General features: G+C 31.6%; 8 protein-coding genes and 1 non-coding gene across 10 annotated transcripts in view; 3 read left to right on the top strand and 6 right to left on the bottom strand.

Moving 5' to 3' along the window:
• The window catches only part of LOC125824171 (CBS domain-containing protein CBSCBSPB5-like), a 6510-nt gene extending 164 nt beyond the window's left edge, over positions 1–6346 (bottom strand). The window contains exons 1-14 of the mRNA XM_049503532.1: positions 5922–6346; positions 4524–4692; positions 4250–4382; positions 4004–4174; positions 3770–3848; positions 3555–3668; positions 3385–3451; positions 3112–3217; positions 2961–3019; positions 1564–1670; positions 1346–1479; positions 670–755; positions 470–559; positions 1–341 (exon numbers count right to left, since the gene is read on the bottom strand). The exon at positions 1–341 is cut by the window's left edge and continues 164 nt beyond it. Of these exons, the coding sequence (XP_049359489.1) occupies positions 159–341; positions 470–559; positions 670–755; positions 1346–1479; positions 1564–1670; positions 2961–3019; positions 3112–3217; positions 3385–3451; positions 3555–3668; positions 3770–3848; positions 4004–4174; positions 4250–4382; positions 4524–4692; positions 5922–6079 (1656 nt within the window). The 5' untranslated portion in view covers positions 6080–6346 and the 3' untranslated portion in view covers positions 1–158. The remainder of the gene's footprint in view (positions 342–469; positions 560–669; positions 756–1345; positions 1480–1563; positions 1671–2960; positions 3020–3111; positions 3218–3384; positions 3452–3554; positions 3669–3769; positions 3849–4003; positions 4175–4249; positions 4383–4523; positions 4693–5921) is intronic.
• Positions 6347–8994: 2648 nt separating this feature from the next.
• On the bottom strand, positions 8995–9841 carry LOC125824189 (serine protease inhibitor 5-like). Its single transcript, XM_049503551.1, has one exon. It carries the CDS (start codon positions 9828–9830, stop codon positions 9165–9167), a length of 666 nt encoding a protein of 221 aa, XP_049359508.1. The 5' UTR covers positions 9831–9841; the 3' UTR covers positions 8995–9164.
• A 5571-nt stretch (positions 9842–15412) lies between these two features.
• Positions 15413–15822, top strand: LOC125824196 (uncharacterized). Its single transcript, XM_049503557.1, has one exon. The coding sequence runs from the start codon at positions 15512–15514 to the stop codon at positions 15719–15721; it is 210 nt and encodes a 69-aa protein (XP_049359514.1). The 5' UTR covers positions 15413–15511; the 3' UTR covers positions 15722–15822.
• A 9745-nt stretch (positions 15823–25567) lies between these two features.
• On the top strand, positions 25568–28714 carry LOC125824023 (agamous-like MADS-box protein AGL11). The gene is made up of 8 exons (XM_049503378.1): positions 25568–25822; positions 25970–26048; positions 26601–26662; positions 27147–27246; positions 27391–27432; positions 28071–28112; positions 28492–28560; positions 28688–28714. Exons 1-8 carry the CDS (start codon positions 25641–25643, stop codon positions 28712–28714), a joined length of 603 nt encoding a protein of 200 aa, XP_049359335.1. The 5' UTR covers positions 25568–25640.
• A 1623-nt stretch (positions 28715–30337) lies between these two features.
• Positions 30338–36507, top strand: LOC125824185 (gamma carbonic anhydrase-like 2, mitochondrial). The gene is made up of 2 exons (XM_049503546.1): positions 30338–30805; positions 36004–36507. Exons 1-2 carry the CDS (start codon positions 30424–30426, stop codon positions 36378–36380), a joined length of 759 nt encoding a protein of 252 aa, XP_049359503.1. The 5' UTR covers positions 30338–30423; the 3' UTR covers positions 36381–36507.
• Positions 36508–44242: 7735 nt separating this feature from the next.
• LOC125824182 (SUMO-activating enzyme subunit 1B-1-like) lies at positions 44243–50442 on the bottom strand. The gene is made up of 10 exons (XM_049503544.1): positions 50328–50442; positions 50195–50246; positions 48712–48907; positions 47783–47862; positions 47531–47647; positions 47271–47321; positions 45935–46001; positions 44868–44971; positions 44679–44783; positions 44243–44603 (listed from the first exon to the last, which is right to left on the bottom strand). Exons 1-10 carry the CDS (start codon positions 50414–50416, stop codon positions 44493–44495), a joined length of 972 nt encoding a protein of 323 aa, XP_049359501.1. The 5' UTR covers positions 50417–50442; the 3' UTR covers positions 44243–44492.
• A 5625-nt stretch (positions 50443–56067) lies between these two features.
• LOC125824061 (probable UDP-arabinopyranose mutase 1) lies at positions 56068–57588 on the bottom strand. 2 transcript variants are annotated; one of them, XM_049503413.1, is made up of 4 exons: positions 57257–57588; positions 56915–57165; positions 56651–56834; positions 56068–56562 (listed from the first exon to the last, which is right to left on the bottom strand). In XM_049503413.1, exons 1-4 carry the CDS (start codon positions 57557–57559, stop codon positions 56236–56238), a joined length of 1065 nt encoding a protein of 354 aa, XP_049359370.1. In that variant the 5' UTR covers positions 57560–57588; the 3' UTR covers positions 56068–56235. The 2 variants fall into 2 exon arrangements, with proteins under 2 accessions (XP_049359370.1, XP_049359371.1); XM_049503414.1 differs by having other exon boundaries at positions 56651–56819.
• Positions 57589–63610: 6022 nt separating this feature from the next.
• On the bottom strand, positions 63611–67315 carry LOC125824059 (ABC transporter G family member 11-like). Its single transcript, XM_049503411.1, has 10 exons — positions 66920–67315; positions 66542–66831; positions 66251–66422; positions 65937–66059; positions 65507–65635; positions 65222–65416; positions 64916–65002; positions 64561–64833; positions 64352–64459; positions 63611–64264 (listed from the first exon to the last, which is right to left on the bottom strand). The coding sequence occupies exons 1-10, from the start codon at positions 67313–67315 to the stop codon at positions 63914–63916; spliced, it is 2124 nt and encodes a 707-aa protein (XP_049359368.1). The 3' UTR covers positions 63611–63913.
• On the bottom strand, positions 66106–66209 carry LOC125824202 (U6 spliceosomal RNA). Its single transcript, XR_007442760.1, has one exon. It is a non-coding gene; the product is annotated as a U6 spliceosomal RNA (small nuclear RNA).
• Positions 67316–71423: the final 4108 nt, after the last annotated feature.

Raw genomic sequence — 71423 nt, 5'->3', positions numbered from 1 at the left:
AGGACACAACTCTCACTATACATCAAATTCAGCTTCCAGGTATATAAAATTCTATAGCACAGTAAACAATCATACAAATCAAGCTGACCCATTATTTGTTTCCTATCTGCTGCTCCCAGTGCAGGGTATGTATATCACGTGGCGAAACTTTCGACTGATCATTCACCGGATCTCCTTAAGAAAGCAAATACACCTAAACTCGCGGCCAATGCAGCACCAGCTGCTACAGCGGTGTAGGCAGAGGCCCATGCAGATTCTGGATGAGCATAATCCAAACTTTCCGAGTTGGAACCTCTCCTACGACCAGGCGTTCCTGAATAGTCTAAGTGCAATCTCAGTCCCTGTAGAAGTTGCATTTTTATCATCAGTTCCTTTGTAAATGATATTTTTTCACTATTGTTATGTCTCTTATAAGTCATACTAACGCGTGCTGTTTCACAACAAAGGTCCGGAAAAGAAACAATTGTACCTTCCAGCCTGACAACTTTGCATGTTCAACTGCTGCTGTAAGATCACTATCTGATGCTAGGATAACCTTGTCTTGGTCTTCATCTTCATACTGCAACAGAGGGATTTACAATGAACATTGAAGTCAAGCCTGTTATTACAGAAAAACACGGGCGAAAGGGAACCTTCATATGTATAAGGGAAAAGCTCATGCATCCTTACCAAAATCTGAGGAAGGTTGTTTCGGTCAATGTCATTCCCCAATCTCTGAATGATTGAAGTTATGAGATCTGTCACGCTCCGTATATCTGAATTATGGAAATATAAGGGCCATAATATTGATGTGAGTCAAATTATTAACTGTTCATTTTGAGAGAGAACAAAGAGTGCATTGAGATGATGCCATATTTCATTAAGAGTTGATTTTGGTAGCATAATATAACTGGAGAACCATAGTTCCAATATTTCTCAGACAATTCAAAATGACAAGCAAGAGTACTGCTAAATATACAATGCATGATGGGGATTCTCAAGAGTACTACACATATGAAAAGTAAGCCAGCCTTATTAGTTCACAAACTTGCCTTAATCTCACTATATACTATATAGGGAGGGATCAATAATAGTAGAGAACCAAAGAATAAAAGGAGTAACATGGAAAATTCGCATTTTAAATGCCACTACAATATTGAAAGGAATCAGGGGCTTCAAAGAGAGCTTCATATCTGAAGTCTGAAGATACTTCAAAGAAGAACAAGAATCCAAATTTTAGTTTGTATCTGGCAGATATTAACTACAATATATGGAAGTTCATATATGATGCATAGGTCAGATACAACAAGCACTTAATTTGTTTCTTGTGTATTTAATTTTTAACAAGGGCTCATCAATAGCATACCACAGTTGAATCTGTGCATCCTTCCCTTTCGGTCTTGAATCTTGAAGGCAAAAGTATTTGGCAGGCTCGCCGAAGGATAAAGATTTGATCTTCCTGTTTCTGCACCTTCAGAAGCTAATTTCAATGAACTCTCGCTGAAACGTCATAGACAAATGTGAAAGATCAGTAAAAAGAAAAAAAAATGATTGAACAGAATATATGGAAAAAGAGGCTAGAACCTCCGTGTCTCTTCATCATCATCTGGAGTCAATGCCATAGCTGAATCCCAAAATCTTTGCATCATAGTGTTTGCAGCTTCATTATTCGGTCCAGCATTTTGTCCCACCTGGTTAATGAGGCACACAGTTAAGGAATAATTATCTACAAGCTTGGGCAACAAAAAAGCTTGGCTGATCAAATGTAGAAACTAAGATCCTAATACTGTAAAAATATGATTTGTTCCACCCATAGAATGAAAATTCAAAGGACTGGAAGTCCCTGATGCACGGAATCACAGTGCATCGAAGGATGGATTGAAACGTCACCAATACGAAAAAAATTTGGATCTTAAAACTAGAACAAAGTCAGGAAAGGCCATAATGATGTCCAAGATTTATTGCAACATTGTTGATTTGATCTCCTTTGTGAATGCTGACCAAAATTATTACCAAAATCTAGAGATGCCTTTTGCATATTGGAAACATTGTTGGACCCTTCCGTTGAATACATAAGCTAACAGTTTTAGCAAAGAGGCCCCAAGACTCCAAGTTGAAATATCCCTTAAAAGAGAAATTTTAAACATTTAAAATGCAAATGGCTGCAAAGGAAGCACATCATCATGGTGAAGTGGAAGGAAGGGAAATTAACTGACTTGAGGATAGGCATAAACAAGATAGCATTAAAAAGGTGATTTGACCAGTGAATTACTCTAAAAGTTTTCCGTTACTAATGATGAGCTTCATAGAAAATGCACAAAGGAGATCCACACTATTTAGGGCAAGTTTTGTCTTGACGAGCACCAGAAATATGGTTCAAAGTATTGCTAGTTACTATTCTTAGTTGAGCCATTTAAGGCTATTTTTTGTCATGATGAGGCACAAATATGCTTCTTTGCCAAAACTTAGAAACCTAATCATATTTTAAAATAATGGTTCTTTGACAAAAGAAATGTCTTCTGAAATCTGTCCATACTGAAGTTTGAATGCTCTCATTCGTCAATAAAATTGAGTGATGATTGTTCATTAAGAACTGAGGAATTCATGGTTGTTGTTTACACTCTTTCCGCAATTGAAAGTTGACATGATTAGTCCCTTTAATCATATCTTAGTGGCAGAATGACAAAATATATATGGATGAACTTCTGAAATAATGGCTTGTCAATTGATTGTTCAACATCATCTGGTCCTTCATAAATCATAACTGGTCAAAGGGAGCTCAGAGCACTTATTCCTCTTAGGGGATGACAATGACTTATTTTTTTCTTTCTATATGCACCATTATATGCAAAGATAACTAGGAAGACATTAATTTCAGAAACTTGTCAACTTATGGAAAAAGCATGCATATGCATAATAACTAGTGAGTTATGAAAAGTCAATGTTTTCAAAATTTAAACATTTGTGTGCATGCTTCTTACCGTGGATACAGCTGCATGAGTGATATGAAGAACATCAAGGACAGCAACTACAGTTCCCTCTGCACCACATTAGAATTACAATTTTTTAAAAAGAAATCAGGAAAAGAAGATATTATATCTCAAACCAACACTCGGGAAGATCAAATGTTACCTTTATCCACCACAGGAAGGTGTAAAAATTTGCCATCATGCATTGTATGTAAAGCATCAACAATAGGTGTATCAGTTGTAGAACATTCTGGACTGGGGGTCATTACCTGAACATTATGCATGATAAAACAAAAGTTGACGGAGATTAAATGATACTTTCTTTCTTAAATTCCAATATAGGAAATAATGAAAGAATATGAGATCTCATTTACTTGCAAAACTATAAGATAGTAATTTATAAGGACCTACAAAATAAAGAAAGAGAGAGATTTACCCTCTCAACGAGAATGGACTCAGGGGAGAGATCTTGAGCAATGACTCGCATCAACATGTCTTTTGAACTGCAACCACCATGAGGCAGATATTTGAAAGAGATGATTAGTGTGCATTACATTATAGCTCAGATTCAGTGGCTGACATTTGGAGAAAAAAGAGAAACCTTACGTTAAAATTCCTCGTGGTTTGTTGTCAACCATTACTATTGCAGAGCTTGTTCGAGATTCAAGCATCTTTTTTGCTGTGGCTAAAACAGTATCACTTGGTTCAACTATAACAACCCTAGAAACACCACAGGTACAGTAATTGCATGAAATTTATCTTACAGATTACAAGCTATGAATCACATACTAAATATTATAATAAGTAAAGATATTACCTACTTTGAATTCTCAGAGATGATGGTTGACAGAGAAGGCTTGAACATCCGCTCCTGAAGTGTTTCAATAAATGTATTAGAACCTGAGACAATCAAGAAATAAAAGAGGTTAAAAAATGACACATGCAATGGAAGATCAAATAACGTATTCAACCGCAGGGAACTTGGAAAATGAACTCAAGACATTCAACAAGCTATATCAATGAAATATAGAAACAATGCAAAATTCTTGACTAACCAGAAACAGATGAGCCCCAGTGCTTTTCAACACCCTCAACAGCAGCTGCAATGGCCTTTCCTTTCTCAGCTGCCCTTTCAAGTCGAGCGATGGCATCATAAAGACATTTTGCTATATCAAGCAAAGCAATAACCTCTCCATTTTCCACAACCGGCAAATGTCTGAATTTTCCTGTGGCCAGTTTGACAGTGAGTTATTGAATAGGCTCGAAAGAATCAACCATTTGTGTTATTTAAATATACCAACCTAGCACCATTTTCTGCAAGGCTTCTACAGCTAGTGTGTCAGAAAGCACAAAAACAGGATTTTTCGTCATGATCTTTGAAACTGGTGTTTCCTGAATATTAACTTCACGAGCAATAACCCTTGTCGCTATGTCCTTCAATTTCCCAAAGAAGAAATGAAAAGGATGCAAAGAAAAGTTAGTTTAAGGTATTTATTTATTTTTTGTTAAAAGGAAAATCTCATAACTTGATTTTATTTGGCGGGATTATGACAATTATGCAAGATTTAGTTAAACCTTATCTGTCAGGATACCGCACAGCAATGCATTTGAGTCAGTCAGCAATAAAGCATCAACTCTGCGAGCAGCCATCCTGCGGCAAGCTTCATAAATACTTGTACTATCAGGTACGGTTAGGGCTTTCGACAGTCGCAGTCTCTTGACTGTCCGCTCTCCAGTCAATCCCCTGAAACAAATGTGTAGGAGAACCAAATATTATTACTACAAGAAAGGATATATCAATGATCACTTTGACTTGGAGAGTTGGAGTAGTTGGAGTAGTTGTTAACCCCACCCCTAAGCTGAACTCATGATTTTTAACATTCAGCACATCCACTAGCATAATCATTTCCAGCCATGACTGTCACTTAATAGATTTGCCACTCTGTGGTCAAGAAGTTAAGGATAAAGTAGTGGATGGATTTTAATGGCTAAGCAATGCTTTAAAGATAGAACTAATTTGTGTATGAAACAAACTCAACCAGCCCAAAAGAAAGAACTTAGTATAGCCAATAAACTGAATAAGCAAAAACCTCTGGCAAAATTGTGCAGCATAATCACTCGCAGCATTTAATGCGTAGCAATATACAACCACGTAACACACACTCGCTTTAATATTGAACATGAGGATGTAGCAGATAAGGTACGTTAAGATTAACATAGTTTTTCCATGTATAATTTTAGATCTATATGGAAGTCCCTGTGCCCATGTCCTACCAGCTTAACGTGGATGCATCCATGTAAAAAATCATCTATATGCAACTCCAATTCACTCAATCTATGCCAGCAGTTAATTTAGTTTACTTTGACTTGATGTAACAGTAAGATAGCGACCAGTATGCATGGATTCCAGTTCTAAAAACATAATTTCAAGAATGCAAATGCATTAGGAATACGCTCTTCCATTTTAGCTTTGGAGAACCGACACATAAGTCATGGATATTCCCTGCACCAGAACACAGCTCCAGCTCCAAATTTCCAATATTTGAAATAAATAAAACAGCTAGGCTATGAAAGTATCTAGTACAGCATATATAACCAACATTCTGTCACACACTTAATTGTTTTGCTTAGATTGCAGGATAACGGGAGCAAATTGAACCTAGAGCTCCCCAAAATTCTCAATCAATCCAACCTGATAAACAAACCACTTATCCACTCCCTAAATCGGTGAGTGTATATATACCACACATACATACATAAATATCCTTTCATAACCTTCAGGAATCAGGATATCGAGCCTCAAGCGTTGAATCATACATAACGAAATAAATATGAGTTTTCCTTTTATACACTACAGGAATCATTGCAATCGAATTTTAACAACAAAGGATGATCAAAATATTGGGCAAATGAATATCGAAACAATTGAAAAACAAGGTGCATGAGGTTGATAACATGAGAATAAAAACTCACATGGAACGAGACATCGACATAGACTTTCGGGTGCCGGAATCAGGCTGTCCACCTCCATTTTCATGAGCGGTTGCTTTCTTCTTCAAGTTGGACGTCGAGCTCGTCAACGACAACGAACTCCTCCTCGACAAGGATCCTCCTCCGTGACTCGTTGTCATCTCAACTCCAATCCCAATCCAATCAAACAAAATTATTCACCTGAATCTTCAAATTAAACCTAAGAATAAAATAACATAAATATACAAAATTGTTTTCAAATAATGATAGCAATCTGCAGATAATTTTGTCGTCGTCAAATATGAAGATGCCTTTTTTCCGGGAAAATTCTTCAGATGAATTTCCCGGGAAAACGGCAAAGAGGAAGAGGAGGAGAGAGAAGGACCTTTTTTAGAAATGGGAGAAAGGCAAGAAAGGAATGACAATTGCAATTGAAAAGTTTTGGGAGGACGCCAAGTGTTTAGAGAGTTTGACCAATAATATTGTGCCACGTCAATCGATGTCCGCCTCCGGAATATGATCCCAATTTCACTGGAAACGTGCGGCGTTGAATTTTAGATACTCAAATTTTGTTTTCCTTTTTGGGATTTTACGTCCTTTTGCAAAGAAAAAACATAAATTCTATATTCTTAAATATATAATGTGAATTTCGATTACCGATCACGTTAGTTTAAGTTAATTTTAACTGTTTTTTGGATAATTATACAAAGAGACAGATCATTATCACCACATTATTAATGATTCAATATAAATAAAGAAATTAAAAAAAAAATGGGCAAACGAACAACGTGGTATGTGGTGAGTGGTGACCTTGCATAATGTTTTTTTAGATTTTAAATAAATATAATTTAATTGCTTCTACACACAAAACTATTTTCCAATGACATATATATTGTATGAATCAGAATTATTCTTTCTTTGCCTTTACACATCAACAAGGAGTCAGGGTCAGCATTTTCTTTTCTTTTTGTAAAACTTTAGATGAAGTGCCCTTGCTCCTCTCTTTTTTTATTGTTTTTTAATATACAAAGAATGAACCAATATAACTTTAATTTTTGTCATCATTTTTATATTAATCCGAAAATTCAAACATTAATATCAATATCTAAAATAAAACAATTTGTTTTGAAAACAATGTTATTATTTTGTACGGCCAGGGACGACAATACATTATAAAGTCCATCATCGCTCAATTAAATACCAAATTAAAATAAAACATATAGAAGTATCATATTGACTTCTTGAATAAATCACTTAAATAGGAGGAATTGTTGAAAAGGGGAGGCAGGCATTCTCCTTGCAATTTTATATATCCTCACGAAACCTAATAGTGAGACGTTTCGGTTAAAATTCATCGTTGGTCATTCAACTTTAAATTTATGATATAATATATTTTTGTGTTACATAAAAGTTATTTAATTATAAAATTTATCACACAAAAGTTGTTTTTATTTATTTATAATACAATACTTTATATATTTCTGTTTACATAGTAAATAAACGAGGCGAGAAGACCTTATAAATGTTGGGTATATAGTAAGTATAGATGGAAAAAGGAGGGAATATGAATTGTTCCCTATGTTTTAGTGAAAAAACTCGTCGCTAAAAGGCAGTGGCGGAGCCAGGATTTTCAATAAGGAGGTTCAAAATCCGAAGGAATAAACATACGAACTAGTCGAAGGGGGTTCGTCATCTATTATATACATTTAAAAAATAATTTTAATCATGTATAGATAGTAATATTTTCCACCGAAGGGGGTTCGGATGAACCCCTAAAGACATGCTGGCTCCGCCGCTGCTAAAAGGTACTTCGCGTCATCGTTGCCATTCGCTCGGCTTCGGAAAATAATTGATTGATAGAGCCAACCCGAACGACTCAGTTTCCGAACCGTATTCGCACAGTTTATATATATATATATATATATATATATAATAATAAGAAAAGATGCTTTTCCCTCAATCCCAAGACTCTATATGTTAGTTTACGCAGTAACGCAATCCTTACCTTGAGGAAAAAGCATAGAATTTATCCATGACAGTGTAAAACAATACTATAAGTAGGAGAGCGTAAATTGAACATTTTTCACAATCTCAATAGCCTGCAGGTTCCACGTTACATAAATCTAAAGATTTTTCCCTAGCTCCATTCTTCTCGACTAGATAAAGGAGATATAAATTTTATTTAGACGAGTTAGGACTTGGCTTGACGATAATCCTGATAATTAAATATGATTGATTGGGCACCAATTCTGATAGGTTATCTTCTTTTCATCTTGCTCTCGCCGGGACTACTCTTTCAGCTGCCGGGGAATCAACGCCACGTCGAATTCGGAAGCTTTGCTACTAATGGCAAAGCAGTTTTACTTCATACTTTGATTTTCTTCGTCTTTTTTACAATTCTTATTTTAGCTGTTCGTATTCGTATTTTCTTTCACTAGTTAGCTTCTTCGTATATTCTTTTTTCTAGTCATTTTGGATTTGCAGGAAAAAATGGATGCTTGTTTGGAGTGATTGTATTTATTTATTTATTTATTCTTGATTTGTTTTCAGTTTACTCAAGGTTTGTAATATGTAATGAAATTATATTTTGGTTCGCTTTAGTTCCTCATGTAAGTGTAATTAATCTAATTAGTGAAGAATAAATCAACCATAAACAACACAAACAAATTTCACTAGTACTTTAAGACTTTTCAAAATAACAATTCATCCCTTCGTCTCCATATATATGTACCTAGCGCGTTCAGATACATATGTATATTAAAATATATGATATCAAAATTAAGTGTAATTTGTTTTAGATAAATTTTATCCAAGTGGATTCACATATAACTGGGATACATAGATAAATCTCACTCGTCTCCCTCCTATTCTTGCTCGTCTCTTTCCCTATTTCAGTATATCTGGTAGCAAAAAAATATTTATCTAGGTGTATCTGACTTAAAATCTTATATGAAATTATTAAGTAGTGAGACAATATACAATTAGTTATCCTATATATATAATAGCTAATCTCATGAGATATCTTGATTTATCGAAAATCACATCCTACCAACCAAACAAATCTCTTAAGAATACATAGACAAATGGTCCTTACATAAAGTCAACGAAAAGAAAATACAATTTATTAAGAAAGCCATGCTAAAATATACTGAGCAGAGTTTCATATAGTAGTCATCACATGTTTATTTATTTTGCAAGACAATATGTTAAAACATAATCCATAGTCTAGTAAGCATTGTTAATTCACTAGACTTTCTTAAAGTTGACACCAAAAGGCTGATCTTTCACAAGACACAAACGTCTCTTTCCATCTTGCCTAACCCAACCAACTGCTTGACACTCATCAACAGGGCAAGATGGACAAACAAAAGGACCAGGACAATATAACAAATTGTAACTCGATTCTGATACTTTCACAATTTTAAACCAACTACTATCTCCTTGTCCTAAAGTTCCTCCCGTCTCCAATAATCGCGCTCCGAGCGATACATCGTAGTCTCCCACTTTCCAATTCGCATAAATAACACATAGTCTTGACGTTGCAATATCGAATTGAACGTTAACGTCTTGATTTTCGAAAATACCTGATCCGGTACTATAATCAGATTTAATTATGAACCTAACGGGTGTACCGATTGGTCGTCCTACATCAGAGTTGTAACGGAACACACCGTCAGGACACGGTGCAGATGAATTTGGGGAGGGACCTAGGTACACGTCACCACCCGCGGCACCACGACCAATCGAAACGATGTGGTAACTTGCACGAGGATCGAGTGCGTTACCGTTGGTGTCTAGTACTAATTTATTGGTAGCAGTAGGTAAGTCGATGGGATTTTGGGAAGTGAAAGTTGATGAAAAGGCAATAAAGGGAAGTAAAAATAGAGATAAGAGGAATAAATAGTTTGTCATATTTGAGTTGTGTGTGGTTTTATTGCTTGTGAGTTGTGAATACTTCTTTAGACTAATCAAGGCTTCTATTTATAGGCTTTGCCTAGTTTTAAATATGAATATTAATTTCTCTCTAATGGTTGTCCATTTTTATACGTTTTGCACATTATATAATACTCTAATACTACTAATCTCTATCTTTTCTTGACGAGGAAACTACCGTCGTGATTTTGAGTGCACATGAGGTAAATCTTGGTTCAATATTATCGAGATAAACTATACTATGAAGCTCCGCACGATAGAGAAAATATATATCGGAGATTTTGAATCAGGAATTACCATTTAAAAGATCACATGCTCAATCAACTCGGTCATCATGAGATATTGCTAATGTCTATCTTGATGTTAGGTAAAGTTACTATACAGCCCCCTCAATGGATAAAACTTAAATAGTACTATATTGTTTCTTTTTCTTCAACTTGCTGGTGTAAGCTTGGCAAGGTTCGTACATACGGTTTCTTCTTTATTTGATTATTTTATTGGCGGCTTTTAATTATCTGTAATATATAATTCTATGCTCTTATAACGTGAAAATGTAGAAAGTCAATCTAAATCTTCAATTTGTTCAAGGAATAATGTGACTGAATTAATTAAAATTATGTGAAATGGATTTATATATATACCAGCACACTTTGTTTGAATATAATGTGGCACAAGTTGAAATTTAACTAAATTTATTTTATGTGTTATCCCCTTTAATTATATCGGTATTTGACATAAGAAATATATATAATTTTGTGTAAATGACTTATTCAAGATAACGTGCACAAACTCCGTAAAAGCCATGCTCCAAAGAATTATCTTAAATTAAAGTAATTGTATGTGATATATTCTTAAATCAGCAGAGGCTGGGGTAGATAGAAGATGAGAAGATTTATTGAATGTTCTTGAAAATTTATTGATGTGATAAAATATTATATTTCACAAGGATCTTTTTTGATATTAAAGTCTTCAAAATGTGAGGAAGTAGCACATTCATCTACCCAACCATTTCCCTTTTTTTCTTAATAATGATCGGACATGAAATGAAATTAAGTATGGACTTTTTAACAAAAAAGAAGTTATTGCTTATTGGGTATATAAATAACAGAAATCACACTAGTTTAGTATCTATTATCTTTTTTCTCTTCAGTTTTCATTATTACGAATCCAACCATAAATTGGACATCGAATACATGTATTTGTTGCGACCAGATATATCTAATTAAGTGATATAATTGAAAGCTCTTAATTAAATAGTAAATTGCGTTTGTAACAACTTTTAAAGATCATATCACATCTCCTAAAATAAATCAAAACAATCAAAATTCTTCCATTTTGTTTGGCGATTCAACAAAGTTTACATTTCTTTCTCCTTGATTGTACGACCTTGGATACATGTATTTCAGTATTTGACGCGTTTAGATAATTAACCAAATACATATAATTAAATGTACTTAAATAAGGAATGTAACTGAAAGACATGATTTAAGGATGAAATCACGCGTATAAAATTTTTAGAGTATTACAACTCCAAAAAAAAATCGAAATACTTCGAAATTTTTTAGAGAATACAAACTTTACACTCCCCTGAAATTTTTCTTAAATAATTTGGAGCCTTTATGTTTCAACAATGGTGAATATCATTATGTTGTTAAGAGTCGTGTATTTGAGATTTAATGGTGGACATATACATGTTCAGATATCCCATTATTAAGAAATACAACTCAGATCTTAGTTACGATTGCTACTTATTGGATATACATGTTTCTGATAGTAAATCATTTGTCAAAAAACTTGATACAATACTAAATTAACGTGGATACACATATATCTAATAATAAATCTTATGTCAAACAAAATTAGATACAAGAAATGTAAAATACATTATTAGATACATGTCCTTATATCAGATATAAAACAACACTCAAAACTTTTGAGACTGAGATACATAACATTAATTTCTGATACATATCGAAAAAATCATGTTTAATCCTTCTCCCCACTGTATCTATGTCACCATCTACAACGAAAACGATTAGTTAATAGAGATATATATAACATAAACTTATCAAAAATAGAGTTGAAAATAGTCCATGTTATCCATAGCATGACTTTAACGAATGCATGAGCAAAAATGGAGATAGAGTTGCCCCTTCTTTCGATCATGTCTATCAAGATTCTTTCGATCTGGCCGAACTTACTTTGATGTTAGATGGAGTTGAAGCCTTAGGGTAAGCAGCGTTGTACGTCATTCAGTTATCAACAATTTTTGTTCTAAGGCAAGCTCCTCTATCTCTAAAGATAAAGACATAATAAAGAGTTTGTGGAGGCTTCGACGATGAATGTGAATTGTTTGCCCGATCCATCAATTAACTTAAAATTATTTCTTTGTAACAATTATTTCGATTTGGTCTCGTTAGAAAGGAACAATACATAATAAGGTTTGAGTTTAAGAGATTTTGTTAGGGTAATGATATCTTGAAAAGAAGAGAGTAGATTAGCCATTGTTGGAATAAAATTGTATGGTGAGATTCTTGAACGAGAAAGGAGAAGAGATAATTGAGTGATGATTATGAGAGGGGAGAATTAAGAGAGTGTGGTTGATTACGAGTGAAAGAGTAAATTAAGGGGATTATTAATCAATCCCAATTTAAGGAATGTGGGTATCTTCAATAATATATGGTAGAAAATATTAAAAGTAATAATATATGTAATTGTTTGACAGTAGAGATAATAATAGTAATATATATGATAGTGATGTATGTCTGATAAAGTAGTTTATCATTGCTTATTCGACCAGTCCTACACAGCTAAACTATGGAGCAATAAATTGCATTTCCACCCCAAATCCTTTCAAAATAGAGCAACTTTCACATATAGCAAACATAAAAATCATATTTGTATGTTATAGCTATAGTTTGCATAATTGCGCTCCATAGCAAATTTTATGTTTGTTATGGAGGTTTTGATTTGTATAATTCGCTAGATACATCCAATTTTATACAAATTGTTCAGTTTGTATAAATGCATTTATACATTGTAATTTGTATAATAAGATCTGTATTTATATAATTATAAGTGTATATGACGAAAATATATGTATTTGTATTTTTATATATACTTTTCTCTCGCTTTATACAAACACAAACGCATTTTATATATTTGGGATAAGGGTTTGAAAAATACCTCAACTTTGGTCAGATTTGTTGTTGCGATACTAAACTTTCATGGAGACCTATTATCTCTCTAGACTATTTAATACCGTATTTTTTACCCCCTGAACTATTTAATAGTGTATTTTAAAGGTATATATGTGTCCGCGTGGACACATTACTATTTATAAGTTTGCATTATTTTTTATGCCCACGTGGGCAAATATATATGTTTAAAATACGGTATTAAATAGTCTAGGGAGGTAATAGCTCCTCATTAAAGTTTAGTATCGCAACAACAAATTCGACCAAAGTTGAGGTATTTTTCAGACCCTTTTCCCTATATATTTTATACCGAAATGTATAAAATGGCTAATTGTATACCGAAAATGGCTAATTATATACCGAATCAGATGGCAAAAAAAGGAATGTTTACTGCGAATTACAGATAAAATAAACTATGACTATAACATTTAATTTAAATTAATAATTTATTATTTCATATAATTTTCCCTTCAAAATAATTTTTCAAGCCCACATATACATATATACTAACGTGGCCCATAATTTGCAGGAATGGCCTTATCCCAGATCGACTTTGGGCTACATATCATGTTTGCCCATGTACCAAAATGAACAATTTATTAGGCGTTTAGTTATAGAATTTGAAGTTCTGATTTAATGTCAATGATTATTTATATATGATGATTGCAATTCAAATCTTGAATCCTCTAAAAGTATGATTTTAAATTTCAAGTTGCATTTCAATTTTTTAATAATATAAAACTTGACTCATAAGTTCATATTTTTTTTAAAATTATATCAATCTAAATTTTGTCAAAAAATAATAATACATATTCGACGTTAAAAGATTATTTGTACCATGTGGAAGGATTATATAAGGATGATGATACTTTTGTAACAAAGAACTTTTTCTTAAAAATTATAAAAAGAAAACATATCATTTCTAATACAATAATTTAAACAATCAATAAAAACCAATACTCTATTAATATAAGGAAAAATCAGTTTATTTTAAAATAAAAAAAATATTATAGTTTTTAAAATTTTCTGACCAAATTATGACCAATTTTTTTGATTATTTAGCACTTTCCTTAATATAAATAATCTCAATATATCTAACTAATTCCAATAAAAACTTTTCCTCAAACCAAAACGACCCCTTAAAAAGCTGTATCGGTGATTCGTCCCAAATTTTGAGTGGAAGATATTTGGTCAAGAAGGTGCCTTTATGTGATTTTAAAGATAATGTCCATCTTTATGGTAACTTTAACTTTCTACTCCCAAATATATCTTAGAACTTTTTTTAAAAAAATTAATATATTTTTCTGATCATTTTTTTATACTTCATCCTTTTAATAATAATAATTTTTCAAAAATATATATAGAATTTAGTAAATTATATTATATTTATTAATATCTTAACGAACATAATTTTTATTAAGATGACACTCATTTGAAACGGAGGAAATATCTACTCAATGGTAAGGCTGTTTGAAATCAAATCGTAACCGATAAGCCAACCACAAAATTGGCTTATTATTAAATTATCCGATGGTGAACGGATTAAAATTTTACAGTTAACGGCTTATCGGTGGGGGCAGATTGCTCAATTTTCTTATTTGGTAAACCGTTAACCCATTAATTATTATTGTAGTTACCCTTTTACTGTAAATATATTTGTTAAGTAAATACTTATGTGCAGACACCCTCAAAATTTAGATTTTCATATGTGTCTCACCGTGATTTACAATTACTAAAGCACCAAGTTAAGTAGGGCTAGAAAAAATATTTTATTTGATGGGAGATTACTATATTGAGTGGAAGAATGGAGCCATTCGACAACTGTCTGTTATTTTTTAATATGATACTGAACTAACCAATAGCTTATTAGTTGGCTAATAAGCCAAATCATTAAATATAATTATTCATCCATATAATAAATAGTCCTACTCAATGAATGTGATTGTTTTTTGGACAACACTTATTTTGAGAGAACGAAATTACTCTCTTTTGTCTAACAATACTTGTCCACGGTTAACTTTGCATATTTCTTAAGAAATTATAAATAGAAAAATAATTTTACTATATCACTCTTTGAATATAATAAATACAACGTCTTGAAAAATCTAATTGAGAAATGACTATAATTAATTATAAGAATAAATTAGAAACTAAATGTAAAATCATACATTGATTTCATAAAATGAACAAATATAATTCAACATTTACTATTGTTGGACAGAGGGATTATCTAATTATGATGTCACCAAAATTAAAAGAAGAAAAATGTATTGGGAGAATGAGAAGTCACCGTCCAAGATTGAAATTGCGCGAATGACGAGGCAGTGAACTCATACTTCCAACAAATTCATAATCTGATCACTTTTGGCCCGCACACTACTTCCGTGTGACGTTCTCCTTTTCATTTTCCCCAATTTCTTTCCTCTTTCTCACTGTTTAATTAACCTAATTTACTTACTTATAATGGCGGATTGGGGACCGGTGTTGATAGCGGTGGTGCTGTTCGTACTATTATCGCCGGGGCTGTTGTTCCAGTTACCTAGCCGTGGAAAAGTGGTGGAGTTCGGCGGGATGCAAACGAGCGGCGCTGCTATTTTGGTACATGCCGTCATTTACTTTGGTCTCATCACTATCTTACTTATTGCCGTCGGCGTCCATGTTTATGCCGGTTAATCAAACTCCGATCTGTATTTTCTGTTTGTTGCTCTTTTAATTATCTTGTACTTTTTGTTTGTTTACGAATCGTTAATTACAGGGACGGATTGTTGCTTTTTCATCTTCGAATTACTTACAAAAAAATAAACATCTAGCGCCTGCCCTAAATGAAGTAGTTTTCGCTGCACTGTTGTCCCCATTCCTAGTCTAGATTAAAGGGGGTAAGTTTTTTTTTTCTTTTTCTAACCAGATAACCCGCTGTAATCACAATCTTTGTCACAGCCTCTGCCTTGATTATGCATTCTGTGGTGAGCATCGGGTAAATCTTCATCGTGTAAGTACACAGCCTGCAGATATAAGCCTTATACAATAAACTCGACTCAAAAGATATTGAGGAGATGAGTCATGAGTCATCTGTGGACTACCCTCCAAACCAAGTGAAAGACAAAAAAAAAAAAAAAGGGGTGAGGGGGTAATAATGTAATCCATTTAATGATTTGGTTGGTGAACAAATAGACTATTTGAAATGAATTGATTTAATAAATAAACTAATCCTTCTACTAGTCTAGTACTTATTAGACAAATAGATGGTCATATTTTTATGAGTTAATTTTATTTCTCCTAATCATGCAACAATAAGTTCAAATTTATGCAAAAAAAAATCCTATTCTTGGTCACATTCATTATTTTTGGATCATCTTGCCTCGATCCAAAAGGAGATCGGCTGGGTTGGAAGGTTGGGGATTCCTTAGATAAACTTTATTTCCTTCTATCATATCACATTAGGTGAATGTTTTTAACTTTTTATTTTTTTGGGCAAGTTTACTTTATGATGCAGTGTTTACCATCTATAATCTTCGAATATTCCAACGTCACTGTTATCGATTCTGAAAATCTCCTCCACCCCCACCCCCTTCCAAAACACGAATTCAAAAATTCAAAATTATCAGGCTCCAAAAGAAGTATCGGACACCACACTAGTGCAACTTATAAGTTGACACCATTTTGTAAATCCAAAAAAAAAAAAAAAAAAAGGAAGGAGGAGGAGGAGGTTTTCGATCAAAATATACTTGTCAAGCTTTTAAAAAAAGTTTAAAACTTACTTCAAATTTTAATATTTTATAAAATAAGCAAACTAATCATGACCCCAATTATACTTCTGTCTACCTAATCCTTCCGAGTAACAATGTTGCTTCGTTTACTCTGACAGCATATTTGAAAATGCATGCTCACTGTGAAAAAATAGCTGGTTACTGTCATTGTTATTATTTATTTTCTTGCACCAATTGATCTTTGTAACTAATTATTATAATAACTGGTAATTATGTTATTAATATTTTTTATTAACATACCGTATTATATTTTTGAATAAATATTTAGCTAATTATAAAAATGATAATTTTGTGTCAAACTTATACAAAATGCCATTATATTCCTCACATATAGTGATTACTATGGTCAAATCAAAGATAAAAGTGGAAAGCATTCATCACGTATACAGCACATATGCGAATGGGCATAAATCTCTTAAAGCTCCATGGTCCTTGGACATTAACCTTTCTTTTCTTAGGACACTATGAAAATGGGATGCCACTAAAACACTCAAATATAAAGTAGCTCTACGATGAATAATTGCTATTTTGTCCCTTTTGGTCCAATGTTGAACAAAAGTTTGACGGTTCAAATTGAGTTAAGATAATAAGTGAGCAGGTCAATGAATCTTCCAAACTTAGACGGATCACATTTTCATGGCTAATTTTATCATTTCTAATTACACGATAGGTTCCAATTGAAGTCAAAGACCTATTCTAGGTCAAGGTTATTATTTCGAGGTCACGTCTAAATTTGATCCAGAAGGAGATTGATTGGGATGAAAAGTTTGGACTTCCTAAAGAGAAACTTCATAATTCATATCCCAGTATCCACAACGTAATATGCCATGATACATATCACTTATGCAATATTCACCATTTATAATCTTCGAATATTCTCCTCCCCTAACTCTAAAGGAAAAAATAGACAAATATGATCGGAGGTGGAGGTGGAGGTGGAGGTGGGCGTGGGGACTGGGGCGTAAGGGCAAAGGCGTATCTAGGATTTCAAAATGATGGGTGCACTATTACAAAAAGATTGATCTAAGATATAAATTTGATCGGTTCGACATTTAGGTTCTAAGATATATATATATATATATATATATATATATATTAGTTAAAATGCCAAAAGAGAACAAGAAATATAAAATTCAAATTTCTAACCTCACGTAGAGAGGTGCACCCAGTCATCATCGCATTATATGATACTCCGAGTGTGGATTTACACATCTTTATATCAATAATTTTTTTAAAGTATAACACTACTATAAATATGATCTCGGGAGGGGAGCATGGGTTCATGTGAACCCGGTGACCCCCCTTGGATACGCCTCTACGTAAGGGTGAAAATGAGGTGTGTTGATAAGATGATCACTGTGGAATACTGAAGAACTTGATTTCCTTATTTCTATTAGGAAAGTCATTTATTCCTTATTGTTAAAAAACATATTTTTCTGAAAAATTTAACCAACTGAACATGAAAAATTCAAAAGATAGTTTCCTTCATATCGGACACACCCTAATAAAAGCGAGAAAAGTATATAACCCTCACATCAAACGTTTGATTACAATTTACATTAATGTTTATAGTAGATCGAAATTCCATGAGATTAACAACCAGACAGAGAAGAATTACTTTTCCAAACCAACTAATTAGTATATAGACCAATGTTGGTACAGATTAAATAGAAAGAATTGACTCAAATAGGACTTAAAATAGACAACAAATATATAATATAAGCATAATTCATGAATAATATATGTATAATTAATATATAATCTATGTATACGTAATAAAAAAAGAAGTAAACAATGAATCCGACAAATCAGCCCAAAGAAATGGGCATCAATCTCTTAAATCTCCCACGTTACTTGGACATTAACTTTCTTTTCCTAGGACACTTGAGTAGTGTGTTCCTTAGTGGGGATCAATCTGGGTGAGATGTACTAGGAATATCATATCACCTTTGACTGTGGAGCTTTGTTGATTGACTCGATGCGTTTGCTACGAAGATAAATATTGTTTTAAATAAATAAATAAATTGAAAATAATATCTCAAGAATAAATATACATTTTTGGAAAAATTACTTATATACACACATTTACTTACCTTAATATTCATTTATTCCTACCTTTTTTTAAAAATTCAAAAATCATTTAATTCTCCCAATTCATAAAATCTTCCGGATACATAAATATTTCACTCATATTTTCAGCCTACACCCATGTTTTCCACTCCCCATTTTACTCCTCCATTTTATCCCTAAATTCTCTCCACTTCTTTAGCAGTTACAAATTTCAAATTCATTTTGATTTTCAGAAGGTGTCTCTCTCAAGTTTATCAATTAATCTATTTTTGAATTCCAAATCTTTTTTTATTTCCAATTAATGATTTCAAATTATTCAAGAGGTAGATTTCTTTCCATCCCTTCAATTTTCGATTTCTTTTATTATTATTTTTTAATTTTTTCATCTTAAAAAATAAAAATAAAATTATCTCTGCCCCCTGCCCAAATTGAAATCTTATTGAACCTTTGCAATTTTATTTAATCATATTGTTGTTGAAAATTTTTCTTGAAAAGTATTTATTTTCTTTTAATGTTTCTACTATTGAAAAACGTCCAAAAAAAAAAAGAAGAAAAAAGTTGGATCTGCCATAACACGGCCATCACTATCAAAAATATAAATTCTTAACGGTTATTTTGAGTCTTAAATCAGTCTTTGTTAGTGTTATCATTGATGTGATACATCACTGCTACAATAACCTTTGTTTTATGCAATGTATAATGTTCATATGTAAGGTATTGATACATAATTCTAATGTTGTTGAATCTTTGATTTTTATCATGTTCGATAGAAATGTACTTGATACATAAACTTTGTGTTATTTATCACACACAAAAAAGAAGCTATTTTGAAACAATTACATATATAATGTATTTTTTTTAATTTTAAAATATAGTATTTCTCAAACAAAATAAGATACATAAATAATAATGTATCATACACTAATTTTTTAGTTATGATACGTAAATTCAAATTTATACTAAATATATATGATACATAACAATTACCAAACAATAATGTATCGATCTCAAACTTAAATCTTATGGGCAACACTTTCTTATTTAATGTATCTAGTAGAAATACAACATTTATCAATTTAAATTGAAAGGATCTTCATGATCTCAAACAAAATAAGATACATAAATAATAATGTATCATGCACTAATTTTTTAGTTATGATACGTAAATTTGAATTTATACTAAATGTATCTGATACATAACAATTACCAAATAATAAAGTATCGATCTCAAACCTAAAATCTTACGGGCAACACTTTCTTATTTAATGTATCTAGTAGAAATACAACACTTATCAATGTAAATTGAAAGGATCTTCATGATGTATCTTCTCAAAATTTTCGATAATTTTGAATCAAAATTGAAAGAATCTTCAATGAACTAGGAGAATAATTTTGAAACTCAAAATTTTCAACAATTTTGAATCAAAACGGAAAGGATCTTCAATGAACTGGAGAAGAATTTTGAATCTCAAAATTTTCGACAATCTTGAATCAAAATCAAAAGGATATTCGATGAACTTGAAGATTCACAAAAGAAATCGTTTGTCCAACAACAATTCCATCACTTTTGTAGCCTTCATAACTCACCTCGCTTATCCAAAATTTCGACAAAAGTTTTTATGAAACAGAGAGAACGATGAACAAGAAGAAGAAATTTAATTTTTGAATATTTTGGTTTGTTACACTATATGATTTTGAATTCTTGACAATAATTTGGAATGGAATAACCTCATTTATGGGGTCTTAATTTGATTTTCAGCTCTTTTTCCCTTATGCAACAAATGGATACTATGAGATTTTAATTTGATTTTTCAGTTTTTTTTTCTTAATAAGTGCAACAGATTGATACATAATGTATTAACAATAATGTATTCGAAATGTCTAAAAAATATGAGATTTATGTAATTACAAAAATAATAGGGATAGAAGGTAATTTAGGTTTTATACTATGATATTTATGTAAGTTATACTTTATTTTTTAGAAGATTGGGATGTTGGAGAAAAATTAAATACTTGCTTGTGGTTAGTTAATTAAGATGATGAATTTATTAAGGGAAAATCACTTACCTGTACCTTTTTTAATCGGTAAAGGGCCTAAAATACCCTTGAACTATTAGAAATGGTACAAAATTACCATATATCCATCTATTAGTCCTAAAATATCCTTGCTGTCTACCTTTAGGTCCTATATTGCCCTTTATTTTTAACGGTCCTAATTAAAACTTAATTAATAAATTCATTAATGACGTGACAATTTTCTATTGGTCAGATTTTAAATAACCTAAATTAATTTAAAAACCCACCCATTCCCAAATTCATTTAACCCATCTTTTATCATCGTCTTCCTCACAGCAAAATGGCAAATCATAGAGAAAAGCTACAACCTTTTCTTTTTCTTATTTACATCCCACCTACATTCTTTGAAAAAGAAATAAAACCTAGATAATTTACATAAAGGAGATTATGATATTTCTTGAGCAAATTTTTGAGTAGAATCTATCTAATGAATCCAAAATAAAGTAATCCAAAAGATTTGGTTTCTTTCTCATCAAATATAAGTGGGCAATGGTGATGAGAATTTTGTGTCATTGGCTGAATTTGATTTTCTGTTTATTTATGCAATCGTTGCCCAAAAAGGTTTTATTTCTTTTTCAAAGAATGTAGGTGGGATGAAAATAAGAAAAAGAAAAGGTTGTAGCTTTTATGCTCTATGATTTGCCATTTTGCTGTGAGGAAGACGATGATAAAAGATGGGTTAAATGAATTTGGGAATGGGTGGGTTTTTAAATTAATTTGGGTTATTTAAAATCTGACCAATAGAAAATTGTCACGTCATTAATGAATTTATTAATTAAGTTTAAATTGGGACCGTTAAAAATAAAGGGCAATATAGGACCTAAAGGTAGACAACAAGGGCATTTTAGGACTAATAGATGGATATATGGTAATTTTGTACCATTTGTAATAGTTCAAGGATATTTTAGGCCTTTTTCCATTTTTTAATTACCACATGAAATTAGTCCTACAAGTTAATTAATTATGATCCGACAAATTAGATACTTTCCTCAAAGCAAAATTAACCAAAAAGCCTAATTACTTCAAAGAAGTCATTATGTTGTTTGATGAACTCTTTTTTAAGATAATGTTGGAGACCAGGCTGTGTTTATATCATCCCTAAATTGGGACATTAAACTTTGTGATATACTATCAATCACTTCCATATGACACGTGTCGATGAGTAGTAAGGGCTACTCATTGATCCAAAATACTTACGTGTCGATTTATTATATACTTAATTTTAAAATGTCCCCCACTCCCCTACCATTCCAATTTATAGTTAAATAATTAAGATTTTCATGAAAAGAAGTAGAAATATAAAAATTATTCTTCCTCTGTTTTATTTTATGTGGCACCGATTAATTTAGCATAATATTTAAGAAGAAAAACCCCCCTCTGCCTGCATCTCTGAAACTTGCTTTGCTTTTTTGCTCTAAAGACTCCGCCTGCTTCACACCTTTTATGGGGAAATACTTTCGCACCAGTACTAATTTGATTAGCATAAATGAACCTCTGCTGAGCCCTTGAAATTTTACATAAGAAGACTTTTTAAACTTGTGGTCTAAAATAATTCTTAGAATATTTTATGTTGTTTTAAATCATTTTATTATGACTAAAAGAAGAATTTTAAAATTAAATTATTTCTAATTATAGTAAAATGACATTCTTTTTGGACAAACTAAAAAGGAAAAGATACGATTAAAATGGGATGGAGAAAGTATACAAAGAAAAAATTGAAGGAATTTAATATATAGAATATTTTAATTTATATCCATGACTTAGAATTTTTCGGTAAAAGGTTTCAATTGGTAACTATTCCCTGGGTTTATGTGAAATATATTTGTTTTAATTTATAATTATTAAATTTTATATTTTTAAATCTAGTAAAGATCTTCTTATAACTGTACAAATAATTGAAAATTTTCTTGAACTTGAACAAATAAATAGCCGTAAATAGCATTTTTCTAGGCTTTATCACAATTCACATAATTAAGTCGGAAAATTCAGAAGCTTTATAGCCGTATCAAGGGTTTGTTTGAGTGGATTTATAAAAAGTAATTTATAAATTCAAAACTAAAAGTTACTATAAGTAGAAGATATTTTACTTTTGATTTATTTTTTATTTTTTTAGCTTAAAAGTGAGTGCTTTAAATCACTTTTAACCTTTTCAAACACCTTTAAATTACAAAAAATGCTTAAAAATCAAAAGCATCTTAAAAACAAGCTAATCATGTTTGGACCAAAATAATTAGGTGTCATGCTGAATCTAGCAAAACAAATCTCGAGAGACCACGAGTAAGAAGACAAACGAGAAATATATCATATGACACAAAGATTTAACGTGGTTCGATCAATCGACCTACGTCTTCAAAGGAGATGAGCAATCCACTGTATAAATATGAGAGTACAAAATCTAGAGAGAAATAATATCACCTAATTCACTAGAATACAAAGAGGTTCACGTATCACTTGTGTCCCACAAATTCTCTTCCCCTAACAAAAACTCTTAAAGTCTCTAGAACTACATTGTGAATGTTGATTACGTTAGAAGGAACGAGCGTTTGTTTATGGAGTCTTAAGCTTTTTCTTACGAGAAAGGATTAGACAAATATGAATACTTTATGTTTTTCTTGTAGAAAAAAACATATTTATATTAAGAAACTCATGACAAATATCCAACAAATCCAAATAGGTACTAAAGATTCCTTATCAACTCTTTTTTTTTACCACTAGATAGTGTCTAGCGGTCTTTTATTAAACATAAAAAATATCAATAGGGACAAGTATAAGCAAGGGGGGCTAGGCCTTACTTTACTAATCCTAATGAAGTACCTAACTTCTGCTACCTAACAAGCATGAAGAAAATAAGAGCTAGAGAAAACTAAGTATATGATGTTATTACAAATGAGGATGCTTAAATAATGTAAAAATATGTCAATCAAGAAGAAAGTTGAGTTACCAGCCTCAAACTTTCTATTACTAAAGCATGAATTAAAAAAGATTGATTGCCCATCAATAGTAACTTGAAGTATTTTTCTCTTGTTTTCTTCTTCAAACCTTTCCAACAACACTTGATGATTCATACCTTCTTTATGGATTTATTGGATCTAGTTGAACCTATTGATACTGTCAAATGGTTTTGCTTTGCCTGTCGCATCGGTAGGTGCCTTGGAACAAACTCCTCAGTCATTTTACCGTCCCAACTATGTTGCCTTCCATATGTCTTCTTTTTGCTTTTGTTGCTTCCACTTCTTTGTTCCCTAGGTGATATATCCCCTTCCCTAGCCACTCAATCAAAGCAAATGTCCAACATATTGTCTTCCCCATCTTCATCAAGAGAATCCTCACCCAAATCCACTCCATCTTCATCAAGAGAATCCTCACCCAAATCAATTGTATTTGACACTAAGACACTTTATTCCTTATCAACTCAGTCTAGACCAATACCTTTTAAATTTGTTAGTTGTCGCTATAAGCACTTTATTCAATTTATGTCATTTTCTTTAGTTATATCGCTATAAGTACTTTATTCAAATTATGTTATTTTCTTTAGTTATATCACACTTATATGTATTCGTTTTTTAGATTGTTATGTTAAACAAATGTAAAATATATTATTTTCTTTTCATTATACGCCAATTCCAGTTCTATTCGAAGTTGATATGTATAATTAAAGGAGATTTCATATTTCATGTGGTTAACTAAATTATCTAATAGACAAATAATAACACGCTCATAAAGTTTTTGCGAACTTTGAATTGAAATTATCTAAGCAAAATACTTAAATAGAAATTAAGTATATTTAATATTGAAAAAATGAAGGTTTGTCGTGTCTATCAACGAATTTCATTCCTAGGGCATGTCAAGTGCTAATCCTTACGAATAATCCGACCAAAAACATCATCTCTTTTTTCTTTTTTTTAATGATTTTAATAATTCAAAGATGCTTAATTGGTGAATTCTCCATCAAACAATAAAAACAAGCTCAAGCATAGTATTTAGGCCACAAAAGTATATAAAAATTAATGCGTTGATATACAATTCAATATAACGAACATTTTAGTTAGTACCAATAATTATTGTGAGATAGAACATCCTTTTTTTAATCCGTCATGGTGAACTCACTCAAATTCTGAACTGAACTAAAAATATCATGCTAAAGATCGTTTAGTTTAGCGACTTAGAGTCCTCGGCTCTCGATCTTTAAGGTATAATATTTAGAATGGTGTTGAAAATAGAATAAATTCAACAACAGATCGCGAAATCTTGATGATTTTTTCTTTTAAAAAATAAAACAAGAAGCTTTCGCCTTTCAGCAACGCTCTTATCTAAGCCTTTTCAAGTTTTAAAGTGTCAATAATATGTCCGCCTAATAATTTTACCCAAAATATTTTTTTAAGAAAACCATGATTAGTTGAAAAAAAAAAATACATGAGCGACCTATCATGAGGTAAGGTCAAATTACATTAAACCTTGGTTTATAAGTAAAAAAAAAAAGTTTAGTACTACATAATTAAGATATTACGTCAAGATTGGCCATGATGAGGTCATGACATAATTCGAGGGTCGAAAAAATTAAAATTACATGTGTATATATATAATATGGTGCGTTTATTCAATTTCTTAGGTAAAATAAAAGGAAGGGGAAAAAGAACAATACTCCAAAAAAGTCCATTAAATTATCTATCATTCGAAGAATGGGGAGAGGGAAAGTGGAATTGAAGAGAATAGAGAATCAAACAAACAGGCAAGTTACCTTCTCCAAGAGAAGAAATGGTTTACTTAAAAAAGCTTATGAACTCTCTATTCTATGTGATGCTGAAGTTGCCCTTCTTCTTTTCTCTCCTTCCGGCAAACCTTACCATTTCGCGAGTCATGAGTAAGTCGTCTCAAACTCTTTGTACTATTTTTAATTAGGACAAGTTCTGTGAGTTCAGTTATATATACTCGTGGTGCTCGATTATATTTGTTTATGACACAATCATGAGATTAATGGTTTTTTTTTTAAATTAATGGATCGATGTAGCATCGAAAGGACTATTTTAAGGTACAAGAATGAAGTTGGGTTGTCCCAAAATAGCGACCAAGGCCTCAGAGCTATGGAGGTAATTAATTACTTTAATTTCCTCTTAACGATTTACTCAAATATGTCATCAAACTTTGAGAAAAAGTTTATCTATGTCATCCGTTAAAAAATTGACTCATCTATGTCATTTTCGTTTGAGAAAAATGCTATGTCATTATTTGTTAACTGAAATAGCATAAATATTGAGTCAAACTTTTAAGGATGATATAGATGAGCCTTTTTTAAAGTTCGATAATATATTTGATCTTTTTCCTGATAAAAAATGATTTAATTAATGATGTGGCCGAATCATAATTGATCATGTGTAAAAAAAATAATTTTACAAAATCGAAACTATTTTAAGTTAACAAATAATAGCATGGAGCCTTTTCTCAAACGAAAATGGCTGATGAGTAAACTTTTAACGAATGACTAGATTGGTCTTTTCTAAAAAGTTTCATGACATACTTGAGTCTTTTCTAAAATTAATAAACTTCTGATAATTAAGAGCCAGGGTAACTTTTTTTTTTCTAACTAAATATGTAGTTTGGTTAATTCTGATGAGTATTAATTAATTCTTCTCATGGATTAGGTTTGGAGAACTAAGATTGATGACATGACAAGAACAATACATGAACTTGAAGCCAGAGATAAGTATGTAATTGTGATCTCTGTTTAATTTTCGTATATTACTCTTGTTTAAATATATTTTGAGTGGAGTAATGAAACGAATTTAGGACATGCTCTTTAGATTGTTATATAGGGATAATTATCACTATAATAAATAAAGAATTTTGTAGTAATTACTTAACTATAATAAAATAGTTGGTGATATATTATATTTAACAATAATAATAAGTATGAGTATTTTATAACTTGCACTTTATATTTTACCAGCTGTGAGTATTAACTTAATTACCACTAAATATCACCTTTGTTGTAGTATACAAATCTGAATGATTCGATCATCTAATTTGCAAAATATGTACAAAGTGTATATATGTTGTGCATATACTTTATAATAAATATACTTATACACGAATAATATATGTTTTATATATATTTCAGACATTCAATTATGTTAAATAAACTAGTTGGTCGAGCGGTATATATCTATAACTTTATATATTTTGGGCAGGCATTTGGCTGGAGAAGAGTTAACAAGTCTTGGCATGAAAGAATTGAAGCAATTGGAGCGTCAGCTCAGAATTGGGGTTGAACGCATTCGATCTAAAAAGGTTATAATTAAGTTATATATTTACAATAAAAATTTAATTATATACATATTTTTAATTTTTTTTTATTGATTTCCACCAAATATTATACTTGATATATAATTAAGAACAAAATCTAATTATAGTTTATTTACTCTCATGTAACAGAGACGTATCATTTCCGAACATATTAACGGGCTTAAGAGAAGGGTGAGACTCTAATTAATGAGGAAAACAATTTTTAAAATTTAATTTTACAAAAAGAATAAATTAATTTGGAATTTCTTATGCAAATTATGTGGGTTAATTAATATTTTGTATTGGTTGATGCTTGTTTATTAATAGTTTATTGGAGTTTTAATTTTCTATTAGGGTGTGTTTGGTTTTGGTATGAAGGAAAATGTTTTTTCTAGAAAATAATTGTTTGATAGAGTTTCTTACTTTAGGGGTTGATAAGGAATTAAAAAAATAATACACCAAGAACATTTATGTGTAAGTTAATGTAATATTATGAAGGTGAGATGAGATGAAGAGTGGAGGTTCGGTGTGGAATGATCAAAGGAATAGGGAAATCTGAGACGTTGACTGAATGGAAAAAAGACAATGAACTTAAAGTTTTTTTTTATGAAACTTTTTTTTTTCAAAAAAATATTTTCCTCCCTACCAAAGTCACCCATATTAATAGCTAAGCATATATGCAACTAATTAATTAAAAGACCAATGCAAAATGTTAATGATTTAGAAAGTTAAGAGAAAGTGAAAAACATATTAATGTAATCTAAAAAGAAAGTAATTAACTATACATTTTTAGTAATGAGCTTAATTGTGTATTCATCTTACTTATGCAGCATAAAATCCTTCATGAGGAGAACATCCATCTTCAAAAGCAAGTGAGTCTGCTTATATGTTAATTTTGAAGTAACTGTATAATACTAACATTTTATAAACTTGAAGGGGAAGAGATGTGAATATGCCTCACTTATTTCATTACGACATTTTTTTATATTTTTAAATTTTGTTTAAATTTAAAATATCCAGTACTCTCAAATTTTAAAAAGAAACTAACTCTTATTTTCCCAATAATATTTTTCTATTGTACTAAAGAAAAGTTGGAAAAAACAAAGTCACATTAAGTGCGAAGCTACATTTGTTGAATATTACTTTGATTAGTTAAACACCTATACTAAACTTAACTGTTTGATACCTTTATAGTTGATTTTACACAATTTGTGTATATATGTATCTCCACTTATTTATTTCACAATGCAGGTAATGTTGTCTGAAATAGAAAGGAGTTCAAGGATTCTTGATTCAGATGCAAGTGAGTTACTTTCTAAGGTAAACTAATTTAATAAGTCTATGAATATCTTTTATTAATTATATGTATTATTCATGTTTAATTTGATTATTCTAACACTTCCCTTTTTTCTTTTGTCTCTTTTTTGCTTTCTTTCTGGTTGTGTAGGGACGAAGAATAATATATGATTTGTAGATCTTCAATTATATGGTCGTGTAAAGCGCCTACCTTAAGTGAACGTATACTTAGTATATATTATAAAATAGTGTGTACGGTATATTTAAAGATGATAATCTTTTCGTGTTGTTTGAATGTACTTATTTATTGTCTAGAATTTTTATTCTAAGTCAATGTTGAATTAAGAAAAGGAAAAAATAAATGTACTATGTTGATATTATAATTTGAATTAGAAATTTTTTGTCCAATTCTAAGCAGCTATTAATTACATGATATGCATCTGATTATATATTTATAATCTATATATGAAATATTGTATAGTTTGGTTTTGTGGTATATTGCAAAAAGAAATTGATATTATTTTCCATTTTCTTTTAACCCTTTACCATTATATTGATGGATTGAAAAGGGAAAATGGGGAAAGCGTGTAATAGACATTAAAAAAAAAAAAAAATTTAGATGAAAAAGTAAGTTATAAATAGGCAACAGATTGATCAATAAATAAATTATTATTCAATTTTTTTCAGAAGTTTGCATAGGCTAAGATAGATTATGTCAAGACAAAAAATAATGAGTTATAATTCAATTCGTCAAACTTAAAGCACTTTTTGCTTCTTTCTATTTGAAGATGTATAATTGCAAGAACACACCAAATTAAATCTCAAATACTCATCAAAAGGACTACTTTGGCTCTGGTACTTTAGTGTTCTTTCCTTTTTTGATATTTGTGTGAAACTGAATGTTTACAGTTTAATTTTTTTTTTTTTTTTAAAAATGGACTAACATATCCTCAATAAGTTGAGTGGTGTATAAATGGTAAAAAGACGTTGATAAGTGGAAAATTAAAATCAATGTTAAGTGAGTACGACGTTATATGCAACCTAGTTATCATATTGAATTATTCATATCAGATTGTCACGGTTTTATATAATTTTAAAGCTACAAAAAGGGGAAACTACATTTCAGATCTGTAGCATACAAATTATATTAAAACAATATGACTTCAAACTATATTCGACCAGACTATTTTGTTAGACAAATCACAAATAATACTAGATCTTTATGGTTTCAACCTTTCAATTATATTAGACACCTAGTCTAAATTTAATTTACTTGTTTTTTTTTTGCACCTCTCTTTTATTTATTTCGTTTACTATTTATATCTTTCTCCCTTGTCTAATTCATGTTACTCATAGTACCCTATCTTTGGGACAATGGTATATAAGTCATGATAAACTAATATAACTTTATGTTATATTCAATCTTACCGTTTGATCAAATAATTACAAAATCATAATTATTAAATCTTCATGATTTTTAAATCACAAATAAAAAAACACTGTACATGGTATGAAAGTTTAGCTAAACAAGTATTACTTCAACTTTGTTGCATTGCCAAAGTTCAAAAGTAATTTTGTTTAGAATATATCAATAATTAAGGGTCAAAAGTGCTATTATCCCTTAAATAAAGGCGCATACACTGTAATTATGAAATGTTTTAGGGGCTCATACAACTATCAGAAGCGTATTGGCGCCAAAATGTAATTATTTCTTCTTTTTGGACTAAAAATTCTATTTCAAGCTTTTCCTCAAGCACCCCTAGAAGAAATCGAAAAATACCTTCAAGTCCACGATCCTATTGAATCATTTCATTTCACCTCCATTTGTGAGCTCGCAAAAATCCCTTTCTCTGTCTCACACGCACAGAAGCCGCTTCAAAATCAGCAATGGCGACACTAGGTAGATTATCGAGAAGAGTAATAGCAACAACTCTCTCCGGTCACCTCCGCCACCACCAGAGTCACAATCTCATCCGCCGCACGCTGGCGACGGAAGCTCAGGCGGCAATAAATGAATCGCCGGATCGAGTGAAGTGGGACTATAGAGGGCAGAGGAGGATCATTCCACTAGGTCAGTGGGCACCGAAAATCGCCGTCGATGCCTACGTGGCGCCGAATGTTGTCCTTGCTGGTCAGGTGACCGTCTGTGACGGCGCTTCTGTATGGAACGGAGCCGTCCTAAGAGGAGATCTAAATAAGATTACAGTAGGGTTCTGCTCTAGCATTCAGGAAAAATGTGTGGTTCACGCTGCTTGGTCTTCTCCTACAGGTGATTAGTTCATTTTCCTCGCTTGACTTTAAGTACATTTATGCTGTTTGTTGATAAGATTTGAGTATATTTCATCACAATGAGCTTATTGTGCACTATTAGCTTAGCTGATTTAAATGATGTTTTGGTTTTAATTTATTTATGTCAAGGGAATTTCGGCAATTCATTGCTTAGGTGAATCAGTTGGATATTGATAGGGATAACATGATTTGTGAATGAAACGGGTAGTATGTTAAGGTACTATGACTATGTTGCTGAGAACAAAATTGTATTTAGAAGGATTATGGAACTTAGTGAAGATTGTAGCCTTTGAGTCTAAATGATGTTTCATGTTCCAAAGTCAAATGACTACATCAACTCAAGAAATCTGGAAATCTTGTTGAATGTTCACTGATTAGAACCTTACATTTAACATGATATATATTTCTGTCGGAAGCTTTTAAACACGTAGAAAGCTTGTAAGTCAAGTGACCATTGAATCGTGGTTTAAGTAATTGGTTCAATTAAGGATAGTCCCTTTTGGGACATCTGATAAAATTGGAACAAATTGGTTCTGTTAGGGATAAATGTTGAATTTTTATTATCTATCTCGTCTTTGCCATAAAAGAGGGGCATTTACGTGAAGTAAAAAAATGTCTAGACAACACAACTGAATTTTTTAATGCATAAAAAACATAGTGTAGATCTCCAAGGTATGCTAACTGCAGCAAGACAATATAAGCCTTAATACCCAATGTTTTAAAAAGGAACTGAAACTTTTCAAGGTTTGGGGCTTTAAGCAAGAAGCAAAATGACAGGCTATTGAAGTGATGTAGTTTCCAAAAGGGAGGACGAAGGGAAGAAGGTTATTGCAGCAAAGCTCTACAGGAAATGCAATTTCAAAGCTCTAGAAAATGGAAACGGGCTCTAGTGCAATGCTACTTATAAGCCGTAGCATAGAAGTAGGAGTGAAGGATAATGTCATTGCAGTAGAGCTGTAGGGGAATTGCAACTTCAAATCACTAAGAAGAGGATGGGGAGAGTGGTAAAATTCAGTCAGATTTTTTATTTCCTTGTGTTTCTGTCACAAATGCAAGACAACAAAGTACACATCTCTTGCTCCGACGTTTTATTGCTTCAGCCTAAAAGCAGTTCAATTCTCACTTCCACACTCAGAATCAAGGGGGCCTTGACTTGAAAATATAAGCTCAACTTTCTTAGTGATTTACAGTGTTCAGCAGAAAAATCTTCAGGAAAATAAGGAAAGCTATTAATACGAATTATTAATTGCTTGTTACTTTTCTCCAGATTGTCATTTTACTAGTGTGCAGTGAGTGAGTCATTGTGAATAGATATATGGAAGTACAGGAAGTGAGTAAATAAGTAAGTGAAGTGTTTAAGCAAGAATGCAATCTTAATTGTGGAACTAATATGCTCTTGAAAGATTGTTTGTCAAATATATTCTACAATGTTAGGTTATTTTGACAAAAAATATGGTTGGTAATTAGGATCTTTTAGTTTACACCTATACGCATGTTTGTATTGATGATAACAGTAAGCATCGTTAACATATTTTTACCTTGGAAGAATTGGTTTAATTAGCTTGTCAAATCCCAGTTGCCTGCCCAAGGGCTTCAATATAAGGAACTTGTAAAATTTGTGAAGCTCAGATGGAAACTTTAGAAAGAACTCTGCATAGTGTCCTAAGAGTTCCGGAAGTCAATGGTTAATTACACAAATTTCCACTCAGGTTTTATCCTGGTACCTATAGTCACATGCGAGTTGCGACCTTAAACATTGCACAGACCTCTCTCTTTTTGGGGTTCTGTCTATCAACAATGTTTCAATCCTCAAGCATACATATTTTCCCATTGAAGTACTTTCATTTTGTGAAACAAAAAACACATCTTCATATTTGTTTTGCTTATGAATTTCATCCTTCCATGACATTTATCTCTTCAAAATGAATCCATTACTCTATAAAAAGAAAAGAAAATTAATCAATCAATTGTGATCTCAAGTGCAAATCACAGTAGACACAAAAAACACATCATGATTTCTTCCATCTACCTAAGTCTTAGTGAATATAGTTACTTGATGCATGTGCTGGTGGAAGGTAGTAGGTATCTAGTGGAATAATTAAGATGGGCGCAGGCTGTCCTGGACACCTACGGTCGTAAAAAAGATTAAAAAAATTAATCAATCAATTGCTTCTCAAGTCCAAACCTTTGGGTTAGCTGTAGCCTGTATGAATCTTCTACCTCCATTCTGTTCTAATAGGGCTCGTTTCATCCATTTGTTTCATTACTATGCTAGTAATCATTTTATCCTTCGACGTGATTTAGAGTTCTCCAGAAGTAGGGGTTATGTAAATCTCACACTTGTCTTGATGTTGACATAACAGTAACCAGACTGAAAAGACTAATGGCAAACACTGAACCTAATGTGATGTGATAACAATAACTAATCTTCAATCTTGTCTCCTTTTGGCTAAGATCAAGTGTAATCTTGTCTAGTTTGTCAAAAATATAAGTAGGCGTTTGGCCATGTTTCATTATGAAAATAGAAAAAAATAGTTTTTGTTTTCAAAGTGAAAATGATATTTGGAAATTGCAAGTGTTTACCATGAAATTAACTGGAGTTGTTTTAAAATTTTGTGAGTAACTCAGAGTGAAAAAAACAGTTTTTTGTTGTTTTTGGAATTTCTGGAAGTTCTTGAAAAAAGAGAAAAACAAAATGTTCCAGAATTTTATGGCCAAACATGTTTAAGTGAAAAAGTTTCATGGATAAAGGCCCCCTAAAGAGGAGTAAATCTCAAAAGCATACAATTCTGAAGAAAACAAGTAATAGGTATGCTGAGAAGAAAGAGGATAAAGACTTTGAGCAATTCCTTGGTGAAGGAAATGGGAATATGGTGAGTTGCAGAGGGAAGAAAGAGGGTTCAAGGCTCTTTGGTTGAAGGGAAAACGTATGAGGTAAAGAGGGTCTAAGGCTCTTTGTTAAAAGGAGAAGTATGCGGCAGCCACGAAGGAGATTGTAGTGACGTGGACGAAGGAGAATGTAAATAACAAATTATTACATCTAGGAGTGCCTGTGACTCATTACATGGGTTAAGATTATTGTTCTCCTAGTTTTTAGTACTCCCTCTAGTGCATATTAAGTGAATTGTTGAGGTAGGACTCACCCCTTAAGAAAAATGTTTGAGGACACGAATCAAAGGCTACTTTCTACTATAACCCTTCTGATCATTCCCAAACTATTCTCCTAGAAAATGTTAAGTAGTTAAGAACCTTATTAAATGAAGGGTAAATATGAAAAGAAGTCCCAACAATTTCTCTTGAACTTTGAATAGTTGACTTATTTTGAATTATGAAAAAAGTCCCAACAGACTTAATATGGACTAGAGAGAGTAGTGATTATTGTTTTTCTAATTAAAAAACATAAAAGAAGGGGAATATGATTTTTAGCAAAAGCATTCATTTTATTGTGTTGTGGTGGGGAGCTGTGGGATGCTTTATCCTCTCACAAGGGATAACATAACTTTTTGAGGAAGTTTTTTTTAATCTTTTTGAGAAAGACAAGGGGTAACATAACTTACACAGATATACCTCTCATATTCTTGTTGTATGCTGCTGGTTTAGATGTCTAGGAATGAGTAACCACAAAAATCTTGAGATTGAAGAAAATGAGTGCCGCTCTCACCATAACTTTGTAATGACAAAACTACCCTACAAAATCATATTTTCTGTTAGCAACCTAAATAACTCAATCTGAAATGACGTAATATTGAAGTTCGGACTGTGGTCCTATGTTAGGACTCTTCAGAAAATGTCAATAGGTGCGTGCTGGATTCTCCAAAAGTAGTTTATTTTTGGATAATCCGACATGGGTGCGGCATCAAAAGTGAAGAGTCCACACAATTTCCTATGATTTTGCTGATTTCATTCTTAAACGACTGCTCTGTTGCTTAAAACTTGAAACCATTCCAGTGGTCATGTTCTTAATATTTTCTGGTTTAGAATTAATTTAACGCTATAAAGTATTAATTTTTATGCGTGGTTAATATACAAAAGAGGTTTTAGATTTCTTTCTCAAAAAAAAATAGAAGAGGTTACAGATTTTCTGCAAAGATTGATAAATATACAGGGCGAGGAGAATGATCTTCAAATGATTTTTAATTACCTAGAGAATCCATTTGATTAAGTGTCAAGAAAAGCCTTTTACTCGGTACTGGAGAAGAAATGATTGATTTTTAAATGTAAATCCTTTAAGTGATATATGAAGGAGTTGTCACAAGTGTGAGATCAGCAGGAGGCGTCGTAGAGGAGTTTTTCATGGTAGTTGGTTAGCGTGTTTTATATTATAAATCTTTCTTGAACGGTTTAACCTATACTTGCTTAAGCTCATTGTGGATGTACTAGCCAATAGTACACGCTATACAGGAGATTCTATGGTGCATACTATTTTGCAAATGATATTATTTTAATGAAAGAAAGTAGTAGGAGAGTCTATCAAAAGCTTGAACTATGGTTGCAGCACTCTTAAAATTAAGAGGTTTAGTATAAGCAAAACTATGACATAATGGATATACTAAAAGTTTAGCCCACAAAAACAGATTTTTATTTTCGCACCTTTTGCTGCAGTTCATCTTGTCTCTGCCTCCTTCCAAGCCTTTTTGTTTGTGTGGCTCATCTATGGGCTGTCTATAGTAACTCCCCAGGTGACCCAGCTAAGGCTTTTGGAGAATTAAGTCATCCAATGCTAAATGAGAGTTTTTAAGAGTGCTATAATACATGAATGTTAAAGAAAGTAATTACAATCCTGCAGCTGCCTGTTCCTGCAATAACTTTTACTCATTTTTTCTTCCTAAATGTCATAAAGATCTGTCTTTTCATTCTTTCCCAACACATATCTTCATAGTAAAGAGCAGACATGTATCAATGTTGATGAATCTTTTACCAACTCCATCTCAGAAGTCAGATCTTTTAAGAGTTTATATTCATGATTGTCTGTAGTTGCTGCATATTATTAATTTTACTTAGAAGCTGCATTTTCTTGGAGCAATTTAAGGTGACCTTCCCTCAAGTAAAGCTGATTTCCTTCCTAGTCTTCCAGCTATGCAGAATGTTATATTGTCTATCTTTATCTGTTCCTAACCGGATCAAGCTGCAGTTTCTTTGGAATATGTGACGCTTTAATTTTTGCTTTTCATTTAACAGGGCTGCCGGCAGAAACAGTAGTAGACAGGTACGTTACAGTTGGTGCATACTGTCTGTTGCGATCCTGCACAATTGAGCCAGAATGCATTATTGGCCAGCACTCAATCCTTATGGAAGGTTCATTGGTGGAGACTAACTCTATCCTTGAGGCTGGGTCGGTGCTCCCACCTGGGAGGAGGATTCCAACTGGTGAACTCTGGGCTGGGAATCCCGCAAGATTTGTCAGGACCTTGACCCATGAAGAGATAAAAGAGATACCTAAGCTTTCTACTGCAATAAATGATTTGGCCAATGCTCACCACTCAGAATTTCTGCCTTACTCCACCGTATATTTGGAAGTTGAGAAGCTTAAGAAGTCATTTGGTATTTCGATTTAGAATTTTTGTTTTTTCGATTGTACTTGTTGGGAGGAAATAAGAAAATTATAAGACTCGTAAGTGAAACTTAGGGTCTGTTGTTTTTTTAAATGTGATTCTACAATCCGGCGGAGCAAATGTTTGTTCTGGATTTTCTTATAACACTCCGTTGTGTTTTCGGTCATCAATTTGGACATCAATACATCTCGAATATGCTTCGAGATTTCTTGTATTAAATTAGATGAAGAGCTGTAGGTTACTGGATCATTGTGTAAACCTCTCTGGTTAATGCACAGGAACTTGAATGGCCGCATGAGCTAATCGTAAGCATTTGTGGTTTTGCTTGAAGACATAATAAGTTCAATCCATTGATTTTGTTCTCCAAAATTTGGACGGGAATTCGAAATGTAGTATAATACTGCCAGTATCATTTTTTTCATGCAAGTTTCTTATCTCAACTATTTATTGTTTCCTTTACTTACCTAAACTATTACTCATTTTGTATTAAAACACACTTTGATGTTGAGTTGGTCAAATATTGTTCTCGCTAGACAATAGGTGCATGTAGACCAAATACCAATTCAACATTGAGGTGTGCTTCAATATAAATGGAGTGATTGTTTAGGCAGGTGTTTGAGATATCCTTTTGTATTAAAACACACTTCAATTCTGAGTTGGCCAAATATTGATCCCACTTGACAAGACAACATGTGTATGTAGACCAATTCAACAATGAATTGTGTTTCAATAAAAAGAGAGTGATTGTATAGGCAGGTGTTTGAGATATGAAACTCGTAAAAAAATAATAGTTTAAATGTATTTTTGATCATTAATTCTCGAATAATTAAGTGACCATCAGATGGAAGCCGTCAGAGGCAATGTTCCTTAATTTTCCAAGATGAAGAGCATAAAAAACTCTTGTGAATGTAGAAGGGTCAAATACCATCTTTTCCAAGTAATTTCTTTGGGCCACATAATGTGAGTGCTTCACAGAAAGGGACAAAAAAAATTGGTTGAACATATTTATTCCTTCTATTTTTTGTTTAATAGGTTAGGGAATCTTTAGTTTGTGTATGTCTTTATAGCCCATATAATCAACCAATCAGAAAAAGAATAGCTTACAATAATTGTATATAGAACAGGCAGGCTATCCACTAGATATTCTGGCAGGGGAGTACAAACTAATAATTGTGAAACAACTCAACAATTTGCTTCCACATTTCTTCTTCATTTGTTTATGTCGAATGTAAATTATTAATACTTTAATATTCCTACGATCAATAGTTCAAAAGTTAATTGTCAAAAACATATTTAAATTATTATTTTTGACGAGTTTTATATCTTAACTATCCATCTATTCTTCTTCAAACTTACCTAAACAAGTCCATAGTTTGCGTCGAGATGTGTTTTAATATAAAGAGAGTGATAAGGTATGAAATTTCTGAAAAGATGATGGTTCAGATAGGTAAATAAACTAATAAAATAGTTGAGAAATGAAACTCGCGGAAAAATATTTATTTATGTGTTTTTTTAATCATTAAGTACTCTAAAAAGTAGAACCATTTAACCAATGAAGACTACAATATTCTATGTGATCTTTGTTTGATTTTCTTAAAGTCTACATTTTCAACAGCATGCCACAAACGATAAATATTTTACTCTTCAAAGTTGGTGAATAATTAAGTTCAATTTTATACAACAATAAGGGTTGAACAAGTCCATTAGATAGATAAGCCTAAAGTAGAGAGAATCTGCAATAGACTATTTGACAAATTAAAAAAATTATTACTTGGGATAATCTAATTAATGTCATAAAATAAGCACAGCGTGTGGGTTTAAATAAAAATGTCAAAGAGATTTGTAAGCTAATTATTCATTTATTCTTCTACATGGATGGTTCCACAAAGCTTATTTGGGTATACATTTTTCTTAATGATATTTAGGAGTGTGACAATACTCCATCTGATCCATTTTACTTGTCATGTTTTTCTTTTTTACACCCCTTAAGAAAACATTAACTAAAATATTTTTGTGATCTTAATTTATTATGACCCTTTTTTTCACTACTCTTAAGAATTTTTTTATTAGATGAGTATTTTACTAAATAAAAATTATTTTAAGGATTGTATCAAGTCAGTATAAGTCAAGTAAAATAACGGAGGAAGCAATTAAGCAAAATATACGATCAATTGTAATGACAAATTGATGACGGAGTATTGACAACTAGGAAAAAGTACATTAATACTTTAAAAATGAGTAATTAGGTTAGGTTAACAATAAGTTGACAAATGATTAAAAAGCAAACTTTGTAAATACAAAGAAAAATATAATTGAAGGGACCTGGTTTTGTGACATATTAGGTGTTTTTCATCAACCACCACTATATATTTTGAAAATGCCCATTTGACTTGATATATATTTTTCTATCTATATAAACTCCAATACTACTAATTTTCTTTTCTTATCTTATTTATAGTTTGTTCTTCCTTTTTCTCCTCTCTAAATTAGGGTTAGGGTTCCATCATTATCAATATGCCGGCAATTATAATTAGGAATATTGCAAAAACACAAGTTCTTAGTTATTTGATGATCTACAAATTTTGAAGTTGGAAAGGTAAATTAGAAGTCTTTTTTTCCTTTTTCACTTTGTAGTTAATAGTATAGTAGAATGATGTTGGAATGGCTCAATCAAATCAAATTCCTCAAAGTATTGGGTCATTTCATTTGATTGAGCCGTGCCAATATCATCTTACTTATGCTCGTCCATCTTCTTTTTTTAGCTTGATTTCTGAGGTGATAGCTTAACTAATAGTTATTAAAAAGTGTCGTATGAAATTGAGATTAAGAAAGAAAACTGAATTTCTGAGATCATAATAATTAGTTTGAGTAATCAAACCCTCCTTTTTTATATCTTTATTTTTTAAATATTTTTTTTTCATTTCTATGGACAAAAGTGGTGAAACTGGTATATGATATATTTTGTTTATATATAAAGATTTGAAAGGTTTCAATGAGTTTTCACTAGTTTGATATTCATCTATAGATGAAACCTCCCAATATAGAACACGACATCATCATTTGCATTGACACAATTATTGAGATTTTATTGATTATTATAATAGTAAGCGTTGCGATATGAAATTTGTAGATGAAAAGTAACATGAAATATGAGAGAAAATTGTTCTTGTACCATAGTTTAATTTTTCCTTTTTAAGAAACTACATATGATGGAACAGTATTTGTAATTGGACAACCCTTTTATGTTTAGAGTCTAGCTAGTGAAGTTAAATTTGTATTGTCTGTATAGATAGAAGAATGTTTTATATATATATCTGTATTATATAGAAAAAAATCTCTCGTTGTTAAAATTTCTGACTCCGTTACTATCATATAATATTCGGAACCTTTCTATGTTGGGGCACACAAATTGTTTATGATAACCGAGTGAAACTCTAACCCGATGGAGTTATACTTGTTAGCAATTTTTTTTTAATCAAATTTGTTTGGTTGTTTAAAACTGTTTCTTCATAAAACTATTGTACATCTTGTGTAGAAATATTTTTATTATGAGCACAAACTAACGGTTACTATGTTGTTACAAGGTCATGTTGAATTTTTAATTAAGGCACTCTTAAAAGTAAAATTACACCATTTGGCATTATTGTAATGACATATATACTACAGTATATCGATTATAAGTTTTGTATAACATAAAGGGATTAGGTATAAGTACCTCTAGACTATGACCAAAATTTCAGAGACACACCTTAACTAAACTAAGGTCTTATTATTCCTGAACCCATTTTTTTTTATAATTTTGTACACCTTTTTGGCTTACATGGCATCCAAATATCTCTCATGCCTCAACTGCGTGGAGTCACATAGTGTGCCACGTAAGTCAAAAGGTGTACAAAATTACAAAAAAATGAGTTCAGGGGTAATAGGACCTTAGCTTAGTTAAGATGTGTCTATAAGAATTCGATCATAGTCTAGGGGGTAATTGTGCCTTATCCCTAACATAATTAGAGATAACTTTAATTTGTCAATGACGTTTACATCAAATATGGCTTTTCGATTTAGTGCTCCACAATAACACGATCCATCGTGTAAAGAATTAGAATTACATTATAGTAATTATGTGAGTAAATCCCACTTTATCTCTTTTTTTCTCACCCGATGTTCGATATCCATATTGAAGTCTAACTAAATTGAATTTTCGCCGGAAAATTGGGGTTAACAAAGGCTACTCTATATCTAGGAGTACTCGTCACTTTATCCCTTTGTTGAGAAAGGTTATCCCCTTCACATGCTGAATAAATGGGAATGATAAACCCCTTGCAGTATATTTTCGATGAGACTTTTCTTTTGTATGAATATAATTTTTTTCTTTTTTTTGCTTTCTAAAATTAAAATTAAAAATTTCATCTACCTCTTATTATTGTCTCATTTACCTATTTCGTTGAAAATAATGTTTTTTAGGATATAATAATATCTACTTGAAATAATCTGTTAATACATTTTAAGCTATGCTCCAACACCTTTGAGGTCCTTCCCAGCAACTAAAACGCTTCGAGACACTGCAACTCTTTTTGTTTTTTAAAGGGGTGTTGATTAGGGGTGTGCATTCGGTTTGGTTATATACTATTCGGTTTGAATTTTTTGGTTTTTGGTTTTGAAGAAGTGTAATCCAATCCGAACCAAAATAAATTTGGTTTGGTTTGATTTTTCTCTTTTTGGTTTGGGTTTTTTGGGTTATGTCAATAATTAGAAACATAACAAAGTTATATTTGCAATTTAAAAAAACTATATATATATATATATATATATATATATATAATATTGAATTTCTTAAATATACTTTTTAATATAAATCACAAGTAAAACGTAAAACACATTACTTAAAAGTATATCAATTATAGATGTCCAAACATAAAAAAATAAACTAAATCATAATGAAAATAACTAAAAAGGGACAAAAGTGGTTAACTCTAACTTAATTCTAAACATATATATACTAGATATTAGGTTCCCGCGCCAGCGCGGGCCCAATATATATTACTTCCTCCGTCTCATGTTATGTGAGGTAGTTTGATTCGCCACGGAGTTTAAGAAATAAATGAAAACTTTTAAAACTTGTGGTCTAAAATGAATAATATAAATTTTTATGACTGTAAATTATTTCATTAAGGGTAAAATAAATATTTTATAGTGAAATTGTTACTTAGTATAGAAATGTGACATTCTTTTGGGACTGACTAAAAAGGAAAGTAAGTCACATAAATTGGGAGTAGTTCTTTGTTTCAATTTATGTGACACCGATGAAATTTGGAGAGTTATATAATTTTTTGTATGTGATTTTGTTAAATATATTTTGAAGTTGTTAATTTATTGTGATTTATAACACTTCTTATATCATTTTCAAATAATATATATTACTCTTTCTGCTCCATTTTATGCGATGTAGGTACTTTTACGAAAGTCAACTAAATTTCTTATATGAATCTTAAATATTTTTAGTTGTTATTTTACTTGAATTTACAGTACTTTTAATGTTATTTTGAAACAAACTTCTTTTGTTTCAATATGGAATTAAAGAGTCAATAAAATTTGTTTTATGATTTTTAATTATGTTATTTTTAATATCTTATATTATTACATTGTGATTTTAAGTACTTTTTATGTAATTTTTAAATATAGAACAAATTAAAAGAAAAACAAAGAATGTGACATTCTTTTGGGACTGACTAAAAAAGAAATAGAACGACTCATTTGTGTGGGTTTCTTAAAGTGATCCCACATCCAAAGTGGGACCATGGACAAAGTCCAATGTAGATATCTTAGGTTAATTTATAGTAAAAATTAGGTAAATGACATAGTATAAGAAAGAAATTACTTCCTTTCCCTACTCTTTCATTAATTACCAAAAATCCCTTTTTTTAGTGTTTTTCGGATACATAATATATCAGTGTGGATACTTAATATAGCAGCGCAGATACTTTAATTAATAACGGGCGGATACTTAAATTATTAAGTTGTTAGCAGCACGGATACTTAATTAACGGACGAATGCATAATATAACATCGCTGATACTTTAATTAATAACGGGCGGATACTTAAATTATTAAGTTGTTAGCAGCACGGATACTTAATTAACGGGCGGATGCATAATATAGCAGCGCAGATACTTTAATTAATAACGGGCGGATACTTAAACTAATAAAGTATCCGGTTAAGTTGAATTGGGGGAAAATAAGGGATTTTTGTATTTTAGTAAAAGAGTAGGGAAATATTGAGAATAGGTAAAGAAATGTTGTGTATTTAAGTAATTTTTCCTAATTTTTTATATACAATCAATGAGTATTTATTTATTAGCAAAATTGTAGTTGTAGGGGACTACAAATGCCCAATGTATTCAATTATTTCATCTCTTACTCCTTTTTGACTTAATTGTGTGAATGTTTTTAATTTATTATCATCAAATTTTATAAATAATATTCTTTTAGAATTTTATATCAAGTTAAAATCAGATAAATATATTAATAAGAATATTGTAGTAAAGTAATGAAAGAGGACAAAGAGGAATGAGTGAATGGGACATTATAATATGATGTTCTTAATGTATTTTGTAGGGTTAGAATAATATGTGGGACCCATTGGGTGTATTTGAGTTTCCAATAATGAAAAGGAAAGCCACGTGGACGGTTATGATTAGGTAATTAAGATGGATCTATTAATGAGGATTTTCCTCTTGTGTGTGAATGCTTTTTTGGTCAATTTGAGGGAAGCACACGTGTCGACGCAGAGCCGTGTGCTATTCCCTCTTCTTATATAGTAATATAATATAATTTGATTTTTTCGGTTTTCATTTTTCAAAATCCGAAACCAAACCAAAAAACCAAACAAAGTAAATTATGAATCCAAAACCAAACCAAAAATCCAAAAATCCAAAAAACCAATCCAAATTAGAATTCGATTTGATTTGGTTTGATTTTTTGGTTTAATCCAAATAGTGCACACCCCTAGTGTTGATGAAAAATCGAACCAAATCAAAGAAATAAACGACACTTTTTGAGTTTGATTTGATTTTCATTTTAATAATAAAAAAAAAACAAACTGAAATAGCTTAACTAAACCGACTATATAAATATCTTTTTTTTTTTTAATCGGCTCTAACATACTTTTAAGTTTCAAAATAATTGACGTTACATTTTCCATTTCTCTTTATGAAAAGTTTTTATAACACAAATGACATGACAAATTTAAAATCATGAATTTCAAAAGTTTTATAGCTTAATACATATAAAATTATAAATTTTAAAACTCTTTATTTTTATTTTATATTTCACATCATTTTAAATTAGAGAACTTCAGAAATAACAAAGATAATAAACATAATAAAGCTCTATAACTATAATTTTGGTAATTACGCTCCATAGCTATAGTTTTGTTTGCTATGTAAATTGCGGTTTGTATATTTCACTCGCCTGTTTGTATGTTTCGCTTGCAAATATACAAACACATCAAGTATATACAAATTATATATTTATACATTTAAGAATTTTTCAGAGAACTCCGTTGTATATTTCACTTGTCAATCTATACAAAAAGGGTAATTTTTTAATGATTTTTTCACAAATTCTGAATTTATACCATCAGAAACCGACAAGTAGTGAATTCATTTCTTAATGTTATACATGGTCTATGCAAACGCTAATAGAATCATGTGAACTCATATAGATCCATCTCCTTTACAAAACATGCATTTCAGAACAACTCACTGTGTATGGGGACACGAAGCAGAAACTTAGTTATTTATCTGTTCTTTTGATTACTAGCCATGGAAGGTAAGCATGGGAAGAGTAATTTAGCATGACTAGAGATCTGGAGAGAACAGGGACAACTGAAAATGAGACATTATCTAGAATGTTTCAAGATATAAGCCCAACATGAGCACTTTACTGATGGTCCCAAATGTCAAAAAAAAAAAAAACATCATAATTTTGCTGATCAGAACACAAATTGAAGGAATGTCAGATAATTTAGGTTGTGATTAGTCCTAAATCTCTACCAAAAAAAAGATACCCAACAAGGTCAGCATTTCTTAAGACAGTTTTTACCACACAGGTCAATCCTCAGCTGTTGACATTAGATATGTCCTCTATTATCCCTTTACCATCCATGGCGTCAAAGAAGAAAAAGTTCTTAAGGGGATCGCCTTTGCCAGATATTGCTTTTATTACCTCCTACAAAGGAAGAGAATTTCAACAAATGAGAAAGAAGTCAGAAAGCATTGGTCAACGTTACAGTAGCATAATTACCTGTCCAAGAATTCCTCCTACGATAGCACAGACAGGAGGAAATTCGCTTGTACTTGCCATCAATCTTCTCAGAAGAGAATCTGGGATATGAGATTCATTTAAGCACTACAATTAAGAGGCAAATATGTTAACAACCCAGAGGAAAAGAATGAAACTTATATAACAGGAGCTTATTGCATAGCGAAATACATGTGCCTCGCAGAGTTCCTTCCTCAACTTCTGAACATTTGGAAGGTCATCAACAGAAGTTTCTCCAGGATTTCGTCCCTCAAGCTCTTCAAACCTTTCTATAACTGTAACAAAGAAGTTGGTGGTCAAGGAGTCTAGTGGCAAGCCACTTAAAGTAAATTATTCTTCCACTCGTGCTATATATCTAAAGAACGTGTTATCACTTTTTGTCACCATTATAACTGTAAATACAGGACAATCAGATCGCCAACTGAAGTATTACAGGTTCAGGGTGCCAAACCGAGGACTACAACAATTCAGCTAAAAGACATTTATTATTTCAGAAAACATAAATAGTATATGATGAGAAAGAAGACAAAAATACAAAATATCGTGACTTCTAAGACTACTCTGTCAAGTTTCTCAAAAATATTCATGCTTGTCAACAATTATTAACTACATAGTATTTGAATGCCAAGGGCAACTCTATTTTTATCTGATAATATGATATCCTAGATAAGAAGGATTCAGCTTCGTGTCTGTGTAGGGGGCTGGGGGAAAGGGGTATCCACAACCAGGCAATCATTATTGCCTACAGGGCTGTCAGTATTTTATTATGACCAAAGCCTGCCATTAGTCTACTACATTCACTAAAGCTGAAAGATATACATTATTCCAGAAAAACATAAACAGCATACAATGAGAAAGAAGTGAAGAACACAAAAATCACAACTTCTGAAAGTACTCTGTCAAGTTTCTCAAAAATATTCATGGTTGTCAATTACTATTGACAACATAGTATTCGAAGGTTATGTGCAACTCTGTTCTTTTCTGACACCACAATAAACCTGGATGAGAGGCTTTAGTTTCTTGTCTGTGTTGGGGTGTGTTGGGGGGAGGGGGGGGGATCTACTCATAGGCGTGTAGTTGGTTTAGTCCTTACCTTTTGTAATTAAATAAAATATATATTTTTACTAAATTGTTGAATACCAAGTGGCATTCAGCAAATCTCAGATAAGGAGTCTCTGTATTCCAACCATCAATATAACTGCATCAGAAATTACAAGAAACTGAGAAATGACAGTTACCTCTCATTGCATAATACAGCTTTGACATTCTCTTTGGTAGAGATCTCCAGGGAACTGCAATGGCTTCCTGCAAAATCTAATTTTAGGGCAACCAAATGCGGAAACACTCTGCAACATAGGAAACCCTATGGCCTATGGAATGACAGAGTGAGCTTTTATTTTTGTTGCTAACAGGGTTTGAAAGGGATTCTTTAGTGTGTATTTGTAGTTGTTAACAGGGATTGAAAAAGATTCTCTAGTGTAATACACAAATTTAGTTACTAGTCAGTATCTTTCAGCAATATTATCACTTCAAAATGACATTTGCCGACGGTCTATCGAAAAAAACCTCTCTACCTTCATAGAAGTAAGGTTGCGTACACACCACCCTCCCCAGACCCTACAAGTAGGGATTACACTGGGTATGTTGTTCTTGTTGAAAATGTTATGTAAATTATAGTCAAAGAATTTCTGCATTTTTTTTTCCAATTTTAATTATAGGAAGATTGATGTGAACTTCCAGTGTATTTGAAATCTAAATGCAGTAATAAGTGTCCAAATTTAAATCAGAACTGGAACTGCAGGCTTTCAGTGCTGAGAGTGGTTATAAACAAGTTGTCAAAGCTGACAACTGATGTCCGGGCAATGGTAAGAGTAAAAATGGCAATGATGGGAGACGAGGAGCAAAAGAACACAGGAAACAAGTTTTGATGTTTTACTCTGAGGCATTGACAAATGCATCCACAAGAATGTGGTGGGTAGGGACATCATCTTTGTGCCTTAATAATTCTCACTAGATTGAATCATAGAGGATGCACCAATAAAATCCTCCACAACATGGAGAATCACTTGGGCAAAAATACTATACGATTAAAAGCTGTTAGATTTTACAAGCTTCACAAATACCGATCATCAAATACTTCAAACAGCACAGAAACGAGGTTAAAAGTGAACTAAGAAATGGAACCACTAATATCTTGCTTTATGCAACAATATAAACCTCATACAACTGAGATGGAGCAAATCACATACTGTCACAGGGTGAAGCATGCAGCTATAACTTGTCATACGAAAAATAATTCCATTTGTTTGTTGGAACTAATAAAGTTTCTGAACTTCCATAAGTATTGAGTTGACAAAAACTCAAGATTGACTTCAATGAAAATATATTTCTCGATTTTAACTTTCAATTGTTATTATTTTTTGCTGATTAAGGACTTTCACAATTTATTTAATCATAAAAAAATTATCACAAATAAAAAGATTATTGTAATCTTAATAGTGAAACAGGTTAGTAACAAATTTATTAGGGCTAAACAAAAGCAAATGTTTCTTATATGCTTCAATGGAGTTATACCTCAAAACTTGGATAATGCAATTTACATTCAATCGTCTCTTCATTTTTTTTCTGCAAAAAGGAACAGAAAGGAATTACTGAAGGCCTTCAAGTGTAGTTTCTTTTGACATGAAAAAGATATAGACCAACTGGACAAAGAGGCAAAAGAATGAGTAACTCTAGCTTTATCATCATTTAGGAGGAAAAGATTATGTCTAAGAGAAAAAGATAAAATCTGACTGAACGCAGAGGAATAAACAAAGAAATGAATCGGTTATAACCTTACAGTAGCTGAAGTTCTGCAAATCAACAAATATCTCACCGCAGGAGTCACGGCATTCTACACTGTAAAATGCTACACGCTTTGGCAACTTGCGACATTTTGCATTTACTGATTTCTGCAAGGGAAAACATCAACAAAATGACAATAATAGGTATTTTCTAAACGGTACTAGTTACAAAAGAATCTAATAATTTTATGCAACAAAAGCTAAAACATTTAATTTTAACAAATAATGGAAGTAGGATTTTACTTTTGTCAAAAGGGAGCAACAATTAACAACAACAACATCAAACTTCTGAAAGAAATCAGCATCGAAGATGGACAGAGCACCTGAAAAGCATAGTATATATAAGTCATATGAGAAATGAAATCCAACAGCATTTGACAACAGAAAATTTGATTTTGACGTTAAATAGACAAAGTTAGTTAACATACATATAGCGCAACAGCCAATGAAAATAAAAAAAACAAGTTCATTCAGGTAATCAAGCTCAAAAAAACACAAGTACAGGTATGTTGCATTATAGAATTTGCAATTGTTGAATGAGTTATCTGATAACTTAAAATGCATTGGTGTATTGGCACTTCCTTCCGTGGTCAGCTTTGGCTTTCAGGAAATGTAATAATATAAGCAATTAGATACACAACAAGGAAGCTGAGACTAAATTGGGAGATAGTGAGAATTTTCTTTGGTTGACATTGAGCTGATTCAGATAAGCCGGCTATGGCTGTTTGTCAAGAGATTCTAGAGCCCAAGATTACAGGCACTATGTGACACAGAAATTTCCTGATGCACCACGATAGCAAATCAAGAAACTCAAATGCTTAATTTGCAAAGATAGCTCAAAAGAAAACAGTTCTTTTTATGAGCCATCCTCAGGTTTCCTATGAAACTTAAGATACTTATCAAAATATCTTTAGCATTCTTTTGATAGATGATGCTTGTGAAATTGTGATGTTGTGCTTAGTTTTCTTTCCAGCTTTTTCCCTTTTAAACCCCCATTACTATGTTTCTTTCATCCGGCATTCAACTAAAGACTAACATTCAGCAAATCAAGAATGATATAAGAAGGAATGTATACATCAAGGAACAACAAGTGGAGATGCCAAATTTTGCAAGTTAGAGGAAAGAAGCAAACTAATAGTTTAAGATCAAAAGAATATAAAAAAAAATCCAACCTTTCTCTACAGAAACAGAAACCATAGGATTGAAATCCTTCAAAGAATCACAGCAAAGCTCAGCAACAGACTTCCCCCGGAAATCATTTTCATCGGGAGGAGTTAAGAAATTAGCAAATAATAGATCTTCGGTCACCAACCGGTCATCATTTAGTGTCAAACTACCTACTCCAGCTAAAACAATATTCTTGCAGAACTGAAAAGAAGGAAAATCATTAAACAGAACATAAAGGAAAAAAAACATGTTAGAATAAGTATAAGAAACTATTTCTCATGAAAAAATGTAAGTAGAAGAAATTACTCAAATTTGATTTCAGCAACTAGGGTTGTAGGCGTTAGATAGGACATAAACTATCAAAGGGCCAATAATCATGATGTTTAGAATATTTATATAACTTGGCAAAAGTGAAAGGTAAACATTACAAGATGGTTATAAGACCAACAAAAGTTATATAGTAGTGAATGTTGGACTATTAAAAATGCAACATTTCAAAAAGATCAGTGTCGCGGAAATGCAAAAGCTAAAATGGATGTGTGTTCATACAAAATTAGATAAGATTAAATATGACCACATTTGTCAGAAGGTGCAAGTAGCACACATTGAGGATAAAATGAGAAATTGTCACTTCAGATGATTTGGTCATGTCTTGCATCGACCTCCAGATGAACCAGTATGTAAGTGTGAACCCATGTGAGTGGAGGTGCTAAAAAGGGACAAGGTGAACCAAAAATAACATGGAAGGAAATTGTCATGAAAGACCTATAATTCCTTGAAATCCATGCAGACTTGACTAAAGATTGGCCACAATGGATAAAGAATCTATATAGATGATATCAACTAGTTGAAAGTATGTTTTTAGTCAAGTTGGAAGGTTTTACTCAGGTCAAAGAATTTTCTAGGAGTATTATAGCCTTATCATAGATTTATTATTTATATTCCTATAAAAGAATGGACAACCCCTAATGTTATTTGTTATTATTATTCAAATAAATATTTAACTTATTTTCTACTTTAATTTGAATGATTATTTCTTTATAATTGTGTGTTAGTGTCTGAAACAGCTTGCACGCACTTCAACTAATTTTACAAGGTACTTGCTACCTCCCACCATCATAGGTATCGAACAACGAATATCCACCAAGGCTTGAACAAATGTCAAAAATCACCTAGTACTTTTTGCCTTTGCCGGAATCTGAACTTAAAAGACATCAATCCACGTCATTGACTACTACGCAACAGTCCCTTGGTGCTACTTTTACTTTGTATAATTGTTACATTAGATAGTTTAAATGGAGAAACATGACTCCAACTTGTTTGAGAATGAGACATAGTTGGTAAATTATAACATAACAATCCCAGTTCAAGGAGACAAAACTATAATCAGTGATTAATATGTTCCAAGTATTGATGAATAAACAAAATCCATAAAATACTAGCTAATTAACCTTAAAAAAAAAAAGTTCAAAAAGTAGAAAAAGGTACCTCAACACTAGTTCCTTTCAGTCCACTAACAAACACATTGGATTTGCTGAGCCTGAAGCAAATAACATATACTAATAGAAATTTAAACCCAAATGAAAAGGTTTGTAAACAAATTTATGTGTTTAAAACCTACCTTCTCTGAGCATCAACGCCCCAAACCCTAATTTGTCGATCATAGATGGCAGTTTCCTGCTCCGTCAATTGCTCGCCTTCAGTTCCCATTTGCAACCTGAAAAATTCAGCAAAATCCATACATTATTGTTTGTTCAAATCAACATAAACAAATTGCGACCATAAAAACAGCTAATAGCAATAACAACAAATTGAATAAAGGGCATACACATTAACATGGAAATTCGAGCAGAAGACGAAGTAGTGCTAAAAGAGCTTACACTCAAAAGGCAGAACAACTGAAGACGCGGAAGAAATTTGCAGACGAATAATGTATTCAACTTTTCCAATTTGTTTTCTTTTTGGTGCTTTTTGTGCATCAATTTGTCAAAATACTAAAATTAGAACTGATGAAAATTACCTCTCTTTATAAACCCTTGTTTGCTTATAAATATACCCCACTGTCCCAATTCTGGAGTTTGAAAAATAAATTTACATATTTAAAAATTAGTACATCAAAATCTATAAATTACAACATTCAAGAGATTTAAAATTTTAAATACGACTGATTTAATAAAATATATATTGTATTTATTAATTTCTAGTAGTTGTGATTTTGCTTAGGTACTTCTTGTGGTCTATATAAAGTGAATTGTTGAGTTTTTTTTTTATATATTTAACTTTCATTTAATGGGATTCTAGCTACTTTATTATTTCTAGTAAACTAGTTTGGAAATAATCAAAATGGTAATAATGAAAAATAGTCTTTAATTTATGTCGTTAAATATTTTCTTATAGAGTTTGTCATACCTCAACAATTCACTTAGAACTTATTTGGATGGACTTAAAAATTGTTCAAATCTATTTTTAAGTCATTATTAGCTTTTGAAAGTGTTAATTAATTTCAAAAATTACTTTTAAAAAAGTGCTTATGTAATTTCACCATCTTCCATATTTATGTAGAAGTGCTTCTAGTAAAGCAATAAAACAATTAAAGTGTTACTTTAATATGTTACTCCCTTTGTCCCATATTATCAAATTACTTTTAATTTTATACAATATTTAAGAAATCATAAATAAAATGGTCACATTAACTAATTTACCCTTGATTCATATTAATGAATATCAAGATAATTTATAATGATATTGACAAAAGATATCACTGGAACTTATGTATATTCATTTCAATATAGTCACTACATAGTGAAAAAAAAACTTCTTTTTTCCAAAATTTAAAAAATATTTCAATAATATGCAAAATTTCTCGGAGGCAAAAAAATTACATGAAATATCGTTAATGGATCTTCAACTTTCAATACAACAACTTTTATTGTTTTTTTTTTAATCTTCAAATTTTGGCAGATTAATTATAACTTATCGTTTCACTATTCTATTTGATTTCTGCATTAAATTAATGCTCTCACTTTATAAGTTGTTTTTAGTTATTCATGTGTATATTTGTTCTTAAACAATTTCATTACTCTCTCTGTCCCATATTAACTTATCACCTTTCTAAAAGTAAATGTCTCAAATTACTTGATCACTTACTAAATCAAAATAAAATTAATTAAATTTTTCTCATTTTACCTCTATAATTAATATTCATCATCATGTTTAATGTTCCCAAATTTTCTATTTGAAAGCTTAAACAAAGTTAAAGTTCCTAGAATTTCTCTTTCCAAAGAGTTCATTAAATACTTAATTACTCATGTACTTATGTTTTCACCCACTTTTATGGGTGAGAGTATGAGTACAAATGAGTAATTAAATATTTGATGAACTTTTTGGAAGAAGAAATTCTAGGAATTTTAATTTTGTTTAAGCTTCCAAAGAGGATATTTGGGAACATTAAGCAGGATGATGAGTATTAGTTATAGGAATAAAATGAGAAAATTTTAATTAATTTTATCTTGATTTAATTAATGATCAAATAATTTAGGATATATATTTTTAGAAAGATGATCAGTTAATATGAGACACAGAGAGTATTTTAAGGAAAAATTAGACAATTTGTTTGGACATACTCATTTCAAGTATTTTTGGCTTTTAAGTTCTTTTTCTCTATTTGTATTTGAAAAAGATAAAAAATGATTTTAAGCAAGCTACGTCAAGATTCCCCGAAAACAGAGGAATCATCGGCTCTTCCCAACTCTCTCACTAAGGGCTTCTATTACAATAAGCCTACTTATACGTTCTATCTGAGCCTAGCTTCCAAAGTCAACTCATTCACATGGATGGGATAAGGGCTAAAGAATCATATTAAGCTTTAAAAAGGTATAAAAATAAGTTAAAAACTAAAAGTTGATATGACCAACTTATGATTTTTAGCTTTTACTAGCTTATAAGCTATTTTAAAAAATCAATCCAAACACAAATCCACGAAAATGGAACAGGTAACTCTCGAATAACACACGACATTTGCAAAAACTGAAATCCTTAAAATCATTGGAGGAACATGAAACTTTTTCGTAAACAAAAAAAACAAACGGAAATAGTCAATAAATTTTTATTTCTATCTTTTGCAGAAAAATAAAGTAAAACAAGCAAAAATAATGGCAATATAGACTATAGTAATACCTGACAAACATGGGAATGAGTATTTGACATCTTGTTATAACATGGTTTGCAATTTCTTCTTCTTCTTCTTCTACGTGGCATAATAATTAATTAGTAATCATGATAATATATTTAATTAAACTAAATATAATTAACTCACCAATATTTTCGTCATAATCTTGCTTTGGATTTACAGTAGCAGACATAGCCAGTCCTCAAACTTTTCTGTTCCAAAACATATGATCTTCACAGGTATTTTATACTGCTTTTTTTTATATCTTTAGAATGAATGTAAAACGAAAAAAAATAATCTAAAAGGGGGGATGAATTTATTTTCCATTCATAATAAATATGACGGGAAATTTGTAAAGTTCAAGGAAATTAAAAGTGTAATAGTCGCACAATCATTTTAAAGGGCCAACGTCAACCGAGGTCGAATTTATAGAGAAATGATATTTACGAATACTGGGTAGGTATAAAATATTTGTTTTTACTAACTCAAAATATGTCTCGAAATACTTTTTTTTTTTGTGTCTCGAAATACTTATCTATCATTTTAGAATTTCAAGATAAAATTGATTATTTTTTTCTCATTTTATCTATAGTAATAATTATTCTTGAAGACGGCAAACATCTCAATTATGACACAAGTAGAATATATTCAATGAAGAAAATTAATATGTTAAGAGCTTGTTTCGCAGTGCCACTAAAAATTATTTATTTTGAAGATACTTTTTAAAAAAAATATTTTTTTAGAAAAATTCTTTAGAAAAAAACAATTTGTGTTGGCTAATTGTAACAAACTCAATTCCCAGCAAAACTCATAGATGCATTCCAATTACACAATAGGGATACCATAGAAATTCTGATAATTAACAATAGTTACCGGACTGAATTATAAAATAGTAAGAACTAGAAAGAGATGAGAAGCTAGATCCTTAAAAAGGGGATATAGTTTCTTTGTAACAATTTGTATAAACGGTTTCTTCTCATCAGTCGTCTTTTTAACTAGTTGTTAATTGGGCCTGAGTCCCAAATCAGCCTTTACAAAGGCTTTCTAGTTTTGTTGCTTCTTCTCGGCCCAATAACTAGTTGTGTGACATCCGTATAGATATCGACATTGGATCGAGGTTGGTTCATAACACTAATTCATTTGGAAAGTGTTTTAATAAGCATATTGTTGTGTTTAACTAATTTTTTTTTAAAAGTATTTTTGAGATTCAAATTACAGAGAAAAAAAGTATCTAGCACTTCTAATATTAACAGTTCTGCATGAATATAATTTAAGTTTTTTCATGTTATTTTAATTCATAATCTAGACTTTTAAACACAAAGAGATCCTTAATAATATTTTTTGTGATATATTCAATTTTTCTTTTTTTATGTTAGGAGAATAAGTAGGGAAGTTTATCTACACTCAAAAGGGGATGTAAAGAGTGCATACGGGTTCATCAGAACTTAGTAGTTTAAATTAAAATTTTATTTATGTATTAAAAATATTAGTAAATGTGTAGAAAATAATTGATTTCGAACTTAGGAATCAAATGAATTGTAATAAATTTTTAAAATTTGAACTCATAAATTTTAAATCCTAATTCAACTTATGTTATACGATTAGAAAATAAGAGTAACTGAGAAAGACAAAAGATGAAAACTTATTCAAACAACATTTGCATGCTTCAACTTACAATGAAACCATGTACGACTCATGTAACACAATTAAAAGCGTTGTGATGTTCATACTTTTAAAATATTTTGCAGTATTCATGTCATATTCTTCGAAAATGGACTATAACTTCTGAAGAATCTAACACGTATTTAGAGTTTACGAGTTTCAATTACGACCTCAATTAGTTAATAAACAATAATATTGAATTCACAAACAAATAATTTTAGATATTTCGTAGATTTTTAACATTTGTGTAGAGTATGGATAAATTTTTTTGAGTTTATTGAGTTCACGTAAATGACATCACCTCACCGTATTTTTAATAAGTACTAGCCACACAGATCAAAAAGTGCACTTATCTATTCGTTTGCGTTAGAAAATTGCCAAAGTGCTATTAGTTCGAAAAAGACCGCTAAAACTTATCACAAAATCAAATTTCAAAAACCATAAGATAAGATAATTAGTTTTAAAAATCCCTATTTAATCTCAATACAGTTTACAACAGACAGTCCTTCTTTCTTTGAAGAAAAAAAACCAACTTTTTCAAAGTTTTAAAACTATAGAAACCCCACAATCCAAAAGCAAAAAATTGTCTCAATACTGAAAAAAGCAAAAATCATCATAATGAAAAGATCAAACAGAGCACTTTACCAACAGTTAATCAATCTTGAAAAAGATTGGGACAATTTTAAGAGATCCAATAAATCACTAAATTTTTCTCAAAAATCAGACTCTTCTAGTACTACTACTACTACATTAGACTTTTTTAAACTTCTTGAAAAGTCACCAAGAAGTTTAATGTCATTACTACAAAACAACGAATCTCCGTTCGAAGAAGAAGGGGTTAATTGGAAAGTACTAAAGAAGAAGAATGATTTAGTTGTTGAAGAAATAATAAGTGACAGAAGAACTGCATTAGCCAGTGGTAAACTTAAAGGTAGACGCCTTTTCGGAGAAATTAGTGATGAGAAAAGTTCAATTACTACTGATACTACTACTTCACAAGAAGTAATCAGTGAAGATGAAATATGCAGTGATGGTGTTGTTTTACATGAAAAAATGGACAACAATGAGAATGTTGTTGGTGATTCTTTGATATCTGGTTCATCAATTTCTTCTTTTTCGACTGAAAAAGTATCAAAAGAAGGCGAAATTAGGATGATTGAAGGCAATCACAGAGCACCAGTAAATCTGCTGGAACGGAAAGAGAGGAGTTATAGGACTTGTTTATGGTTGCTTGTTATGGTTATGTTTGCAATCACTGTATCGGTGTTCACACGAGGCATTTGTTTGATGGTAGGAAAGCAAGTAGAAGCAGTTGTTCTAGTCCCAACCTGAGCTTTTGTGATTGTGGTTGGTTTTCAATTTTTCGATTTGTTATGAATACGATGAATGATGAGTCTATCTTGTTAAACTTGCACATTTTGTTGTTGGGAGTTTTTGTGATATTTCAATTTGTTAGTATGAAATAATGATACTATATCAATACCAGGAGATAAAAAGGAAATACGATGTTTATTTCTTATGCAAGCAGAAGAAGCAAGCATATATATTGCAACAATTAACATGTTGCTGCAGACAAGGGTAACTCAATAGTCTAGTACACTGAGTCACTAACTAGGAAATGATAAAAACAGAACTGAATGAAAACGATAGAAATATCGTTTCAAGATTGAATCATCATGAAACTAAATGAACTAGGCGACTAAGCAGTCCCGTTCTTGACTTTGGCTGGTGCATTGAATTCTTCCCAGGCCTCAATCCAGGTGACCATAGCATCAGCAAGGTTGTTGAAATAGGGATCAACTGGACCAAGCTTTTCCTTTGCCTGCTTAGCGAGCTCGAGATAGCATTCTTCAGCATTGGTGCATTTCTTTGGTAAGATCACAGATTGGAAGAAGGGAATCATCTCTTCTTGCCAGAACAGCCCGTTGTATTCCTTCTTCAGGTTCACAAACGGATTGCTAGCCTTGCTGTGCCATAAGTATGGCAGCCCTGTCTTCACACCATAGCCCAAATGATCACACACCACCTGCATTTCAAACACTCCGCGTTTAAACAAAAATGGATGATTGTCTCAAAACATTTAAACAAATCAAGAAACAGATTATCAATCATACTTTGGTACACCAGCCAGCCCACATATCATCATATCTGCCAAGAGGCTGGCCATCACCCATAATCCCAAAGTACATAGCAGCACCGATAAGTTCTCTGTTAAACGCAAGGTTCATAGCACACATGGGATAGAGAGTCCCTTTGGGGATTGTCAACACAGCATCCACATACCTGTTTGAACCAACACTAGAAAGTTATGATTATTGAGCAAAAAATATGTGTCAAATGTTTTTTACCACATAAAGTAGAAGCTATAATGAACTAACCTGGTGTTACGATCCAGAGGCTTGACAAGCTGAGTGGGGGCATCATAATCAGGGATGTTAAGCCAGAGTCCATGAGAGACAGCAGTTGGCACACCTGCCCTCAAGCTAAACGGATACCCTCGAACGAAATCAGCACCTTCTCTGTATGGATCATACAGAGTGTTGAAGTAGTAGGGTGTGGATGGTTTTGTCAGATTTTCAAGATGCTTAGCCAACGCATCGATTTCTTTCCCACTTGGATCCTTAGCCACCTTCATCACAAAAAAAAAATAATCAAATCTTTCACAAATAAAGTACAACACATGTTAAATCTATCTACACAAAAGCAACAACAACACTTACAAAGCAATCATCATCAATGGTATAGATGAACTTCTTCTTGGAAACCAAGAATCCGAAGCAACGACAAGCACCATCCTTGAAGGAGATGCAATTGGCTTTAGGACCAAGAATCCTGTTGATGTCATTGCGATTGTAGAGCTCGTAATCGAAGCCCTCAGGGACCTTGATTTCCTTGGTGGGATCACCATCTTGGATGATGATCAAATGGTATGGCTCAAAGAATGGCCTCCAATCCTCCAAGAAGTTCAAGCTTCTTATGGTTGGTATCACAATGTCTACCTCACCATTCAAAGTTGGAGCCATTCTTCTTTTTTTATCAAATGGTATTTCTTTTCCTCTTTACTTGGCAAGTATCATGACATATAGAGAGCTGTATATATAGTACTCAGAGGTTTAATATGTTCAAATCTTAAGAGTAAATTACATTAAATTATTTTGGCTGTATTAATGCTAAGTTCTTTTACCATTTACTTTATATTACTTTGGACTATATATTATAATTAACTTGGTCAACTTAGAAACAAAATCAACCAAGATGTTCAACTTTAGTTAGTAAATCTCAAGAGACTCTTTTACCATTCACTTAATAATATTTTGTACTATATAATTAACTTCCCAATTTGCTTGGTCAACAGTCTACTTAAACTTTATTTAGTGAATCTCATAATATAGAGATTTCATTAAATAAAAATTTAAAGCTTTTTACCTTTAAAAAATATGGAAAACATTCGAAAGGAATAAGGCATATAAATCCACCTAAATTATGATGAAATTGTCAATTACATACTTAAACTATACAAAAGTCATATTTCCTCCTAAATTTATTTATTTTTCATATTATTACCACCCTGAATGATTTTTTTTTAATCATTTACTCCCCCATCCCACCCCCTTCTAAGACTTTCTTTTTGTACTTTTCATTTTCACGATATCATTAAGCTAGCTAATCAAGGATTCTACGTAAGTAATAAAGTCAAACCTAAGCATTGTGCATGCATATGGAACATATTGAAACAAATAAAAGAAGGCTACGGCCCTCGTGCATACACTACATAAAAAATATGATCTTTAACGATAATAGTTTAATTGTTAAAAATATGTTTATATAGAGGCAATTACTAGTGAATAACGATATTAGATCTAATGAAAGTTAACTAATGGTATACTCTTTGTTAATGTATACCGCTAAAAGCTACTTCTATTGTAGTGTATTAGATGAAAAGAACATTTTCAGCTATAAAAAGGACTGGAAAATTCATGCTCCATTAAAGTATATACTACAAATAATATAAAGAAAATCCAACCACTCATAAAGGATTTGACACTTGAAAGATGATGAGGCCCGATCGATTTAAGCTTGAAAGAAAAAAATAAAAATTAAGATATTAAGACTCCTCCTTTTTATATGCACATGGTATATTTTATACACGTGTCCGGACTAGACCATGTGTATGCACGTAGTATAAAGCTTAGGGAGGTTAACAATATGAAAATAATAAGGTCAGAAGGTAAATAGTACGAAAAATAAGTTAAAGAGGTAGAAAGACTCCAACATAGTTTAAGTGTATAATTAACAATTTCATCATAATTTAAACATGTAATTGATAATTTCCCCATGGGTTAGGTGTGTTTCTATGCCTAATCCTAGAATCCTCTCTAGTTTCAAATTTACTTTTCTTCTATAGGCTCTAAAGTAATAGAGATAGTATTCAAAATCTTCTCTAGTATCAGAAGCCAGAAAAAACAAAGGAGAGATATAAGAATAAAATTAGACTAAACAACGGTATAATATGACTTAGTTGTGGCTAAAATAATAAGAATCAAATTGGAATAAAAATACAAAATTCATCAATATTGAATTTTATGAAATTAAACAAAATAAACATTTTTTGTTTATCCATTTAAAAGAATTATTTGCTTCTGATTGAAAAAAAAGAGAAAAGATCTGACACTTTTGATACACATCAATTACTAATTATAATATCTTTGCATCCTACATAATACATATAGCTAGTTTTAATATCTTTTTAAAACTTCAAAGTATTTAATATACTCCTACTTGATTCTTAGTTTAACTCTGAACTCTTTAAATTTGTTTAGGATTCACTTTAGTTACATATAAACTTACTATATATTCAAGATAAAACAAAAATTAAACCCCTTAAATATAAAATATAGAACCTGGGAACCAATAGAGAGAAACTTTTCGCTGTTTAGGATTAAAATATGAAGACCAGGAAAGGCATAAACAAATTGAAAATGATTTTCATCCTTAAAACTTATAGGAAAATCTCATCAAATTTTATAATTTCAACCTTTCCAGCAAACTGCATTTTCCTGCTATGGCATACACTCTAACACTAGCAGATGAGTTGATGAACAAATAATATGCACGAACAATTGAATCATGATGAGTAACAATGGCTTCTGAAGGAGTACGTTATCTCATGTAACATATTCAACTCATAAATCATTTTAAAAATGGAAAAAGGACAAATATATGTAAATGGTATACAAATATCCTCCGTTATACTTTTGGGATATTGGTACCCCTCCCGTCCAAAAACTAGAGCATATATGCCCTTCACTCTAACAGAAGACTAAATAGGGACACGTGACGCAATCTTATCCGTCGATCCGATATTTAATAAATGTCGGGTCGGTGGTTAAGATTATGACACGTGTATGTCCGTTAGTATAAAGTGTATATATGCTCTAGTTTTTGGACAGCAGGGGCACCAATATCCCAAAAGTATGACGGAGGGTATTTGATACTAATTTACAATAGTTCGGGGTATATTTGTCATTTTTCCCTTTAAAAAATTAAAAGAAAAAAAGAAGAAGAGTATCACCAAGAGGAGAATGTTGTCCTCTCTCACTGCTCTGCTCTTCCACCAATTCGATTTCTCACCAAGTGCACCAGAAAGTCATGACAGTTTGCAGTGAAAACTAAAAGCTCCAATACTGGAAAGTCAAGAAGGAAACAGAATGTGGTGTTTTATCATCTTTATTATGCACACGTCGAGCCATTTCATTGAAGTGCACCAAGCATAATCAGGCAGACTCCTAAAACAGAAAAAAATGATACAGAACCATCATTCATAAAATAGAAGTCAAGATTTTTGTAAGGTACAATAAAATCAACTTCTTCTCCTTCTACTTGAAATGTCAATTAATAACTTATCTATGTATCCCAAAGTTCAGTAATGCTTCACAACAAAAGATCCGGAAAAAAGTACAGCAAGCCACCATAAGTTTTGGTATGGTTTGGTGACTCAAACACTACCTATAATAAGACAGTCACGTGCTTAACACAACATATCTTCAGACTTCCTTCTCAAAGGGAAGAACAAGTTCATATAATTAAATCGATTTACAATCCAACGAACTGAGCATTATCTAAACTCAGTAGCATTGAGCACTTCCCTCAAGTAAGATTTCAGTACAAGCTACTTATGGATTAGAGAAGACATTCTACCTCAGTAGCGAAGACTAAAAAGCTAAAGATCGGCCATTTGATGAATTTTAATGTTCCATTATTTGTACAAACGTCACTATTCTTTAAAAATTGAGTAAATGGAGTGATTTCACTCATCTGTTCGAGCTACCTATACAAATCTAACAACTAAAATTTTGTAAAGCATTTGATAAAATGTCACATCTCTTGAAACTATCACTTTCTCCACCTAAGACATGAGTTACTTATAGCTCAAGATCACCTAAGAAGCTATAGTAGAGAGAATTTTAACAATGCAAATGGAAACGAACAAAGTTGAGAGGTAATATATCTAAAAGCTTTGTAAAACACACCAGAGATTATAAGCTTATCGTTAGTTTCTTCTGTTTTCTCGACCTCTACTGCTCCCTATACAGAATAAAAGATAATTATAATACTATCATATATGCATATGAAACTGAATAACTGCTATTTAAACAGAAAAACCGTGTAGAATGATCAAGATCTACAAATTTCAAATTCACATTACAGGAGTAGGTGAAAGGCAACGAAATAAGTATGTCATGTACGTTCCACCAAATTAATTACCAATCTAATATTATGCTGAAGTTCAGGCATTGGATCATAATCGTCCTTAGCTTTTTCTTTCGCTCTCCAAATTTGTCTAGACCCGAACCTGTGGACCTCTCATATCAAAAACCATCTGAACAACTTCAAATCCTTGCTCCTGCTTCGTGTCCAGCAACTCTTCAGCTGTTATGTAAACCTTATTTATCCTCTGAGCTTCTTTCTTTTACGTTCTTCCACGGGCTGAGCAGGACAATCAACATGCTTTGCCTCTGATTCATGCAGTGCTGGTAGACTAATCTCTCCTTATAATTATTGAAACCCATACCCATATTCTTCTTTGGCCTCAACTTTGCGCCACAATTCCTTGCTGATTTATGCCCAGCCCACCTCCCTCCTTATAACCCATCTTCTTAAGCAATCCCCTTGGTATATATACTTCTCAAATGCACCAAAATCACTCATCTGATATCCCTCCTCTCCTGATCCAGAAACTTTTTTCTCCCACCTTCTTTTATCTTCCTCCCAAAAGCATTAGGCAGAAAGTTTTCCGCGTCAATTTCATCCTCATTAGCATTACTTATTGGAACAACTAGTACCAAATCCAATACCAGCTGATACGTACCCTGCCCATTGTTGGGCACATTGACAGTTGCAACTGAGGAAAAGCTAACAGGCTTACTGAAAAGGGGTTTCATTGTAACAACTTCGTTTTTTCCGTTTCTTGAAGGAAACAACACACTAGCGGAAGTTGCAAACTCCACGTACTACTAAGACAATCGGATAAAGAGATTAATTAGGGTTTTACAGGGACCGTACAACAAAATATGAGAGATCAAAGAAGAACACTATTCGTATCGTACGTACCTTTGATCAATTGTTGAACCGAGAGAGTATGATGAGCCAATAAAGAAGGAAGAATGTAGAGAAGCAGCAATATTACCACCGGAAACTGAAAGGTTGAAGAAGAAGAAGCAGAGGCCATGGTGAAATTCTCCTTTTATAGTAACGGTAGCATGCTATTTCACTCGTCGTTTCTTTTGGCCTGAGTCCTGACTTATCCCAATAACTACCAATTCAGGATTAAAAGCTTTCTGAACAAAAATAATTCCAGGACTCGAATTCGAAATAGACGAATTAGTTTTTTTTTATTATAATTTTGGGACTTGCTTCATTGTAATAATAATCTTTCTTATAAATTTATGATATTATTATTAATTTTCTTACTTATTTGATTTTTCAATAATAATTTTCTTGGTGTATTGATGTTTTTTAATTAATATAAATATTTTTTCTATTTACTTCATTAGTATTAAGGATGATGATTCAAACAATTTGTTCACTATATTAATTTCTTTCTCAAAGCATTATTTGACTGACATGTTCAAAAGATATTTAAGCTAAAAAGAATTTAAGATCAAATTATAATTCATTTCACCTAATTCTTATAAGGTGTTAGAGTTTTTTTTTTTCTTTTAATTTATTTGAATAGCTAATAAACAAAAATCTTATATTATGTTTATATATAACATATCTTACAAAAGGTTTTTGTCAAAAATACCTAGACAAAATTTCTAATGGTATTAAAATTTCTAATTTGTATTGCATATCAGCTCATTGTGTCAAAATGGATTGGGTTTACAAAATAAAGGGATTTTTTTATAAATAGCTATAGTTTAGACCATAATTATCATTAACGGCTATCGTTTGTTTATTTGACATTCGTAACTACTAGTTTGATTTTTTAATAGGTTTTGCTTTAATATCTTTAATTTTAGTATTTTACTGTAACTTCGAAAATTACTTGTATCAATTGTTATCAATTTGTATAACTTATATATATTTTTTCGCTCAAATTTCATTTGTATTCATTCGCTTGCATTCCTTCGCTCTACTATATCAAGTTGTATCACTTATATTTATTCGCTTTCATGATTATCTCAATACGTGCAATCTTAATAGATACAATTATGATATGTTACAGGGGCGGAGCCAGCATGTCTTTAGGGGGTTCATCCGAACCCCCTTCGGCAGAAAATATTACTATATATACATGGTTAAACTTATTTTTTAGATGTATATAATAGATGTTGAACCCCCTTCGACTAGTTCGTATGTTTACTCCTTCGAATTTTCAACCCCTTATTGAAAATCCTGACTCCGCCACTAATATGTTATATGCATTCGTTCAATAAATTATATATTCTCTCTCATACAATGAAATACAATGAAAATTATATATTTTCTCTCACAAAATCAAAAATATTAATTTCAATATAATAATTCGATATCTACCGTATCATAAACAAAGCATTACCCCTACATATAGAACTTGAAAACAACATAAAATGATAGTAAAATGAAGAAATCTCTCTGCATAACCAAAAGAAGAAAAACAACGAACATTTGTAGCTGATAATTCATATTAGCACATTGCATGAAGCTGAAGAATGGTTAAATGTAGCAAAAAAAAAAAAATAAAAATTAACTACCATCATCTCGTATATAATTTTAATACAAATTTCTTGCAATTAACCACTTGTCAAAAGTGGTTTTAACAAATTTTAAGCCTCCATATTTCTTCTTTTTTTCTCCTTTTGATATTATTAATTAACATTTGTTATGCCTCCATTTTACCTATTGCTATTTGGTCCATTGTTTCCAGCATAGGCCCTGAGAGAGGGTGATTGAGTAAGACCATATGGAGCAATTGTCTGTTTTTGATTTCCATTCTTCTGCTGCATTTTTCTTCTAGCAATGTACCCTCTGATCCACGGTGTGACATCCTCGTTGATCTTGATCATGATAAAGAAGATAATGCGATAGGTGATTATCATCACGAATATCACACTCACGTCTACCCATTTTGATCTGTTCAGATCGATTTGGAATATCTGCTCTAGTATGAATTCACCCGGGATTTTGGGAAGATCAGGACTCGAGTTATCAAACTCCAATCCCATCAAATCGTTTTGATATTGCCCCTGTACCATATACAAGAAAGATTAAAGTAGTTACAAATAAGACGTGTTTGTGACATTGTCAGTGTATAGAAGTTAAACCAGTCTTACCTGTAGTGCCCAGAAATGGAAACTGAGGTAAGACATAGGGTAACGCCAGAAAGGCTTTGGGATGTCGTTGGGGAGTCTAAAGTATCCAGAGACTAGCATAAATATTCCCTAGCATCAAAATGAAAACAGAACAAAAGGTTGATTAAGACTGTTGAAAATTCGTTGTAATTTTGGACGAATTGAATGGGGAAATGATGGAAGTGTAGTACCTGAATTCCAGCACCAATAATGATACCCATGAGGAAATTAGGGACAACACTAGCTATGACCATCATCAAGCTTTCGACAACAGTGACACTGGCATAGAGGCATATCACAAAGAATAAATAGTGTGTGAAGCCCGGGTGTAACCGAACCATGAAATAGCAGACAGTGCCAGAAAGAAAGGTGATCAGTATCAGAAATGGCATCGCGGATAAGGTATTGCTCACAACAAATGCAAAAACACCATAGTGTCCATTCATCCTCTCCCTTTGAAAAACCTGAAAAAGTTCAAGTTGAGATAGTGTGTTTCCAAAAAAATTGGTTAGTTTTTTTTTCGAGATTATGACACAAGGTGCAAACCTTCATATCTTCAACGAAAGAAGGGAATCCTCCAATTGACATGAATGTCACAAATCCAAAGACGAATGATGCACATGCTCCTCTTGCCTGTTTCATAGCAGTTGAAAATATAGCGGAAATGAGGTTGATTTCTTCTCATTTATTACAAAGGATCGTGTTGCTTTGCTCGTGAAAAAGAGTGTATTGTTAACCTGTCTCTAGTTATCTTTTAGCTGATCTAATCGTATAAAAGTTCGTTTACACTATCAGTGTATAGAAGTTAAAACGCTTAATCACATTCTCATTCAATGGGAATTAGGATGTTACCAGGATGGAACTATAACCGGTTCCCACGTTAAGATAGATAGTTCCAATGCAGATAGTGACCACCAAGTAGATAACAAGCCTCAACCAGTAATAACCAAAGTCTCTTGACATGTTAACAAAGGAACGTTTCGTTAAGGTGTAGGCCTGCATGAAGAAACTAGCCTGACTTCCGCCAGAATCTAGCACTGTTCCTTTCTGTTATACACCAAAAAACATAATTAACAATCATGTCTGATAATACAACATGATTAGATGATGACATAGTATTGAAACGTTGAAACTTACAACTTTCGACATTTCTTCAACCCTTTCGTTAGCTGAGTAGCTGTACTGAGAACGACGATAATAGTCTACTAGGATGCGTATAGCTTCAGCTGTCGTTGTTTTGTCAAGAGGATCCTCATTGGACTCAAACTGATTAGGAATCAGAAACACAAAGTTAAATGAAGAAAACAATGCTAATATTGCTTAAAAGTAGTTTGATTTGGCTCAAGAAAAAAAAAAAACTAAAGAATAGGACAGGCTGTATAGTTTGTTGATTTTTATATTGCAGTATTTTATCTGAAACAAAAGCACATGGTACACATACTTCAATTGTTCCCTTCTGAGAAACAGATCAACAACAGTAATTTTAAAAAACATTAACCTACGGTAACAAAGATTTGATAATTTTTTAAGGGAAACAAGATGATCAAAGGAAAGAAATTTGAATTACCCGAAGCTTCATTGACCCCTTTAGAGTTGCCTTAACTTTGTCGAAATCAGAATTGATGCATCGTAGGAAATGATCTGATGGATTTCTTAGAGCAGGACAAGGAAATCCAGCTTGTGCAAAGAACTGCAAACACAGAATTGTTTAAGAATTTAGATGATCAATAACAAAAGTAACACGAGTCTATTTCTCAATTTGTTGGTGTCATTCTTGCACAGGAATCACACTAATCTTCTCTGTATTGTTCCAATTTTATCAGATGTCTCCGAAGGAAAAAAACAAAAGGGGGAAGTAGGGCTGGGAAGAGTGAATCTTGCCTCATATGCTTCAGAAGCTTGACCAAAGTAAACTGTTTTGCCTCCAGAAAGCAAATACAATCTGTCAAACAACTCAAATACTTCACTACTCGGCTGATGAATTGAAGCTATCACAGTCCTTCCATCTCTCGACAGACCACGCAGTGTCTGTGTAACAAAGAACGCCGAAGCACTATGAAAAAAATAAAGTTAGATTAGTAACCTATAAAACAACACAAAGCTATCTGAGAAATCAACCCTTCATTTCATATGTTATTAATAGATCTCGAAGTTTGAAAATATTACAAGTACCTGTCAAGACCACTAGTTGGCTCATCAAGAAAAAGCAATCTAGGCCTCATAAGAATCTCAAGCGCGATACTAACTCTCCTCTTTTCTCCTCCGCTTATACCACGTAAATGCCAGTTTCCAATAACTGTATCAGCACAATCCTGAAGTCCCATTTCAATAATAGTACTCTCAATCAATGTCCGTTTCTCCGACCATGGCATCCGATCAGGGAGACGTAGTCTAGCAGAATACGATATCGTCTCCCTAACTGTCAATGTCCCAATCAACGTATCATCTTGCGTCACATACGCCTAAAACAACAACAAAAAAAAAAAAAAAAGTTTCAGCAGCTCTACGAAAAAAAGCAAAAAAACAGAGTGAGATCTGTTTCCTACTTACAGCAGTTCCAAAAGAGAGATTAGCTTTACGTCCATTAAGCAAAACTCTTCCCGAAAGAAAAGCATTAGAAGCAAGTCGACCAGAGAGCGCATCGAGAAGAGTAGACTTTCCAGAACCAGAAGGACCCATTAAGGCAGTAAAAGTTCCAGGTTCAGCATAACCAGTAAGTCCTTCTAGAACATTCTGTGTTTCACCACTATTAAGAGTAACCATAACAGTTAGATCTTTCCATGCCAATCTAGCAGAAACATCACCAATAAACTCAGTATTTGTTTTCTCCTTCCATAATGTTTCACTCAACGGACTCAATCCACCTACAACGATACCATGACCTTGTGGTTTATTCGCTTCAATTTCCATCATCACATCATTCGCTGAAGTCGACGAATTCCTCATTTCTTAAAGCTTAGATCACTTCTATTTTGGACAAAACAACTAACAGACACGAAAAAAAGAAATAGATTAAATATTTTGGACTTTTCTCCAATCTGAAAACAGAGGAATTAAAAGGGAAAACTCAATGCATAAATAAGCATGGTTGTATTTTTTTTAAAGATTCTACTAAAAGGGGTAGCATGTATAGTTGTAAATGCGGCTAGGTATGGACAAAGATGAGGAAGAAGTATTTTTTTCTTTGCAGAATGTGGCAAAGAAATGAATATTGTATGTATGAGTGAAATGGGTAGAGGAAAAAAAAAATGAAATAGTTATGTATTTGACTGAATTTGATTCATGCAAAACGAAAAGGAAAGGGATATGGGTTTTTTTTGGTTGGTTTGAATTGTATCATCACTGACTTCACATGCTCATTCATAACAACTATCGACCATCCAACTTCATTAAGCGCAAGACCAAATATGGATGTATGCCTTAGTTATTAAGGGATTGTTATTAGGTGGTCTCCAAGCGCGTGTGGATCGATTAATATAATCTAATTTAACTTTGAAAATTAGTTAAATCGACTTTCAAAAAACGCAACATTACAAATAAAAGTGGATAAAATAGTCCTGCATTTTTATATAGGGGTCAGTGAAATGAAAGAGTGTGAGTATTTGTTACTCTTAATACTCTCGCCATTGCAAAATAAGTGTATAATTTTCTTTTCGAAAGTTAATTTGACTAATTATTAAAATTAAATTGGACTAAATAAACTTAATAATACCATAAATTATAATTGTTTTCATGTCAGTATATAGAAAGATGTCAGTATATAGAAAGAATACATTTTAAATTGTTGATCTAAGTTCACATAACTTTGAACCTCACAAGGCAAGAAAAAAAAACACGGATAATTTGTGATCAGAGTATTTTTTTTTACCAACACATGTCCGATCAATTCTGTCTGCTAAAATTTAGACAAATAAGAAAAATCATCCAAGTAATAGTAGTATTTTTTTTTAATTTGTACTGACATTTAAACATTAATCTCCTATAATATTTTTCTTCATTATTGACTATTTGTCAAACACATAAATGCGTTAATTACTTTCAAAAAAAATTGCGGATAGGTTTGGTTTATGAATATTACAAAAATTGAATGTATAAGAATGAAACCTTAGGTGGAAATAAATGAGGTTAGGAAAAAATATGCACACCCTTCCTTAGAAGGTAAAAAAGTTATTTTCGATTTATCGAAATTCAAATTTTACATCGTAGTAGCTACCTCGACTTCAATCTTAAAGGATAAATAAATACTATAGAAGAAGATATTTTGACATATTCCCATGAAGCTAATTTTTCATTTAGTTTTGTGAGCTCATTAAATGAGTACTACTGGTAGGTGTTGGTTGGGTGGGTATTTATTTCAAAACCGACCCAAAAATAATGACACTTATTAGTCTTTTTTTTTCTTTTCTTTTTTTTTTTATATATATTTTGCCATCGAATATTGAAGGATTGATAGTAAGTAGTACTTCAAGCAGGTCTTATCATGTTTTATAATATTATACACCTACTACAATAGTCAATAGTCTTTAATTGTCAGCACCGAATGATTAATGAACTTTTCAACATATTATTATATGTAAAATTTTAATTTTTAAAATGATAAATAATATTCATGTGAAAAGGAACTAAAATGTTCGAAAAAAATGATTAAATAATCGGTTTGATCAAAACTTTTTCGAGGCCAAAAATACATATTTATTTTTCTAAAAAAGAGTGTTTTTTTTTTTTAAGTTAAAAGTGTATTGGTAAATTTTAAGAAGAAGAAAAGGTCTTTTAAATAAACTACTTTTGAGAAGTAGTTTCTTTTTTTTTTATTTGAAAAAACACGCTTAGAAGTATTTTTCAAAAGTTTTCGTTTAAAAATGTTTTTCGGATCAATTATTTATATATAAATATTTTTAATAATAAATTGATTTTAGAAATCTGCCCAAATATGCTTAAGTATCACCTAAAAAGTTCCAATCTTTTAAGTATTTTAAAAGTGAGCAATTTTAATCTCTTTTAGATATTTACTAAAATTTTATTGATACTATGAAAATAGAAAATATTAAAGTAAAACTCAAAGTACTATTTATTTTTATCTTAGGTCTATTTTAAGAAAATCCAGTGCAAGTTTCTGAGGTACTATTTTAATCATTACTTATTATTTTATTTTTTTAGTATTTGGTATAATTTTTTGTGTTGTTTTTCCTATAATTTTGATTAATTTTTTGGTGTTTAATATTGTGTTTATTTTTGACAAATTTAAAGAACTAAAAGTGCTCATTTTGCCAAACTTAAAATATTTAGAAAAATTAGATAACATTGAAGGGACTATTTTAGATCTACTATCAAAATAAAGGATATTTTTGTCTTTTTCAATTTTATTTTTAACCCCTTCCACATAGCCTCCATCCTTTTTGCTCCCTTGATATACTCGAACTCACAACTTTTAATTTGTAAGTAAGAGTGTTTACCATCCGAGTAACTTTATTTCGTAAGTATATCACATTTGGTTTAGAGTTCAATTTTTTTGTACTTGGGTTGGTTGAATAGAGCCTTTATTAATAGTTGATGGGTGCCAACGTGTGCACTCTAGAAGGAAAAAATGATAAGTAGGGGGCACTAAAAGAATAGTAAATAAACCTAACAACTTTCATTAAATTGAAGGCAATAACTTTCATTATATTTTAGCTCAATTTTGCTACCACTATTATGGAATTTGAGTGAACATGGAAAGGTACTTTTAACCAAATTTGTGTCTACAATATTGGTGAAATGGAAGTTATTAATGGGACACCCTTTCTAGTACATCAAGATATTTTAGTTTGAGTAAGTTTATTTACTAAACGATATAAAAATATTTTACGAAGTTAAATTATGTAAATCGATAATGACAACAATAATAAATATCTAATTTTCGTGATTAGGAGAACATAAATGAGATGGTGCCATGTGCATGTAAAACATGTATGCCAAATTCTCAATCCTCATTTTTCTAGTTACTTGTCAATATTAGTTAAAATAATTATTTTTAAATACTAATCGTTTTCAAAAATAAAAAAAGACTTGATTATCTTTTTCGATTATACTATTTGTACTCTAATAAATATTCTATTAAGATATAAGAATTTGAGAGATCAAAATAAATATAAGGGAAATTTAGTCTAGTAATTAGTCTTATTGTGAATATAGAAAATGATATTCATAGTATTGGACTAAATTTAGAATTTAAATTCTAAATATTCTTAAAAAAAGTATGACCAAATACAATTTTAATTTCAACTTAAATTTTTTTAACAAAGTGAATAATTTTTTTCTTTACATGGTCAAAAGCTCACGACTTAACAAAAACGTGGTCGAAATATCCTTGATATTGAAAAAAAATATATGCAAGACAAACAAAATTTGCAAGACAACAGTCATTCTTATAAGACACTTTTTTTTTAATTTTATAAACACGAGTTCTCTAAACTTTTATTGGAAAAGACAACGATTCTATAATATTTTATAAGAAATTCACGCAAGTCAAAATTCGGAAGACACAAGTATGTGCATAACTGATTCATACAAACCTATGCTAGTAAAGGCTAAGATCTATGCCTGGCAAGGCATAACTTACTCATACAAACTTATATTGATAGAAGTGAAGTTAACTTCTCTAATCCTTTGTCAAATAAGTCAAATGTTCTCCAAAATATTGGCAGAAGAATTCACAAGACACAAGTTATGTCTTACCAGACATATATTCATACAAACTTGTGTTGATAGAGACTAACTTCTCTAAACCTTTGTCGGACAAGGCAAATGTTTCCTAAATATTGGCCTTACGAGTTGTGAATGAGATACTATACACGGACAAGACGAAAGTTTGTCTTGCGAAATTAGGTCATAGATTAGAGCTCTTTGATCCATAAATTTTCATTAAATGAAAAGCAAGAGTAAAAATTAAAGACCATACAAATATAGGATCCGAACAAATTTTGAATAATATCACCAAAGTATTCTTTTTGTGCAAAATGATTGAAGAAGTAGTTAGCAAAATGAATGGGCTTTCTGATTAGGTTGGGTTAAGGCC

Source organism: Solanum verrucosum, unplaced genomic scaffold (genome assembly GCF_900185275.1).
Source record: "Solanum verrucosum unplaced genomic scaffold, falcon-dt-bn FXZP01000088.1, whole genome shotgun sequence".
NCBI lineage: Eukaryota > Viridiplantae > Streptophyta > Magnoliopsida > Solanales > Solanaceae > Solanum > Solanum verrucosum.
This window is presented reverse-complemented; position numbering and strand designations above follow the sequence as displayed.

Excerpts from the sequence above, each read along its gene's own strand:
- LOC125824061 (XM_049503413.1), bottom strand. The coding sequence starts at position 57,559 with ATGGCTCCAACTTTGAATGGTGAGGTAGACATTGTGATACCAACCATA. Across the intron at positions 57,166-57,256 it reads CCATTGATGATGATTGCTTT|GTGGCTAAGGATCCAAGTGG; the intron begins GTAAGTGTTGTT and ends TTTGTGATGAAG. Across the intron at positions 56,563-56,650 it reads GGGCTGGCTGGTGTACCAAA|GTGGTGTGTGATCATTTGGG; the intron begins GTATGATTGATA and ends TTTGAAATGCAG.
- LOC125824185 (XM_049503546.1), top strand. The coding sequence starts at position 30,424 with ATGGCGACACTAGGTAGATTATCGAGAAGAGTAATAGCAACAACTCTC. Across the intron at positions 30,806-36,003 it reads TGCTTGGTCTTCTCCTACAG|GGCTGCCGGCAGAAACAGTA; the intron begins GTGATTAGTTCA and ends TTCATTTAACAG.
- LOC125824196 (XM_049503557.1), top strand. The coding sequence starts at position 15,512 with ATGGCGGATTGGGGACCGGTGTTGATAGCGGTGGTGCTGTTCGTACTA.
- LOC125824189 (XM_049503551.1), bottom strand. The coding sequence starts at position 9,830 with ATGACAAACTATTTATTCCTCTTATCTCTATTTTTACTTCCCTTTATT.
- LOC125824182 (XM_049503544.1), bottom strand. The coding sequence starts at position 50,416 with ATGGGAACTGAAGGCGAGCAATTGACGGAGCAGGAAACTGCCATCTAT. Across the intron at positions 47,863-48,711 it reads TTCTGTTTCTGTAGAGAAAG|GTGCTCTGTCCATCTTCGAT; the intron begins GTTGGATTTTTT and ends TATGCTTTTCAG. Across the intron at positions 44,604-44,678 it reads TAGGAGGAATTCTTGGACAG|GAGGTAATAAAAGCAATATC; the intron begins GTAATTATGCTA and ends CTTCCTTTGTAG.
- LOC125824059 (XM_049503411.1), bottom strand. The coding sequence starts at position 67,315 with ATGAGGAATTCGTCGACTTCAGCGAATGATGTGATGATGGAAATTGAA. Across the intron at positions 66,423-66,541 it reads CCAACTAGTGGTCTTGACAG|TGCTTCGGCGTTCTTTGTTA; the intron begins GTACTTGTAATA and ends TTTTTTTCATAG. Across the intron at positions 65,417-65,506 it reads TTGAAGAAATGTCGAAAGTT|AAAGGAACAGTGCTAGATTC; the intron begins GTAAGTTTCAAC and ends GGTGTATAACAG.
- LOC125824023 (XM_049503378.1), top strand. The coding sequence starts at position 25,641 with ATGGGGAGAGGGAAAGTGGAATTGAAGAGAATAGAGAATCAAACAAAC. Across the intron at positions 26,049-26,600 it reads AAGGCCTCAGAGCTATGGAG|GTTTGGAGAACTAAGATTGA; the intron begins GTAATTAATTAC and ends CTCATGGATTAG. Across the intron at positions 28,561-28,687 it reads CAAGTGAGTTACTTTCTAAG|GGACGAAGAATAATATATGA; the intron begins GTAAACTAATTT and ends CTGGTTGTGTAG.